At 30.4% G+C, this 66,454-nt stretch overlaps 2 protein-coding genes across 3 annotated transcripts; both read left to right on the top strand.

Annotated features, from left to right (window-relative positions):
• Positions 1-19,210: 19,210 nt before the first annotated feature.
• LOC134711789 (serine/threonine-protein phosphatase 2A regulatory subunit B'' subunit beta-like) lies at positions 19,211-51,707 on the top strand. The gene is made up of 13 exons (XM_063572672.1): positions 19,211-20,392; positions 29,148-29,489; positions 35,003-35,106; positions 36,679-36,790; positions 37,759-37,833; positions 38,339-38,425; positions 40,356-40,512; positions 41,552-41,600; positions 42,693-42,779; positions 44,080-44,224; positions 44,918-45,067; positions 45,660-45,763; positions 51,021-51,707. Exons 1-13 carry the CDS (start codon positions 20,069-20,071, stop codon positions 51,169-51,171), a joined length of 1,887 nt encoding a protein of 628 aa, XP_063428742.1. The 5' UTR covers positions 19,211-20,068; the 3' UTR covers positions 51,172-51,707.
• An 8,043-nt stretch (positions 51,708-59,750) lies between these two features.
• Positions 59,751-65,108, top strand: LOC134709527 (uncharacterized). 2 transcript variants are annotated; one of them, XM_063569685.1, is made up of 4 exons: positions 59,758-59,856; positions 60,064-60,126; positions 62,494-62,613; positions 64,991-65,108. In XM_063569685.1, the coding sequence occupies exons 1-4, from the start codon at positions 59,776-59,778 to the stop codon at positions 65,042-65,044; spliced, it is 318 nt and encodes a 105-aa protein (XP_063425755.1). In that variant the 5' UTR covers positions 59,758-59,775; the 3' UTR covers positions 65,045-65,108. The 2 variants fall into 2 exon arrangements, 1 of the variants encoding a protein (XP_063425755.1); XR_010105979.1 differs by lacking the exon at positions 60,064-60,126 and having other exon boundaries at positions 59,751-59,856.
• The last annotated feature ends 1,346 nt before the right edge of the window (positions 65,109-66,454 follow it).

Raw genomic sequence — 66,454 nt, 5'->3', positions numbered from 1 at the left:
ATGTATGGAACGTTTGGGATATAATGGTGACATGCTTGGAACGTTTGGGATACAATGATGATATGCATGGAACATTTGTGGTACAATGGTGATATGTATGGAACGTTTGTGGTACAATGGTGACATTTATGAAACTTTTCTGGTACAATGGTGACATGCATGGAACGTATCGGGTATAATTGTAAAATTGAGAAAGGAAATGGTGAATGTGACAAAGTGAATAATTGTACATGCATGGACCGATTGAGGTACAATGGTGACATACATGGAACGTTTGGTGTACAATGGTGACATGCATAGAACGTTTTGTGTTCAATGGAGAAATGCATGATACGTTTTTGATACTATCATGACATGCATGGAACGTTTGGGATACAATGATGACATGCATGGAACATTTGGAATACAATGGTGATATTCAAAAATCACATTTTAAAACAAGCCAAATTCAAAAAATACTTAGGTATCAGACTTTCTTCTTATTCTAAATGGCAAACGATTGCAATAAACAGCAGCAACTGAAATCTTTCGCTTCCGTGTATCATTTATGATCATTGATTCTCAGCCAAACTAAGAGCTAACTAAATAATTCTCAACCAAAAATAAGAATTTGAATTAAAATTGCCGCACGGGTGAGTTCCTACTATATGGAGTTCACACTCAAATGTAATAAGCAAAATGGAACCGGCTATTGCAAAGAAGATCTGCACGATAAACTTCATTGTGTATAATAAAACCAGCAGTATGATTAATACTATAATTAGCCTGTCTGAGCCAACCTTTGACGGAAATGAAGTTTTACAAAAAAAAAATTCAGACTTAGATTGATTGGAAGTATACTGAATTATTCAAGACCTCCGATCATCTTTAGTTGTAAGATATTTTGTGAAATTAACTCCAGACTGCAAACTTATTAATAATTGTATACCAAGATATGTAAATGCAATAGCCAGTCTTTTAAAGAAACTTTGAACCTCAGTCGAAAACATTGTCAACAACCCTTCAGAAAATTTATATATACTAGTAACAAGAAAGAATTGTTACACAAATTAAGAGCATAGTTTTATACAGAAGCTATTCCAAATAGTTTTACAATAATCTTCGTATAGTTTATATCGTTTGAAACAAAAGAGTAAAGTATTTCTGTACCTACAAAGGATAGAAATGTACAAGAAACCGAAATTTTAAGTGAAATGTCTAAATTTTCGACCCCATTTATCTCTAAATTTAGCTCATGAAGGTATGTTATGATTTTACAAATTTAGCGTGTATAAAAATTTTCGTTAAAAAAATAACGAATTATTTTTAAAATTGTATGATTTATTTTATTAGTTGTACTTTGAACCAGCTGTCATTAACTGCTAGTAATCTCTGTATGTCAGTAACTGTTAGTATACTCTATGTCTCAGATCTGTACTAATTGTCTTTTTTTGGTTGTAGGGATGTATGTATAATACCCTGCCACGTCCGGTCTGTGTTTTGTTAGATTGTATATAGTATGTCCGACTCAAGTTAAATAAATCTGTTATGCCGCTGCGGCTTAGTTATGCCAGAGACACATAAGACATTAACAAAAATAAAATTGAGAATGGAAATGGGGAATGTGTCAAAAAGTCAACAACCCGACCATAGAACAGACAACAGCAGAAGGTCAGCAATAGGTATTCATGGCAGCGAGAAACTCCCGCACCCGGAGGCTCCCTTCAGTTGGCCCGTAAACAAATATCTAGACCATGCAGTTCAGTGATAATGGACGTCATACTAAACTCCGAATTATACACAAGAAACTGAAATTAAAAATCATATTTTTTTGTAGTAAGCTTTCCGTTAATGATATAGATATCAAGATCGAGGAAAGGGCAGTGGTCATTGTTAGTAATAGCGTTAAAAGTTAATTCAACAGGATAATTTTCTTTAGTATACATACTGAAGTCGTCATTATTGACAGCCAAATTAAATATATCACCCAAACATCTAAAAGTATTATTAAAGTTTTGTATCAGATGTCGTTTTGATGGTTCTTTGCTGATTTAAGACATAAATTAATACAAAAACAGGTCCACAATAAGTGGTGCACAGTTAGTCCCCATTGGGATTCCGATAACTTGACGATATTCAAAACGGATGGATCCGCCCCTGTAGTATTATATTATATGTGATGTGTCTTGTTATGCTTTAACCTGTGACTGAAGAATATATTCTTAAACAGTTACAACAACTCAATCCAAGTAAAAGTACTGGATTGGATGAAATACCATCAAGGTTTTTCAATAACTTCAGGCATAGTACTTGATGAAATGAAATCAGCTAGAGTGTGTCCTATATTTAAGAAAGATGGTAGACTGGATGTCGGAACTTATCGACCAGTCAGTACTTTAATTGTAGTTTCTAAAATTTTTGAAAGCATGATCAGTATATTCACAACTTGAAAAATATCTGGTGGAAAATTCTCTACTTTATAATTTACAATCTTGTTTCAGATCTGCTTATTCTACAGATACATGTCTTATTCGTTTGTTAGATCATATTAAAATTGAAACTGCTAAGGGACTTTATACTGGAATGATAATGTTAGATTTACAAAAAGCCTTTCACACTGTCGACCATCTTATATTGTGTAACAAACTACAAAAAAAGGGTGTCAAATGTACTAAATGGTTTGAATGAAATATATGTAATAGACAACAAAAAGTTAGTATAAATGGTAATGAATCTGATTTAAGATATATTACATGTGGAGTACCACAATGGAGTATTTTAGGACCCCTTTTATTCCTATATTATGTTAATGACATGTCTATAAGTATTAGTAAAGACTGCAAAATTTTATTATATGCATATTATAGTATTACACTAATGTCCTGACAATGTCCTGACAATGACCTGACAATGTCCTGACAGAAATGTAAATGCTTAATACTTTTTTATTATTGGAAGGATTTACTTGAAATTTGGAATCAAGCAAGATGAGAACTTATATTTAATAAATAAAATAAAAAAAAAATAAAAAATATTTTTAAGAGTTAGAAAACTTGACCTGACCAACTTGACTTTGAAACTACTAATGACCTGACCGATATGAAACGGCTAAAAAATGTTTTATTATTGACATGATAGACTTCAAATTCGATACCAAGGAAGATTAATACATTTGATACACAAATATAAGAAAAAATAAGAAAAAATATATTTTCAAGAGTTAGAAAACTTGACCTGACCAACTACGTACTCCCGTGACTAATGTCCTGACCGATGTAAAATGCTAATAACTTTTTTGTTATTTGAAGGTTCGACTTCAAATTTAATGTCAAGGAAGATTCTAACATTAAATACATAGATATAAGAAAAAATATTTAAAAAACTATTTTTAAGTGTTAGAAAACTTGACCTGACCAACTACGTCTTTCCCATGACTATAATGTCCTGACCAATGTAGAAAATGCCTAAAACTTTTTTATTCTTTAATGTATGAATTTCAAATTTAATGTCAAGGTAGATTATAATACTTAATTTATTGATGCAAGAAAAAGATTAAAAAAGATAATTTAAAGAGTTAAAAAAGTTGACCTGACCAACGTTGACTCTGCTCTGACTAATGTCCTGACCGATGCAGACAACTTTTTATTATTAAAAAAAAATGACTCAAGTTCCTTACCAAGGAAGATGATAGCAATAAATATAGGAATTTATGAGAGAGAAAATAAAACGCTGAAAAAAAATAGTTTTTTTTATTTTTTTGAAATGTTAGAAAACTTGACCTGACCAACTTGATATTTGTCATGATAAATGTCCCGACCGTTATAAAGATATCAATAACCTTTTTGTTATTTATTGGGGTATTACCAAGTTAGGTATCAGGGAAGATTACAACACTTACTATAAGCATGTAAAAAAATATTTTAAACTTGACCTCACCAATGTTTTCCTTGTCTTGCAATGTTTTGACTGATGAAGAAAAGACAAATATTATAAAACTGTTTTTTTCTCTATCTAAAGACAGAATATACTTAATTCTTAAAAATATATTGATATTTTTTTTATTTAAACATAGTAAAGAAAGAACTTGTGTGCACTTTTTATTATTCGTAATATATGTGTATAAGAAAGGCAAAAGACAGTGACATAATAAAATTATATTTCTGTGTGATTCTAACATAATTTTACTTTGAATGCTTGTAAAAACAATATATCGACATCAAAAGAAGCTCATTTCCTGTCCTTATTTATCATGTTTATGTTATTTGACATGTTTAATCCCTCATTAACTAAACAACAAAAAATGAGTGAAATAAATAAGAAAAATATAGTTAAGTAAACACTCCAATTTGTGTTAATTTTAATCAATGTATGTGTGAATAAATTTTAATTATTCATGTCACTGTCTTTGGACTTAATTGCATTCTGTACATCTTTATAATCCTTTCATATTAAATGTAGAAAAGGTGCATTTACTTATATCTACAGCATCTCTAATCACATATCACTTTTCTCAGTGATATTAAACTTAATTATATCCTTTTCAATAACAAAAAAGTTATTGAACCGACATTCATCATGATGTATATAAAGATCAAGTTTTCTTACATTTAAAAAAATAACAAACATTTGTTCTCATAAACTTTTATTATGAATATTATAATTTCCCTCGGTAAGGATCTATAATTAAGTCAATTCTTTCAACAACAAAAATGCAATTAACATTTTCTACATTGATCAGGACATTAGTCAGTGCAGAGTCGACGTTGGTCAGGTCAAGTTTTCTAACACTTCACATTAAATTTTTTTAATATTTTTTCTTATATCTATGTATTCAATGTTAGAATCTTCCTTGACATCAAATTTGAAATCGAACCTTCAAAGAACAAAAAAGTTATTAGCATTTTACATCGGTCAGGACATTAGTCACGGGGGTACGTAGTTGGTCAGGTCAAGTTTTCTAACTCTTGAAAATATTTTTTTTCTTATTTTTTCTTATATTTGTGTATCAAATGTATTAATCTTCCTTGGTATCGAATTTGAATTCTATCCTGTCAATAATAAAACATTTTTTAGCCGTTTCATATCGGTCAGGACATTAGTAGTTTCAAAGTCAAGTTGGTCAGGTCAAGTTTTCTAACTCTTAAAAATATTTTTTTATTTTTTTTTAATTTTATTTATTAAATATAAGTTCTCATCTTGCTTGATTCCAAATTTCAATTAAATCCTTCCAATAATAAAAAAGTATTAAGCATTTACATTTCTGTCAAGACATTGTCAGGTCATTGTCAGGACATTGTCAGGACATTAGTGTAACCCTACTATACTCACATAAGAACACAGTAGTTATATCTGAGAAACTGGGTGAGGAACTTGAATCTTGTGGCAAATAGCTGATTGATAATAAATTATAACTTCATTTGGGGAAAACAGAAACTATTCTGTTTGGGTCAAAACGTAAATTATCTAAAATCCGTAACTTTGATGCTACTCGTAATAATTACACAATTTCCCCGCAAAAAAATGTGAAATATTTAGGCCTTAATATAGAAATTTCTCTTTCTGAAGATTTAAAAAAAATTAATATTATTCAAAAAATAAATTCAAGATAGAAGTAAAATTCCTATACAGACAGGCAAAATGTTTATCAAAACAATCAAGAAAAATTATAGTTGCAGCTTTAATTCAATTTCATTTTGACTCTGTCTGTTCTGCATGACATGCTGGTGTCAGCAAAAAATATTAAGATAAGTTACAAGACTTAGTATTACAAAACAAATTTGTTAGATTTATATAAAAAAAAACACCACTGGATATAGATAAAAAGTTGACCATAAAGTATTAAATAGTATTGGTTATGTTAATATTGAAAATCGTGTAAACCATGTACAAAATATTTATTACCACCATTGCCCAAATTATGTGTATTCAAATTTTACAAAGGTGAGACAAGATTTACATCATCATTTCACACGAAATAGTAAATATAATTTCTGGGTTCCTCCGGTTTAGAGTCAAGAGGGGGTCTCATTGGGGGGTTCCGATCCCGGATCCCGCTTACTGATTTGTCAGATTCCCGTATCCCGCTTACTGATTTGTCAGATTCCCGTATCCCGCTTACACTATGTACGTAAGCAATTCTCATTTTTTTGTCATTTCCAGGGTCCCACAAGACCTCATTTCCCGTTTTCACAGCACAATAACTTGACTTTCACGTTTCACGCTTATTAAAAATCGACAATCCGGCGTCACGCTTAGACCCCAATGAGACCCACTCAAGAAAAGACACTTTTTATTTTAATGGCAAAAAAATTAAAGAAAATAAAGCCATTCAAAATTAGCGTCAAAAAGCACATGACCAAAAGTTATAGTGCGGCTTCATGCATGATCAGACTCCTTTTTATATCATTAATCATATTTTTATAAATTATTTTTATATGAATTTTTATGTCATATTAATTTGTGTGTTATCTTTTTTTGTATGTCTAAACTATAAGCCGTTTACATGAAAGGACCCCATTGGAAACAAGCTTTAGAGCTTTCATGGGTTATCCCCACGGGCACTTGTTTCTATCTATAGGAAGCCTCAGGTCGACCTGAGACTACTATAACACTGTGTTATAGTAGTCTCAGGGTCGACTATCCATATAAATAGAAGCTTCTATTTATATGGATAGTCGACCTTTATGGATGAGAAACAAGTGCCTGTGGCCGTTATCCCTGATAAAATATCAGCAAAAAAAATGTGTTTTTCATGCACTCATAATAATGTCAATATATTTTACCATATGTGTTAGTATAGTCTTTATCTTATGTGTTTAACTCATAAAAAAAATAAAAGACTCGGATACACGAATTTCAAAGGAGATGAGCAGTGCAACCGTTTCCGGATATTTTGTTTACAGACACGGTATTCGTATTACACAGTATACATAACTTCCGGTAATGGTGCTCCCAGGCGGCAAGATTCTACTTGTTTTAATCTAACAAATTGAACTTAACCCAATATATATACACGGTATATAAGTTCTATAACACAAAAATATATCTATTTAAGTTATGGTTCATAAAGACAAACTTAAACTGTCTATGCAACAAATATACAATGCATGGCAACAACTTTTAGCGTCATGTTTCCAATGAGAATTTAGAATCAAAATTAGATCAGGTAGACTCTTCAAGCTCGTGTAAAATGATCTAGACAAAATACGTGTAGTTTGTTGAATAACACTTGATATTCCTTTGAAATGTAGCAGTGTGATTGACCTGATTTTGGACGTTATCGGGATCATTCGCCCTGATTACATGTTCGCCCTAGGTTCGTTCGCACTGAGTTTGTTCGCCCTGGGTTCGTTCGCCCTACATTCATTTATGATATGTATGTGTTACAATAATAAACGAAATATATATACATATATATTGAAATTTATGTACATGTATATCTATTAAAAGTTAAATACAGAATATTTGCCAAATTTATATTAATTAAATAAAATTCTTTGCTGCATTGTTACACTTTATTTTATAATTACTTTTAATTACTGTTGATTGAATTTTGATTGCTGATAAGGTATCATTTGAAATCATTGATATCACTGATTGTTATATGAATTGTCTTTGATGGATTAATAATGAAAATAACATTTTTCTCAAATAAAAAATTCAGCTTGGATGGGTAAAAACACTGATGACAAGTGATCAATGAACAGCAGTGTGACTGTGTTTTTGGTATTTGTTTTACTAATAGTAATTCAATTTGAATTTACAGAAACTTATAACCTAGTCCTAGTAGCAGCTACATGTAGCTATAAACAACATGATACATTGTGAATATTTGGCCAAATTGTAGACTGACTTCAACACATTCAATTACATGTATATACACACAACGCAACACTATATACTAAAAAAAAATTTGCAAGGGTTCCGTGGTACCTAGTGTCTCACCTGCTTTTGCTGTAATCGCAGGCTCTACAAAAAAAGAGGAAAAAAATCAATAAAAATATTCCTCTTGATACTATCTTTTCATTGTAAGAAGCTTCTGTCCAAGTTTGGTAAAAATCTAGGATAGTTAATGAATTTAATTAATGTTTTGAAAACTGTAACTGCCGACTGTATGTAATTTTAACTGGAAGAAAATCTAAGTCCCTTTAAAAGTAAAATACAGAAAAAATGGAGTTATCTTTTTACAAAATTTACTTCTGGATACTATCTTATGATCATAAACAAGCTTCTGTCCAAGTTTGGTACAAACCCAGAATAGTTTAAGAAAGTTATAAAAATTTTAAATACTTTAACCACAGAGTGAATGTAATGTTTCCCAGCAGAAAAACTAAGTCCATTTAAAAGTAAAATACGGAAAAAATGGATTTATTTTTTTACAAAATTTACCTCTGGATACTATCTTATGATCATAAACAAGCTTCTGTCAAAGTTTGGTTCAAACCAAGGATAGTTTACAATGGTTTAAGAAAGTTATTAAAATTCTAAAAACTTTAACCACAGAGTGAATGTAATGTTTCCCCTGCAGAAAAACCTAAGTCCCTTTATAAGTAAAATACGGAAAAAATGGAATTTTATTTTTACAAAATTTACTTCTGGATACTATCTTATGATCATAAACAAGCTTCTGTCCAAGTTTGGTAGAAATCCAGTATAGTTTAAGAAAGTTATTAAAATTTCAAAAACTTTAACCACAGAGTGAATATTTGTGGACGCCGACGCCGCCGCCGCCAGAAAGTGGGATTGCTTAGTCTTGCTTTTTCAACTAAAGTCAAAGGCTCGACAATAAAATCACTGTACAGTCGCTCAAAAACTTTCTAGTATAGATATAGAAAGTCCCTCAGTCCCTGAAAAAAGAAAAAAAAAACATGATATAAATTAATACTATTATAAAATGTAAATGCAAATTTAAAGAATTAATTTTACTGAATTTGAATAATACCTACATGAGATTTAAAAAGTAATCTTTTAGTAAAATGATAAACAGAAGATGTCAGATCAAATAAACATTTTGCAGCTTCCCTCGCAATCATTTTTTTTCTATCTTTAGTCACACCAAGTTTAAAGTGGAAAGGACATTCCATTTGAAATGTACTAAAAGTAGGCATATATCCTTTATATTAAGAATGGTTTAAAATAAGAAAACTATTCAACATAAAAAAAATTGACCTGACACTACTATAACACATACATGTATATAGTAGTCTCTGACCTGACTTATGAATGAAATGCCGCAAATTCAATTTAATACTTCACTTTAAAAACAAATATCTTGTATTAGACCTTTTCATAGTAGTCTCAGACTTGACTTACGAATGAAACGCGGCAAATTCGATTTGATACTACACATAGATTACAACAAATACCTTGTATTAGGCCTTTTACCTATCTAATTTGTTTGGAATTTTTTGCCTCCATGAATACATGAAAAATGTTTTTTGTTAAACTTTAATTGTATAGAATTAATTGACTTCTAATTCATGATACTGTAACAGAGGGTCGGGTGGCTATGTGTCACCGTCGATTAATGATTCATTCCCCTGTGACTGAGCTCTGGCAATTCAGTCCAAATACAGATGTTCTGAAACTTTACAAAATATCATGTATAAATTTACATAACAATGATGAAGCTAAAGATTACAATGTAAGTATAAATTTAGTAAACTGTTCACTTACCTCTATATAAATAATTATAAAATTTCTGAGTAGTTTTTAACTTTCAATCAATTTATTCACTAATTGCAACACATTCTGTATATATTTCATGTTTTACTCCTGATGCGATGGCATTTTATTATATAACTGGATGTGGGTATGTGTAGCCTACGAACGGCAATTTTACTATTCGTACCCGCATGAAGGTATACCCAGACACTGCATTTATTTTATGATGTTGTTTTATTGATTTCAGTTCTAATGGAACCAAAGCATCAAATGCTGTAGTACTCATTATGGCACTCAAACCTGTCCTTAAGCTCAAAGTTGATGAATTATTCTTACGATGGTTGAGTGAACCAGATACACAGAATAGTCTGAAAGAAAATCTTCGACAACTGACACGTGGAGAAGCGTTGACAACACCATTATCTCATTATTCATTGGCATCACCAAGGTCATCATCTGGTAAACAGTCACCAAGGTTACGCCCTACTTCCCCACCATTTTCTCCTCCAACCTCTAAGTTGCCAAGCCCTAGAAGTCCTCGCAGACCATTGTCAAACAAGAACAACCACAGGAATGGAGGCACTAAGGTTTGTCATAATAATTATTATAAAAAGAAAAGAAAAGACTTTTACATTTATGCAAGTTATTAAGTTATACATTGTAATAGAACAATGTCTTATTTTCCGAAATGTTCATAACATATAGAAGATGTGGTATGATTGCCAATGAAAGAACTATCCACTAAGGACCAAAATGACACAAACAACTATAGGTCACCGTACAGCCGTCAACAATGAGCAAAGCCCACAACAGTATGTTCATAACAGTGTTCTCCTTTTTTCACTAAGGTAAGATGGGTGTTTTGAAAAAAACACTTCCAACCGGGTGATTTTTTAAAATATTTTCAACCGGGTTTATTTTTTTTTCAGTCTTACTGTGGGTTGGGGTCACAAATAAAAGGATAAGTATTGTATTCACATTTAATGGAATTGAACCATTCTTCTGCTATCACTGCTAGCCTTTCATTAAATGATTTGACAAATTAGTTTTGTGCATCTTGGATAGCAGATCATAATGGCTCCCTCCTCCAACGAAATCTGTGAATGCATGGCCCATCGAACCAAGTTTCTGTCCTGTTCCTTGCTTTAGTGCTGTATTTTTGGTACACAGAACAGTAATGATAACAGTAATGAGGGGTAACCTCTCAATGTAATGACTATCCCATTTTTGAGCGGTACATTTAAAGAGAAACAAATTAGCACATATTTGTTTCTGGCCCTTTTCTCATTATAGACACGAGTCTTTGAGAAAAGTTGTACCGAATAAAACGATTTCCCCCCTTTTAAGGTAAAAAATCTAAGTTTTTCTTTTTCTTTTCTTCAACAGTAATATGACCCCTTGCCTGAAGGACAGTCTCTCATTTAAGGGATATTCCTCATATTGTGATTGTTCCTAACCTGTTTATCTTCACGATCGCCTGTGTGCCTTTTCTGTTGTTTTGATAATTTTTTTTCAATTTCAACAATTTCATTTCAACTACCGGTTTCTGTTTTAGTTGACTTATATATATATATGGAATATAGAATTTTCCTGATCACCATCATCATCTGCCTTTCCATTCCCCCGATTATTAAAAGAAAACATGGAAATTTGACAATCCACCATTTTTGTCAATGAAAACAAATCTGCGAGGCGCGATTTGTATTAAAATTTTTACGGTGCGGAACCGAAAAAAAATCCTGAATTTGAAAAAAAAGCCGACCACCTCCTATAATGGAAAGGTGGTCGGCTTTGAAAAGAAGGTGGTCGGCACACCCGGCTTAAATGCCCAATGGAAAACACTCCATAACAGAGTAGTGCTTGTTCTTATTAATAATTTAATAATCTTTTGAAACAGAAGTTGTTCACCAATGTTTTTTTCTAGTCCTAGTTTTACAATTTTGTACACATGAAGTACAATTTGATAATTTCCAAGCTTTTAAGGTAGGTGACAAGTTGATATATTTTCCCAAAACAATCAAGTTTAACAGAAAGAAATCTGTCTATAAAGTTGAAATTTTAAGGCTTTTAAAAGAATTAATTTTAATTTTGGAGATGGAAAGCTATAAGCTAACACTTTCACATTTTAGTCATGGCATTGTCAGTTTATTTTCAATCTATGAGATGAATGTACCTCTGGTATCATTAGCCCCTCTCTGTAGATTTATTTTATGGTAGATACCATGGAATTGTGGTTACATCAACTTAAAATTTAATACATATGATGCTTACTTTTACAATGACAAAAGTATTAAGAATTCGCAGTTCACTGAACATGGACATGAAAGTTTGAGTTGGGCATTCCAGCATGGTGTCCAATAGATGCAGTAATGTTTTGTATGTACAAAGAGAGACAATTCAGTCTTATTTATTCAAAATTATTCATAACAGTTTACATTATTATCTTTTGACCATGTCTTGTTCTAGATTTTGCTGAATAAAATTAACCAAAGTAAGATATTTAAAAGGAGAACTTACGCTTTCTTGGAATACAATATTTGTAAAGACATGATTTGGTTTAAAAATTAACATGTATTATTGTGCTGTTTTGGTCTAAGTATTGGTGAACAAGTAGGTTTGTCTGGGTCATACCAATGATGGTACTTGGGTTTATCTAATTCCTTTACATAGGATTATCTTAAAAAAAAATTGAGAACTATTTTTAAAAACTGTATGTTTTAAGCTGTGTAGTAATGTGCAGATTGATGTTCTCTTATCTTGGAGCAGACATCTTTATATTTAGATATAATCAGAATCATTTTTATATTTAAAAAAAAAATCATTTAACAATTAAATACATGTGGAACAAATCAGATATTTGTGTAAAGTATAAGGACATTTATAAATATTACCTCTGAAAGAAGGTTCACACTAGATATTTACGTTTATATTCTATTGTTGAAAGTTATTCTGATTTTTTATTTGATTGAGAAAATAAAAACTTCCTTCTATATATACCCATTGTTCTGAAAAGGAAACTGTCATTCGAAGGGTGTTATTTAGTGTAACTGATACACAAAAACAACAATGTAAAACAAAGCTGGCTATATATACCCTACTAAACAATATAAAGTATGGTGTAAATATATACTATGAAGCTACTCATGGTAAGTGTATTTTATTCTAAGTTTTACTTGGCAAATTTATTAAACACAAATATGTATCATTGTGTAATATAATACTAATATTTCTATAAAAGGATCTAGATATAATACACAAAATAGACATTAACTGTATGGTCTTTTTTTTGCCCACTAGTGGCCTTAAGAAGTGCAAGTTTTTTTTCACTTTGCATATTACCCAGTATATGTCTTCAATACGAGATATTAAATGACTACCTGCATTTTTAGTAAAATAAAGCTATAAAAATCTGTATTGCCTTTTATGTATTGTCAATGCAAACTTTTGCTATCGATTGGCAATCTTTGTTGTAAACATTTGGAATCTGTCTTCAAAATCCTCTGAAATAAAAGAGATCTAATTAGCAAATATGTTCTTTAAGATGTTGGTTAAAAACAAGTACCAAATATGGCCAAAGAAAGTTGAAGTAATTGAAATATATTTGACCTTTGAACCTCTGAATCAGTTGAAACCGATAGAAAAACTAAATGTTCCCTTTGATGTTCTTTTGAAGTGTTCTAATTTAAAATTCAAAACAGTAGGAAGCTTAGTACATTTATGATTATATTCAAGCCTATTAAAAATATTCTTGAGTTCGTTCCTCTTTTCCATGATAAAACTAAAATTGTTCATTTGATGAAAAATCTTTTTTTAAATTTTGCAATTGCTAAAAGGAGATATTGTATAGTCCAGTTAAATAACATGGTTGTTAGCAATTTTATGTCATTGCTTTGCTCTCATCAGTGACCAAAGTCCTTACTTAATAGTCAGCTCTTGACTAATAAATCCAATGAGAATACAATCTGCCTCATTTATGATAAATAAAAAAAAACCCAGACAACAACCAATGACAACAAGAGAATCATTTAAGACAGTCACATACAGAATGTAGTAGGATAGAACATACTTATTGAGCGTTCAACCCTCTACCAACCTTGGACAGGGTTAAATTAAACACGAAATAAGAATAAAATGTGAAAATCAGTTTGAAATGGCTCACAAGATACATTTTAGGCTCAAAGTACAAGATTAAAATGACTGCCATAAAGACTAAAGATTAAAGAATGATTTAAGCATACTGGCATTGATTGTTAAGTTTTCATAGTCTGGTCAATTCAAAACTATAATCAACAGATAACTATATTTGGTTAATAGATTGATTGAAAAGTGAAAATATATCCTGGCAGGGTTCATTAGACTTCATCTTGACTTTATTTACATGGATCATTAATAGTGTGATACTTGTAGTAATATCTTTATATAAAAAACTTTCAACAAAAATTCAATCATAATAAAGCAGGGGAGACATTCAGTGTGTGAAATTTTGTCTTTCTTTCCCTTTCATGACTGGAACTTACCTTTTGAATGTCTTGAAGGCAATTAAAGATACTTTGTATTCGTAGGCAACTCCAGGGGGTGGTGACCCTGGGCCCCTTTTAATGGGATAAATTTGTCTGATTATATAGGGAACACTGAAGCATGACTGCAGTGCCCCCCCCCCCCCCCCCCCTTTTAGGTCAGTCAATGGGCCCCCCTTATGCAAAGTTCTGGATCCCCCACTGGTGTTATTGATGCATATACTGCCATGTCATAATTAAGATGAATTGTGTGCATGGTCAAGGTCACGCACCTGTTTTGCCATTAATACCCTATATCTTACTAAACAAAGTCATGTCCTGCTCTGACCTTTAGAAAATTTTATAGATATTAATGATGCTTGGTATGATAATTGTCCATCACCAAAAGATGAGCCAAGCCAATGTCTTTCTCAAGGGACAGGGTCACAAACAGCAATATGTTTCTATAATACAAAGGCCTCTAGTCATGACATAATTCATGGTAAATTGTAAGTGTGAAATATAAATCATTGAAAATATGACTGATTATCAAATGTAACTTTGTTAGGACTTGGTATTGAACTATATCTGTCATGTATATAAATTTGAAGAACTAAGAATTGAACTCCAGGCATTTAGACAATATTTACCTATGCAGGATGTTGTCTTCTAATGGCTTTAAATGTGTATTACTGGCTTACATAACATCCTTGATTTTGTCAGAATTTAAAGATAAAATAGTATTTATAAATACCAAGCAAAAATAATTGAGATTAAATGCTTTATAATTTGTTGAAGTTTATTAGGATGATTATTCCAAATATTTAGAGTATCCTTTTCATCAGAAAACTGTCATATGTAAATATTTGAGGAATGCTGTCGAGGTCGTATGTAAAATTTGACTTTTTCACCTGAAATTTAGATTTCCTTGAGGCAATATTTATTGACATGAATTAAGGTAAAATATGTGAAAAATAAGTTAAATCGTGCAACTAAATAATGTTGATTAGCTTTTCCTTGGCTTAGGATGGCAGTCACTGGCCTTGTTATATTCAAGTCACATGAAGTTTATTCTCACAAGAAACATAAAGCAAGAACTGTGTAATTGGAATCAAAGCATTGTTCAAGCATAAAATCAAGTAATTTGTTATTTAATGGTTATTAGGTCCTTTGGCCATTGTAAGACATTCAAGTCTATTCCTTGTAAAACAGCACAATAAAGGCAACAAACACCAACTACCCATTTCAGAATATAGAGAACTTAGGGTAATTTTATTGTTTGTACCACAAATTGAATATAAGGTCATTGGTCAAATTTATTATTTATTATTAATGATATTTTTTACCAATTATAATGTTTTAGTGTACTCTTTTTGAAAAAATTACCAATAATGCATAGGACTATGAAGCAGTGTATTTAGACTTCAGATTAGACAAATTTAGCAGAGATTGGTGCAGATGCATTCCCACAGAAAAATAATATTCATTTTAAACATCTTTTATACATCTAGGGTGGGTACAATGTATAAAAGGCTTTTAATGTTAAAATACACAGGAGTTCCTGAAATTCCTGCAGTTTTTGTGCTCTCACCAAACTACACTAGGGCTGTAACAAATTCTAAATTCTATATTTACTTTGATCAGTACGGTGGAACAGTACCTGCATAAAGTATAATCCTTTTACTGAAAATGTTCCAATATTCACATTAGTCTGCTCTATAACTCTGATCTCTCAATTAATAAAGATACAAGTTATGTACATGTATGTTGTGGGTGTCTGTTGTACATGAATGACATATCAGAATGATCTATAGACAATAAATAGCGCACAGTTACTTTGTATTAATATAATAATTGTTTATTGAGGCATAAACAATATTTGTTCCATTGATTAAGAATATTGTACAGGTACATGTATATATTTATGATCATATTTGTTGGTTACTTTTGTAATAATTCTGTCATCACCTAGATTGTCTATTCATATTAATTATTTGATATTCTTTTGTGCAAGCTGAGTACCCAGTATTCAGTCATAACTACAATAAAATAAACATTACAAATTAGAATGGATACATCAGGAATATTTGTGAATGCTTATACTGTTTGTATTGCCTCGCCAACAAGACTCTTGGATGCTGAATAAGAGGTGAAATTTTCACATTTTGAATGGTGGCTGTAGAAATTTTCATAAAAGGGGGTGGGGTTTGGTGGGGTGACATTGACTGCATAAGAGAGGGCCAAGCGAGTCATATGCTTCAGTGATTCTCATTTTTCCCACAAAAAAGGGGGGTGGGGCTGAATCCACCTCTGAATGTAGAAAGTAAAATTCCTTGATCATGTATAACAAGTGCCGTATGTTGTAAAGTTTCACTGAAATTAAGTGCACCATATAAGATCAATGGGATAAAACAATAGAGTTTTATACCCTCCAGAAAATCAGCATTGATCAATTCTATTGGATGACTTGGAATGGATAAGAAAAAGTCTGTATATTGTAATCTTTAACAAACTCAGTGAAGTGTCTCAATCTGATGAGATCTCGGTGTACCACTAACTGACCACTAACTGACCACACCAATACAATTTTTTAATGCTTATAGGTAAATAACCTATACAACACCCAAAATATAATACATCTGAGAAGACAATACATTCATAATGATCCTTAGTGTCATGAAAATGTTTTCCTCCTAATTGGGTTGTGATAATCTGTCACTCCTCCACTACAGTCTTTATCTTCTTCTCCTTTAAACTTCAAACAATAGTGGCATACCTTGTTCTCATAACAAATCTTCTGTATCAAAAACTTACAAAGATTTTATCATTTGTTTATAAACAATTTATTATTTTGTGTAGTAAAATATAGTACTTTTAAATTGACTTAACAAATTGTATTACAATGCCACCAATTAAATGGACCATCTGGGGTAAAAGATACCTATCTTCTATTTAAGATTTGTGTAAACAGTAACATTTTTGTGATAGGGGTATTTGTTTAGCATTGGTTTGACATAAATAAATGTAAGGTGAATGTGTAGAATTTCATTGGGATGAAAAAACGTTCAGGTGTACGGAAAAGTAGGGAGAAAATTCTTTAAACTTCGTATTCTGAGAATCTGACTTGATTCAGATATTTTCAGTATGGATATATCTTGAGACTATTGGAAAAGTATCTCCTTTTTCTGAATTGGATGTGATTATAGTATTTTAAAGTTATTCAAGTTGTATCTTTGATAAAGGATAAGAAATGTTTGCTAGGTGATTTTAAAGGAGGTATAATTATTCATACCATAGTCTTCCCTTTTTACTGAGGTAAATGATTTTCTTAAGATTCAGATGAAAATGTGGATGGTATGATTAAAATGAAAATTTAATATTTAAGTAACGAAATAAATTTATCAGTAAACCTAATAAAGGAAAATCTACATACAATAGAATAAGTTGAAAATTTAAATTCCAAATTTGTAATTTATCTCTGCCAATTTCCTATATAGAAAAATTAGTAAAGGAATTTTGAAATTTGAATGAAATGAATTTTAAATAATAAAATTTTTGCTTTTATATCAAAAGTTGTTTCGAAATTAATTTTTTGTTTAAAATTTTAGAAATGATATGAAAACAATAATAAATTAAGGATTCATTGCATGTCATGATGTGCTTAAACAGTTCCGAAAAACAATAATTAATCCAAGTTTGAATGTTTATTTTTCCCCTTTTGCCATCACAAAACTATAAAATCAACTTTTAACTCTTCCAATGGCAAGTTTGATTAAAAATCTATGAGTGTCATACTATAAGTTTTATTGGATAAAATACTACATTTTATGACAACTAGATCCAGGCTTTATTTGTCAGGATAGGGGGGAACTTAAAGAAGATTATTGGTATGTGATCCCATATATTATGTAGGACAGATAAATTGTTTGTTTAGACATATGGTACAGTAGGTAAAATTAATTAGGTATTAACATGACTGTTTCAAATTGGTATAAATGTTTTATTGTCAGATTTAAATAGCTTTTCAATGTAGTTAACTACAAAGTTTGGTGTTAAGTAACTTTATTTTCATCACAAGTAAAGGTCAAGGGAGGAAGAAATCGGTAGAAAATGTCAGTTTTAAAATTCAATTTTCATGAATAATCACCCAGGACATGATACTAAGATCTAGTTTTATCATATAAATAACTGTAAAACTTCATAAAAGTTAAAACACAGATTTTACATATTTCCTTTATAAAAATATAGTTTACGTGTAAAGTTTGCAATGATATAAATGAAGATGTTGATGTTGATTGCATGAAGCTGAGCACACCTATAGATAATGTGATTTTATCTTTTACACACAATCAGGATGTGTAGGAGGAGGCATCAAATGATTGCCAAAAAACCTGCTGTTTCTACGTAGCTCTTATTTTACCAATACTCACCTGATTTTGACACATTTAAGCTGATTTTTGTTGGATTGTACATTCAATTTTTGAAGATTTCTGGATTCACATGACATGTGATTTGGGATTTATTTAGTTCATTAGAAGAAGTGAGATAATTTTCAGGATTTTACTTAGTTCTGATGAAAAAATTGCCACTTTTTAAGTGGAATCAGAGAAGTTCATTATTAATTTATGATTACTTTAATGTTACCTTTTAGTTAAATTGGATATTCGGCATCTTAATATTTTAAAAACATCATTATAAATAAAATATATATAAATACTTTTTAAATGGGAGATATTATAACTTAAATGCTTGTTTTAAATTTAATGATATAGCGAAAAGTGTTAAAACTGTAATAAATCATCATATATTTTTATATAAAATCAATTCAGAGTTGCTTATTTTACTATGGCTTAAATGTTTTGAAATAATCTGCATCATAACTTATAAATGCTATAAATCTGAAAATGTATTAAAATAATTCAAGATATTTATAGGTTCCACTCTATAATGATCTATCACTCAAAATCATATGCGTAATCAAAATCATTTCTGTAATCAAAATCATTTCCTATGTGTTCAATTTATGCACAGGAAAATAAATTAGAATAAAATTATCCACTTTCCTTTTGTCTTAAATTTGCAGGTGAGATTAATTATGTTAAGAAAATTGGAAATCATGATGTTTGTATCCATGACATATTTTGGTGTTGACCCATTCAAGTAATACAGGTGATATCCACATTTTTGTTTTACTATTGAACATGTTGAATGACATTCTAGTTCAGGAGGAAAATATGTGTGGGTATTAGTAAGACATATAAAACAAGGAATAAAAGGTACAGTTTCCAAATATCAAACTGATCAGTTTTCCAAATGGATTCTATATGGATTTCTATTAATATTGACAAATAAACAAAAAATCTCTATGATAAATTCAATAAGTTTTGATAGGGAAAAAGACTAGTTGCATAATTTTAGGAGGAAAATAAAAGGAACCATTGAAGAATAAAATAATTTATTGTAAAGATGTGTGAAGGATTTTTGTTTTTGATCAATTTCAAGTGTCGACAAAGGATAAGAATGAATCTGTTAACAACACCTTTGACTGAATACATATTGTGTGTACTTTAGTCCCAAAAGTCATTAGGAGAAGAGAACGGAAGCTACAATAATGTTTTTTTCTTTTGCAAAAGGAAATATAACAAGATAAGATTTATAACAAAAATATTTTGTTAATCAAACGAAAACAAATTATAGTTGGATTGAATTACTTTGGAGTGCTTTAACTTAGTGTTAAACATTTAAACAGGAAGATTTTATAACTTGATATTTAACCTAATAAAGTATTGAAAATGAAGGAATATTCAGAACTTATGGCATTCTCAGTACTATCAATCTAAAAATAGCTGATGTCTAGGTTTGGAATTTAAATGATATCTTTGTGTTCAATGGAAATTCTTAAGTTTTGAAGGAAGAAAGAAAACATTGACATGCAGCAGAATCATGCCCCAGTGCAATATGTTTACTCTAAAGTCGCTATCTATCATAATTGTCGAATTGAATTGAAATGGAATCGTTCACTTCATCATTGTACAAGTTGTGAATTTAATACCTTGAAAAACTGTTCTTTCAACTGTGGTGCTATTCATTATGGGAAATGTACTCCTGTTGTTGTGCCGTTCATTCAGAGTTATCGTAGGCGGAAATCTGGACAGGGAACCATACCTGTGGCCAAAGTTATACCCACTCGATTAATAAAACCGGAACCAGAGGAAGAAATTATTAAACCTGATTTCGATGAAACAGATAACAAGGTAAAGTATTTAAGACAGAAAAGTTTGAAGGGAAAAAGGGGGGGGGGGTAAATATTGTGAAGAGAAATGTCTGAACAAATGTCTGAACTTGCATCCATTTATGTAATGTTTATTTGATGAGCCAGTTATCAAAGGACATGTCAAACTGTAAGTTGTAAATGATGAAGTTATTGTCCAAAACAAATATAAAATTGTCTTCCGAATAAAATATCTACCTTCTTATAGGGAAAAGGAAGGGCAGAAATTGTATCAGGATTCTTATGTTGGTTTTCATTAATTTCCTGCTTGTATTTTGCAGAAAATATTTACATTTCATTATTAGATAAACATTTAATTGTGTGCATGGATGCTGAAATACTCAACACAAACATATTGATAATGCAAGGCAAGGCAATAATGATTTGATAAGTACATTCACATGTGCTGTGCATTTCGTGATAATTTGTCAGATAGAAGATGGGGCATACATGCATCTTGTATTTTGAGGATCTCAATTGGGGATATTGTTAATAGATTAATGTGTACTATTGTATAATTATACAGAAATGCATTAATAAATGGTCAGTTATTTTTTTTTGAAAAATAAAGAATTGAAAATAATTGTATAGTGGTGTAAATTAATCTGTATCTACAGGTAAATTACCTCTAGTACCAAACTATTGGTTACATCATCAGTCAGAAATATTGCAGGAATAAGTTGATAGATTAAATAAAGTTTTAAAAATAAGGTTTCAAAAACAGTGTGTATGAAATCTCTTTTAGTACTTATATTCTATTTATGTGTTCAATTGATTGAGAACATTTTTGTGAGGGTGTATTGAAAAATTGCATGTATTTTTTAAGGACAAAATATATTTTCTGTGAAAGTTGAATGTACTGTTAATTTTGGCAAGTTATCCACAGAATATCAATTAATAACCATTTCATTAAAATGTTATCTTTTATTGTTTTTGAAACTGTTGATAGCTCTAGGTTTATATGTACTATTATTGGGTGGTATTCATTAATGAAAGGTTTGAATGGTTTTCACCCTTGTTAGGCCACATGTATAGTCTTCTTTTGGCCATTTGATGTCCATCTACATCAACAGTAGCCAGGTAGACTGTATATAATTTTATTACCTGTGAATCTACAGGTTGGTCCATAGTTCAGGTGTCATCTTCATGGCCTAAGGACACACTGAAACATTTGTACCAAATTTCCTTTTCATAAAAATAAAATTTTTGGGGGTCAGAAAATGATGCTATCTTGAAAAATTATGACTATTTTGTTATTTTTGTATTAAAATGACAGTTTACAGATGAGGAATGTCACCCTGATATAACTAAGGGATAATCAAAAAGATTGACCAGATCTGTTAGAGATATGTACAAAATAGGTTAATATAATGAATTTAAAGAGTGTGGAGTAAATTCTTTTTTGATGGGGGTATAAAATGTCTTTTTTTTTAAATAAGTTTATACATGTTATAAGTGCAGTATTTCAATTTCAAATGCATAAGTGGAAATCAAACTGACATTATGCTGTGTCAAATTTAAAAACTAAAATCAAAAGACAAAAACAGTAAATAACACACAGCCACAAGGTGGCACAGCATTAAAAAAACTAAAGACTGAGCAACACAAATCCCACCTTAACCAGGGTGATCTCAGATGCTCTGGAAGGGTAAGCAGATCCTGCTTCACACTTGGCAACTGTCATGTTTTAAAGTATGATACCACGACACTACACTCCCCCCAAATCAGGATACTGTGGATTCATTTATTTTCGTGGGTATCAATTTTCGTGGATTGAGGAAAACTTGCATTTTCGTGAATATTTGATTTCGTGGTTTTCCAAAAGTCTGCATTAGATCAAACAGAAAATTTGCTATTCATTGAACATTTAAATTCGTGGTTTCCCTGTACCCACAAAGTCCACGAAAATTAGTATTTAACGAAATATAATGAATCCACAGTACACAAGTTTTAAAAGTAGGTCCTCAAGATCCAAATGATACAAAACTTTGCTGTAGTACTGGTAATGTACATGATGTAATATGAGGACATAATGAAGCTAAAAATAGTATTGAGTCACCAAAGCGAAGAATATCATTTTTCTATGTAATGAATTTGAGACTTTTTTTCCTGATTTCTTTGAGGTAAGAATGTTATATTAAAATGGTTTGGCTGAGAAAGGTTACAATCTTCTTTTTAGTTCCACTATGGATGAAGTCAAAAGGGACTTCAGGTTTGCACTCTGTTTGTCCAGCTGTCAGATTTCCTTCTGTATCTTGGTCTGTTATTTGTTGGCAAACTCTAACTAGGTCCTCTCCCCTTTTTTTCCAACATCCTATTTCTGCACCTGGTTATTAAAGGTCAATATCACTTGTCTTCAATTTCCATAGCATGTTTGATAAATATTGCTAGCACATTAAGGTTGTGTTGAGTGTGTTGTACTTTCAAAAGGCATATATGATGTCATTTTGAAATATAAATCCTGATTGGTTTATTTTAACAATTATTTGGCGTAGAATTTACACATATTGTCTGCCTCCCTAAAGCAGTTGTAAATTTGACCTAATTTATCTACCCTAGGTACATATACATAAACTTAAAGATTTATCACAAATTTATCTCCTTAAGTGAATAATTATGACAGAAAACATTCATTTTTTCTTGGGGCACCTTTCTAACATTTTTGACCGAAATTTGATAAAATTTATAATCTGAATTAAGTATGAGTATCATTTAAACAAAGACCTAATGTTTGTTCAGTCCTTACAATATTATGCCTTATAGTTTAGTATGTGTTACTTAATCATCTGAATGTTTGAATTGTATTGTTATAGATTGAATTTCAATAAAAAAAAACCCATTTCATTTTTTAATTGCTATTAAAAGTTTTTTGAATAGATTAATTGTTTTATACAGCAAACATGCTAACCCCCCACCAGTGTGACAAACATTAAACATTGTGCTTTATTTACTGATACAAGTCATTTTTTTAATCAATAAACTGATATAAATTACACATTTTAGTGTCCAACCTGGTACCTACTGGCACTTAAAGTTGATGTCAGGATTAATATGTTATTTGAGTTACATGAACTTTAAGGAACCAACTCTAAGAGGCCTAATGGGTAAAAAGGACTATTTCGTAAAAGTACACACTCTATCAAAGAAAATATTATTAAAACTTTTGACAGACTATGAGGTATGGGATTTGCTCATTGTTAAAGGCTGGACGGTGATCTATAGCTGTTAATTTCTATGTCATTTGGTCTCTTGTGGAGAGTTGTTTCATAGGCAATCATACCACTACTTCTTTTTTTTTTTTTAATATTTGATGAATTGAGACCAAATCAAATAAGTTTAGGATGAGGCACTTTTAAGATATGTAATATTAAGTCCAAGGGATTATAATGAAATTATTTCTGATTTTGCTCTTTAAAATGATAAGATCTTAGATAGAAGAGCACTTATGACCATTCTGTGAGGAGTTTATTGGTATCAAATTACTCAAAACAGTCAATTCCCATATTATTTTACCAACCACTAACAAATCTATGATGATATATACAGACTTAAATATGCTATAGTTTTTCTGTGACCACATTTTGATTGATTTTGGTAGTTGATTATCAGTGTCATTTTAAAATTATGATCATGGAATATGCTAGAGAAATAAGTTTTCTTTAAAGTTTGAATGATGAATTATTTGTCATACTTAGAGAAAATTTATAGACTATCACTGTCAAATAAAAACTAATACTGTAAATGATTATAGCTTTGACAGACTTCAACATAAAATTAGGAATGTATTGTATTTTATTGATGAAAATTGTTTAGTATTTATAGAAAACAATATGCAGTTTATTTTTTATTGAAAACTGATTAGAAACTCAAAAGTTTGTTTTCTAGGTTATCAAAGTTTAACTTGCTATCTGTTGCAGAAATTTTTTGTTCTTAGACTCAGATATACTCCCCTTTGTTAAATATAGAAATGCAACATGATGGTTTGCTTGTTCCTAAAGTAGGTTAATCCAGAAAACTAAAACTCAAGTGTTATTTTCTATTCGATGAAGTTAAAACACTGCTCTAACCACACCACAATTGAGTGCTATGCTGACTGTTTTCGCAGTCTTTAAAAAAAAAATCATTAATTATTACAAAGCAAGTTTAGGAAAACATTCCACTATCTTCTAGTGAGAGTTAAAAGACTGGCCATATAAGTTGTAATGATGCACCTTTTGATCCTCAGTTAATGAGAGACTAGTCTGTTTGATCAAGGTAGACTGGTCATTGAAGTTAGTAAACCCCAGATACACCTTTAGATCCTCAGTTAATGAGGGACTTCTGTTTGATCAAGGTGTGTGGTACACTTCAAACAAACTATTATATAATAATATCATGTCAATTTCTTTAGAAAATGACAGTTTTAATGTATTTATTTTTCTAAATCACATTTTTCAAACATTTTGCATTTATTTTACATATTGACACTTTTTAGAGGCATTTAAATTTTTGTGGTTTAAGTAGATTTAATGCTATTGTAGGACAAAGGTTATACATCTTTGTATGTGTGTTTTATCTCTGATTGTTGCATTTCCTTTATATTGTGTTTATGTAAATATTTTCATTATTTTGTTACAGTTTGAAAATCATTTTGAAAAATGATCTAATGACTCAAGTTTAAGAAATTTTAAGACATAAAATATTGTCCTTTTATTTGGACTTGCAATGAATATATGTTATATTCAGTTTTTTGGGGAATTTACACTTTTTAGATAGAATTTGTGATTATTTGTGATGTTTTTTTTAACTGATACATGACTAAAACAAGAATTTGTCCCAAGTACACAGATGCCCTTAAAAATATTTTGGTCTGCCCAAACCCTACCAAAAGGTTGAGACAGTGGGTAGGTAGGTAGGCATTTTCTTTTTTTTTTTCAAAAAAAGAAATTGAAGTATCAGATGTATATTAGTCTTCATGTCTATTTGATTAAAAAAAACCTTCAACTCAGGACAATAAAAGAATTTGAGTAGGCAGCTTTCTGGGTAGGTGGCGTTTGGGCAAACAATCCTATTATTTATTATGGCCTCATAGGGAATATTTTACTTAGTTTCAAATTATATGGACTTCAACTTCATCAAAAACTACCTCCATCAAAAACTTTAACCTGAAGTAGGACGAACAGAAGGACGCACAGACCACAAAACATAATGCCCATAAATGGGGCATGAAAACAACTTTCCAACACATGCACAACAGCAAGTGGAATAACACTGACAAATTGAATCAAACTTAACAAGAAGCCACTGTCTTGTAATAATCTGTTACTCCCACAAAACCTCTTGTTTGATGTTTATCTTGGCTATTCTTACTCTCAAATTCTTATAGTATATAAATTAACTAATTAATGAAAGAATGTGAAGCATAGTTGATTATTCACAGATAATATCAAAATAAAGAAATTTGGTATGATTGCCAACAAGACAACTATCCAACAGGAATCAAATGAACTATGTCACTGCATAGCTTTCAACAATGAGCAAAACCTTAGGTGTATAGGCAGTTATAAAAGGCACTGATATGACAAAATACAAACAATTCAAACAAGAAAACAACAGCATGATATATGCTAAAACATTTATCTAGAAATAGATATATATGATACAACCAACAAAAATTTAAAAACAATGATAAACAAACAATCAATGATATCCACTGAATGTAAATAATTCAATCCTCCCCTAGACAATGAAAGTGGTGTAAAAGAGGGGCTAAAGATATCAGAGGGACATTCAAACTCATAGAATGAAATAAACTGACAGTGCCATTTGGGCAAGCAGATCCTGTTCCACATGTGACACCTGTCATGTAACAGTTACTGCAAAGCTAGTTCAAAGCCAATGATAAATATTTTATCAAACTTTTGAACTGTTTATTCTCTGATATAGAGTTGATTATGAGTAATACTTAATAGCATAATTCTTAAAATCGTCCAACACTATAGCACTATATTTCTGTTGGTTGTGATTCATACATTTGGTAATTTTGATAGTTGTGTATTATTTGGTCAAGGATAAATTCTATAATCTGGCATACAAAAGATAACCTTGCTTCCACTAAAACTGTAGAACCTTCGGGGCTGTAGACCTACATTTTTAATGTCATATAAAATTTGGAAGTGTTCTATGTTGGCGATAATCCAAGGTAGGAATCATTAATATCTGGAAACCATCAGAATAATGATCTCTACCTAATCCCTGATATTAACAATTTTGTAGCTTTTTAATGATCATTATGTTTTGTAATAGTTTTCTGACATTTATAGACCTGCTGAAAAACATGTTTATTTGAAAATGAACAGCAATCTAATCACTGAATCCAGTTTGTCTTATACAATATTTTTTTTACATTTATTATTTTGAAGATGATAGCCATCATTTCATACATATATTTCAATTTGGCACCTGGAGTTTATATTTTAGATAAATAATGGTTTCCTTGGTTTGTTTATGATTTTTCCAAACTATTGCCAGAATTACTTTGAGGAACCATTTGGATTTTTCTAAGACAGAGCCAACTGATTGGTATCTGTTCTCACTCATTGTAATATACTTGGTCATTATGGACACTCACCATTATGATCAATAAAGTTCTGTTCCTCGAAACTTTTACAGTGAGTAGTTAAATAAGTTTAAAAGTAACATCGAAGAGGTGTGTTTTTTAGAGTTAAAATCTTATATTGAAATTGACAACTAATAATGCAAAGTGTTCTAATGACATACATAACACTAATATTTATGCTGTCTGTTCTGTACAAAGAAACCATTTATACAGATTTAAAAACAAAAAAAACTATGTTAATTGGACATGCTTTGATACTATATATGCCCTTGAATTTTTACTACATAACATTTTTGTTCGCTTTGGGGATTCCGTATATCGTCAGATTATCTAAATTCCAATGAGGACTAACTGTGCACCACTTATTGCGAACCTCTTTTTGTATTGTTATGAGTTACAATTTATGACAAAAATAAGCAAAGATGTACCATCAAAACAACATCTGATAAACAAATTTAACAATACTTTTAGATATTTGGATGATATTTTGGCTCTCAATAATGACGACTTCAGTATGTATATTAATGAAATTTATCCGGCTGAACTGACTTTAAATAAAGCTTATACTAACAATGACCACTGCCCTTTCCTTGATCTTGATATCTATATCACTAACGGAAAGCTGAATGCTAAAATTTATGATAAAAGGGATGATTTTTTCATTTCCCATCGTAAATTATCCGTTTTTAGATGGTGATGTTCCCTTGTCACCATCTTACGGTGTTTATATATTTTAACTTGTACGATTCACTCGTGTATGTAACAATGTTTTAGATTTTAACAAGAGAAATTTATGTATTACTGAAAAATTATTACACCAGGGTTTTCGATATCACAAACTAGTCAAACATTTACTAAATTTTATCATCTGTATAAAGACATCATTTGTAAATATAGCTCAACATGCAGACTTCTTATATACGTTCAGATATTTCACATCCAATTTTTTATGGAAATATTCTTTATAAAGCACAAAGGTGTCAGTATTCACCTCAGAAACTTACAAAACCTTTGAATAGACTTATTAAGAAGGGATATAATTACGATACTGTTGTCAAGTCATTAAAGATTGCATATTTTGGCGTTAATATTGAGTCTCTGATAAGGTCTTTGCGTTGGAACTCAACACATTTATTCTAAAAACAGTTGTTGGCATGACACGGGTTATGTTCTTCTCATATATGTTATGATGGTATGATACTAAACCCCCAACGGGAAGGATTGTGCCTGATGTTCATATGATGAAATCATAATCTTTCAGTCAGTTTAATTGAAGTCTGGAGCTGGCATGTCAGTTAACCGCTAGTAGTCTGTTGTTATTTATGTATTATTGTCATTTTGTTTATTTTCTTTGGTTATATCTTCTGACATCAGACTCGGACTTCTCTTGAACTGAATTTTAATGTGTGTATTGTTATGCGTTTACTTTTCTACATTGGTTAGAGGTATAGGGGGAGGGTTGAGATCTCACAAACATGTTTAACCCCGCCGTATTTTTACGCCTGTCCCAAGTCAGGAGCCTCTGGCCTTTGTTAGTCTTGTATTATTTTAGTTTTAGTTTCTTGTGTACAATTTGGAAATAAGTATGGTGTTCATTATCACTGAACTAGTATATATTTGTTTAGGGGCCAGCTGAAGGACGCCTCTGGGTGTGGGAATTTCTCGCTTCATAGAAGACCTGTTGGTGACCTTCTGCTGCTGTTTTATTTATTTGGTCGGGTTGTTGTCTCTTTGACACATTCCCCATTTCCATTCTCAATTTTATTAAGGTAATACAGCAATTGCTAGTTGATTGTGTATCTGCTTAATTCAGCCATGCATACCTGTAACTTTCTTCTGTACAAAATTATAAAATAGTACTCTATTATTGCTTGGTAAATCCACGAGTATTCATTTAGTTATTCTTCTTCAAGCTGAAATCCATACTTAAATTCATAATTAACCTGTTACCCCATGACAACACTAAACCATGTAAAAATGATGCATTTACATTTCAAAACATGGGTAAAGATGAAAACATTACTTAGATATTATTCTTTCAAAAACCAGCGAACAAAAATGCTCTGATTTTCGGTCTAAAATGTGCATAGTGTTTATAATCTTATCTGAAATACATATTTTTATTTACTTTCATTTTCAGACTAATCTTACTGTTCAAACTGGAAAAGATGTGAAAGAAATCATAAAGAAAGACAATGAATTAATAAAGGAGAGAGACAAGGAAAATAAGGAGTTATCTCCCTCTTTGACTACAGCAACATCTACAATCACAACAGTGACAGTCACAGATACATCTAAAGACACAAAACGACATGATGCTGGCAAAACTTTACAAAATGTCAATCTTCCTAAGTTTTATTATCCATACGGCAAACCAATCAACAAGGAAGAGACTGAAAAAATATTGGACAAAGTGTCAAAAGAATTCTCTAAATTGGAAGGTGGTAAAGCCTTACTGCATAATTTTGGACCAATTACTAAGGTTTGTATCGTTGCTAATTCTTGTAGACGGAAATAGGGAATATATATCATTATAAATACAGCTTATTCTCGTACTAAGCTAAGTGATGACAGAGCGGTTGTAAGAATTTGTCAAGTTTCCTTACATTTTTCTTTGAAATAATTCCACATTCTGTAGAAGAAACATGTAATTTTGATATATCGATCCCAATAACATGCTGTTTATAAATTGACTGGCTATAATTAAGTGGTCCTTGAGTACAGCCTTAAAATAGTTATGATCAGATTGAGTTAACAGTTCTGTTTTGGGCGTGATCTCAATGTTTATATCATCAATTATATAAGTATGTAGATATAGCGTAATCAGAAAGAAGTGAGTTATCAATTACACATGAAATAGACATAATTAAGTAAGTGTTAATAACAGGACCTTCATGAGTGTAACCTCAGAATTCTACAATTTCCCTGACACTAAAAGAACAATAATTTGGCAGATCTTTAGTTTGTCAGATTATTTCTGTTCGATTTACACACATTTGTTTAGTTCTGAAGATGCTTTTGATCATTTCTGGTTCTACAAATTTTTGTGAGTTCCTTAGTAATAATTGGTCCGTCTGGGAAAATTTGAAAGTACTTTTCTTGTCATTAAGAACAATTCTGCTGAAAGTAAAGGAAAGTATGAGATTATATTTTTTCTGTGTTTTCTTCTTTTAACTTTTAAAACATAAGATAAAATAGCTTTTTGTGGTAAATTTAAGAATTGGCAGCTTTTTATGTTAATTATTTGTTTTTAAAACATTGTGTAGCGAGAAAGCATTCACTAGAAATGCTTTTCAGGTAAAGTTTACAAATAAAATTCAGAATCCACATTCATGTTCCTTATAAAAAAAATGACATTGTAAGCAATATTGCAGTTTTCTATCTTGAATTTTTACAGATTAAATGACCTTATTTAGAGAAGCATGATATTTAAACAGAGTGGTAATTAGGAATTTATAACCTGCTCCAAAGAATGATTTGGTTTGACATAATAATCTCAGAATCTATCTATGTTTTACAATATTTTTAATTTGAAATATGAACTGCCTATAAACTCATGGTCAGATATGACACCCTGATTACATATTTTAAATGATTTAAATCAGCAAAAATAGCTATGCTTTAACAGTTGTTATATACCATAGCATTGAAATATCTCTGTGTTGGAAGTGGACCATTTATAAATTATATCAAGAATCTCAGTAATCAAATAGATTTAACAGAACATAAACAGTAACTATATCATATTCACTTTTATTTAGGCTGTTATACAAAAATCAAAACCCCTGCATAACATGCAAAAATAGTACATTAAAAGTTTAAAAGGATTTTATAAAATGTACACTTAAAACCTTGATTAATGTTAACTATAAGGAAAGGTTGATTTTAGACTGAATTTTATTATTGAAACATGTCATAAAATTGCAGATATCTTACACCAGTCTAAAGTACTAAACCACTTTCAAACTTTACTTTATGGCTTTAGCTGCTTTGGTGAAAATGAGATAGTTAAAGTTAGTGTTGGCTTACAATTCTCTAGACTTTGTAAAATAAACAACCTAGACTTAGCCATGATGTTTCTTGTGGTGGTGTGGATGGTGGTAAAAATTTAAGGTTAGTTTTAGGGGAACTAACTAGTGTTAGGTCAAAGCTATTTGGTAAATAGGTGTATAAGTATTGGTACATCTTATTTCCATAGATATAAATAGGTACTGCTTCTTCAGTAATGTCTTTTGACTTGAAACTTTTCTTAGTTTCAAGTTATTCAGTTTTAGGATTGGTAGGAAGATGAATATTCATGCAAGTGTCTCATTTCCATGGAGATTATTTGGCTCAGCCTCTTTGATTATGGTCTTTGACTTTTGAAACTTTTGAGTTGTTTACAGGTTAAAAGCTTGTTACAGGTAAGGTCAGTCTTAAGAAAACCACTTATGATAAGTCAATGGTATTTGGTATGCAGTTATATAATCAATAATAGAACTTCTTTGTACTAGATCAACACACTGTCAGAAAGGGAGGGTTAGTAAATTCCATAGGGGATGTGGTCAAACCCTGCTTTATTTTACTAAACCTCTATGAATCTGTAGTGGGAGTTAATCATATAATGAATTTAACGCACACAGGACTTTTCATGCCAAAATTGGAATAAAAATTAACAGTAAAAACCTTAATTTATGATATCACCACTAAAAGTAGATGTGACGTCATGAACCCCATAATAAATCTTCAGACCCCAAAAAAATTCATGTGTGTGAGGGAGGGGGGGGAGGGGGAGTCACCAAGTTATATCCGGAAACCAATCTTTACTTCACTAAATTACATGTGGTGTCATATTAAAGGATTATTATCAACATGGTTCACCAAAACCAAAAAAAACCATTAAAAATGCAATGCGTTATGATATAATAAGAATAAGAATTTTATTTGTTTAAAATCCAAACAATAGGATTGTTACTAAATAAACAAACCAATACACACCAAAACAAAACAAACAAACAAACAGACAGACAGGCGGGCGTATGACATTTGCGCCAATTTTGAAAATTTTCATTCTTTCATTTACGCCGATTTTTTATTTGCTCCTAATTAGATTTACAGGTAAATTAATACTTGTACATGTACTATACCATTGGTAAAATTTGGTTCTAAATGTTTTTCATTTATGTTTAAGATAATTTTGATTCATATTTTTCTGAAACTTCATTGTAACATGAACCCAACCCAGGTTAAAAGAAAACAAATCTACCGTTACCATGAATTATTTCCATTCTAATAGGACAAATTCTGTAATTTTTTAACCTTGAATGCCCTATACATACGATACTGTTTTGGCTGTTCCATTTTACCCGATTTTGATAATATAAGTAATAAAATATATAATTCAAGGATTATTTTTTTTTAATCACATTTTTTTACTTAGATATTTTCTTCCAATGTAATTTTATTTGTTACGAGGCTTACAAGAAGCTTCAAAATCCCTGGCATTTACATTTGATATTTTGTTACGGTAACATTTTTGTGACGTCACCTTGTTTCATTGCATGCCAAGACAGTAACATCATTTCACAGATTTTTTTTGTTTATGAAATTTTACTATGAAAATATATCAAAATGGACTGATTTGTTTATTTTGCTGTAGAATAGAGATAAATATATTGTATCTGAATCTTAGACTTCTTAAACTGGGGATTTTGATATCACCACTAAAAGTAGATGTGACGTCATGAACCCCATAATAAATCTTCAGACCCCAAAAAAATTCATGTGTGTGAGGGAGGGGGGGGAGGGGGAGTCACCAAGTTATATCCGGAAACCAATCTTTACTTCACTAAATTACATGTGGTGTCATATTAAAGGATTATTATCAACATGGTTCACCAAAACCAAAAAAAACCATTAAAAATGCAATGCGTTATGATATAATAAGAATAAGAATTTTATTTGTTTAAAATCCAAACAATAGGATTGTTACTAAATAAACAAACCAATACACACCAAAACAAAACAAACAAACAAACAGACAGACAGGCGGGCGTATGACATTTGCGCCAATTTTGAAAATTTTCATTCTTTCATTTACGCCGATTTTTTATTTGCTCCTAATTAGATTTACAGGTAAATTAATACTTGTACATGTACTATACCATTGGTAAAATTTGGTTCTAAATGTTTTTCATTTATGTTTAAGATAATTTTGATTCATACTTTTCTGAAACTTCATTGTAACATGATAGACATATTGCACACTGGAACGAGCCGAGGAGACAATTCATTAATCATCAAGGGCCATACATATCAGAAGATAAGTGTCCTGAAATATAACAACATAGCTTACTAATGTACTATAAAACTGTGTAAAGCCAGAGTCACCAAGGATTTTATTGTCAAAACACAGATCGAGCATAAATATGTGGCAGATGTCCGAAAGACAGAGGCTAAAGAACTACGGTTACGGTCAGGGAAAATGTCTGGAGATGTATCTTGAAGGCCTTCTTCCACCTCCCCACTGTGATCAGGGGACAACAGTTATATACATGTTATGATTGACAATTCATAAATTTGTACAAGTGGCTAATGGAAGAGGTCTATAATGTTAAATGAAAAATAACATGACTTGGATGGAGAGTTCTCTCATTGGCACTCATATCACATCTTCTTATATCTTTTTACCTGTAATTTACCTGTAAAAAAATCAGCGCAAATGAAAGAAAAAATCGGTGCAAATGAAGTGCAGATTGGGCGCAAATGCAAAACGCCGAGACAGGCATATATATATTCATGACAAATTGATAGACATTAAACGATACATTTTTTTTTAAAATACAAATTATTAATATTAATTTTAATACTACATTGTATTTTTGACAGCATGCCTCTCCTATGTTATGTTAACTAATGAGTTAAAAAAAACATGATAACAGATTCAAGAAAATCTATTTTGTTTCATTTTAAATTGTAGATTGAAAATGTATGAAATTGTATAAATAGATTTGGAAAAGAAAATGCTATAAGATTTCATTTATAAGCTCATTATTGTTTTTGCTGACACAACTTGAGTGCTCTGAGAACAGACTTACAATCCAGTAACCTCAAATTAGTGAAATGTCAAAAATTTGGCAGAACATAAAAGAAATTAATTAAAAGTGTGTCAGATCTTCTAAAGATGATTATGTGCCGTTATTCATGCTGTCGGTTTTATCCAAGCTGGTTATCTCTGTGCTTTATGATAAATCCAGATGTATACAGAAAAAAAATTATCATCATAAAATGTTTTGAAATAATAACTTTGTAAATGAATGATGTGGTTTAGAAAATTGGATAAAAGGTAAATAATTATTGCAGACTTTTTTATGTTATGAAAAGGGTATGATTATTATGATAACGAAAAAAGGAAATGAAAAAGGTCAAGATTTTCCCACAGTTAAAGTTCTCAGTATTAATATTAATGAGAGAGATCTGGTTCTTTAGTTGTTTTTAAGGTGGTACCCAACACCTTGGCTAAAATTTAACTGGCTTGTTTGAATTTCATAAAATTTTGACAAAATATTCACTTTTGACCCTTTGACAAAAATATAAAAATTTCAAAAAAACTGAACCTACCAATTTATCAGAAAAATTACACTGGTTACATAGCAGTTTGACAAACACTAATTTTGATCATTGAGAAGCTTAATTAAGACGTTTAGCTGATTTTACAGAGTTATCTCCCTGTAGTGTTAGGTACCACCTTAATGGAATATACATGTATTGTATAATGATGTGACCCAATTTATCTGGTCCGACTTTTTACAAACAGTACTTAAAAAAATAACCGATACCTAATAAAAACTGACTTTAGCAACAACTCTCTTGCAGCCACAAACATTACATATAAGTTTTCCACTGCAATAAGATATTTACAACTCACAAAGGTGAATTAGCATATGTGATATCTTTTCATATTTTGTTATTATATTTTTACTGTTATATACAAAGTACCTTATTTCTCTATAATAGGTCATTAATCTACCTCTGTACTGGAAGAGTTTGTTATATACAGCGTCAGGAGGGAACAAAAATGGTTACGTTACTTTCCAAATGTTTGCTGCCATGTGGAGAAAGTAAGTGTTGTACAGAGATACGGTAAAGCGAGTTTTTTCCACAGGTGTAAAATTTCACCCTTTTCATTGAATAAGGTATACAAAATATTTTGGTGGTTATTATTTGGCAGACTCTAAACTTTTATCAATACCTTTGCATTGTACACTTTTAACTTGCCGATTTTGTTTTATCCGTGAAAATAAGCTAAAATTTACATCCCTTGGAAATAACCTGCAATACTGTACTTAAAAAATATGTGGCACAAAATTATTTGCACTTGATACAAAAAAACCTTAAACAATCATTCATAAAAACAATGCCCTAAAACAATACTTCTTTATTAGCTAATTTAGCTATAAGGCAGCATGAGCTATTGTCGTCACTTGGCATCCATCTTTGCTGTTGTTGTAAACTTCTTCAAATATCTTCTCCCAAAAAACTACTGAACAAAGGATTATGTCTGGTAAGGGCTGACTTTGGCCTCAAATTTCAGGTTTGCCTGATGAAAGATTTTGGACACTTTTTAATCACTTATGTGTCTATTTCAGTTGATTCAATTACATTATGTGTAAGATATTAACTGATTTACTCATTAAAAATGCTCCGATTTAAGCTTAAATATGAAAAATCTATCAAACATACCAAAAATGTCACTTTTCAGATGTTTTTTGTCAAAAATGAAAGCGGCAGCATCCCTGTTCATCTTCAGCCTTTATATATCTTATGTTTTATCATCAAATACTACTTACATTTCAATATTAAGAATGAACACAAATGCGGCCACTTTCATATAAGATGGAAACAGTCTTAAATTTTACAATGATGCTAAAATTGTGAAGATTTCAGTAATTTAGCTTGACTTAATGATGCTAGTACCCGATATATGTGCATGGTATTGTCAAAAACAGCCAATATTTATGTAGCAGGAGCATTCAACTTTTCAATAAATGTTAACATTTTAATAATTTTTAATACTGCTATATTTTGGGGTGAAAAAGTGGTCTCACTTTCCTTTCATCCATTTATAGAGTGAATCATCCTTAGAAGTTAGAATATCTTGTCTAAACTCTGAAATGTTATCAAATAATGGCGCCATTGCATCCATACTAGGATGCATGGTCAGAAAAAAGAAAGAGTGAACCTCATGACAGAGAATAAAACATACCATAAATATACAAAAGTTATATCATCAGATAACTCTAATTATTTCACCTTTTCAGCTGGGAGCAAGGAGTATGTCAGTTTGCTCACTCAATGTTCTTAAATATAGAAATGAGATGTGGTATGATTGCCAATGAGACCACTCTCCAAAGAGATCAAATGACACAAAATGATCAACTATAGGTCACTGTACAGCCTTCACCAATGACTAAAACCCATATCCCATAGTCATCTATAAAAGGCCCTTAAATGGAAAACATAAAAACAATTTAAATGAGAAAATTAACAGGGTGATTTATGTACAAAATAAATATAGAAAAACAAATTTGATATACAGCAACAAAGGACAACCGCTGAATTACAAATACAAAAAGTGGCATTCATTTGAGAGTATATCTTTGATTAACTGATTATTGTACTATTAATTTCAGAGTATTTTCTGTTTGTCACGATGCTGCGTCTCGGTTTGTAAAGTTACTAACAGTACATAGTCCACAGGGGAGAGATTATGTTGATGAAGCAGATTTAATACCTTTAGTTCAGGTAGAGTGTTACCTTAGATTAAATTTATTTATTATTATTTATAGTGGATTGGGAAACAAGTTTTACAACTTATATTAATCCCTTTCCACTTTGGGGGTCGAGTGCTGCCTTGTACATGTTGTAGCTGCATTAGCCTGCTCTTTTATTTAAATCTACAAGGGTGTCTTTATCTTGCAAGAGATATGGCTCTCTCTTAACACGGGTCGGCCATTTATTGTCCCATTGGACGGAGTATCATTGTTTCCTCTTGACCATACTCGCAAATGGTGTCAAGGGAGAGCTGAAAATTCAATCCCTAAAATTTTCAATCGGACGGTAATCGAAACCAGGAACCTTTGTGTTAGTAGTCCAATGCACTAACCACTACACATAGGCTCTACTTAGAAAAAGTGTTACCTTACATTATACCTTGCAGTTGTACTACATTTTATAGTGTGAATAGAACCATTCTGATAGCAACACCAACACAAATGTTCATTTTGATCTCTAACATGTTCAAATAACAACTGACTTTGCTATCTATAACTTTGATTCAAGCATGTGCACCCCACATTCTATACACCTTATTACCATTTATTCACCATTACCATACATCACTAAGGATCCCGTAAAATTTTGACATCATAAAAGAAAATGTCTGATTACGCATTGAAATTTTTTTTAGTGTATGATGTCAATAGTTCAAGTCTCACAGATTCTGAAATAGTCACAAGGTCTATTGGAATTAGAACATGGCTTTGTTTTCAAAGTGAGAAAAAAATCCCTTTTAAGAATGTAAGGTAATTATAAAGTCAATGAGATAAAATCACATTAATGATGAACATCCATAACTGCAATAGAGAGGTCAACAATCAAGAGGTACCAAATCAAAGAGTAAGCTTTAAATAACATGTATGCAATACAGTTTCCTGTCTTAGCTACTTAGAAGTGGGACAACTTTCTGTAATTTTTATTTTTTTTATTTTCAGGATATTGTAGAATCTCATCCGGGTTTAACCTTTCTACAAGAAGCTCCTGAGTTCCATTCTAGATATGTAAACACTGTAAGTTATAACCTATAATACTTAAGTAACAAATTTAAGGATTTCATGAAAACAGGTAACTAAAGCTTAAAGTTATATAGTTTGAATTGTACAGATTGTTCTTGAATAAGGAAGCTCCTGTTGGGTGCACATATGATAATTTCTATGAGTTTATGAGCAAATACATTTTGTATACACCTTTGAATGTAAAATACACCCAACAAAAGAATATTCTTGAAATCTTTGACATAGTGTTTATAAAAGGTTCTTTATATATGCAAAGACTTATCCATTATGTGTGAAATGGCAGTATGAAATTTACACCCTAGTACTCATTGTTCTCGCTTCTAAAGACATAAGGAATTGTTTTGGTTAACAGTTTTGTTCTCACTACTAAGGACATAGGGAATTGTTTTGGTTAACAGTTTTGTTCTCACTACTGAGGACATAGGGAATTGTTTTAGTTAACAATTATGTAGTATCATTCGTGATATTGATGTTTTACATTATATTTGTGTTGTTTCAGGTGATAGCCAGAATATTGTATTGTGTAAATAGAAGTTGGTCAGGGAAAATAACAGTAACAGAACTTAGAAAAAGTAACTTTTTATCTGTAAGTAAAATTATTAGGTTCAGTATAATTTGATGGACTAATATTTGTGTACATGGCAGATGTATTGGGGTGGGAAGGGATGTAAGACAGGACTTTTCTACCTGATTATATAGCTATTTAATATTCACTAAATCAGTTGGTATTATTAAAAGAATGCAATCATCTTATTTATTGTAATACAAATATTCAATATAATAATATAAAGATGTAGTATGATTGAATTGCCAATGACAAATCTTCACAAGAAACCAAATGATACAAAAATGAACAACTATATTTCTCTGTATGGGTTTCAACAATGAGCAAAGCTCATACAGCATATATAGACTATGAAAGGTCCCAAAATGACAAATGTAAAACAATGAAAACGAGAAAACTAACAGCCTAAATTCTGTACTAATGCAAAAAAACAAAAAAAACAATGGAGGAAAGAGTTAACTTAACATAAAGATTCAGCATCCAAATTTTTTATCATGTAATTTCATCCCCTTTCTTTATATTTCATGTATACATATTGAGAAATGAATATGGAAAGTGTATGGGAAAACAATGCAAGTTATACACTGTTAATACTAGAAACTATATTCGTCAACAACGAAAACCAAAGGATGATAACTGTGTCCTTGGACCTATTAAAGACATTTCCAAAAAGAATTTTACTTGAATTAAATTGCAGTATGAATACCAGGAATTTTCCTTTTTTATGGGGAATTTATTGTACAATTTATTTTTAGATATCTTGTTCAGAGGTCTTTCCAGAATCCTGTTAATTTTTGTTTTGGCAATTGAATGAACTATATGTTTGTAATGATAGATATCACATGGAATGGCTTAAGGGTTATTTTGATAAATTTGCAAATCTGGTTTATTATTTAGAAAAACTTAACTAATTACTGTAAGGCTTGAATCATGGCCAGTTCAGATATCTCTTTATCAAAACACCATCAGTGTTAAGCTTTTTATAAAATCAATTGATAGGTGAAGGTCAGAGTATTGATAAGGTCAGGTCAGGGATAAACTATGCAGGTCATATTACTTTGTTTTTGGCAGATCCTGACTAGATAATATGTAGAAGATATCAGAAAATAATGGAGAAAAGATAAACAGCAGAGTCAATACCAGCACTCATGTTCAAATAATAGAAAAAAACCTCAGTCAGATGAAATATTATAATGAAATTTATATCCTTACAGTAAATACAGTCCTAGGACACCACATCTCTGATCAAGTGCTGTAGAATAAAAACAATTCCTGACTTCTTATGTTATTGAGGTCTTGAAGATTTATATAATACATGTACATGTTGTACTTTCAACTGATAGCTAATAGATGTTGTAATAGAGCACTAGAAAATTGTTAAACTTAACAATTGAATTCATCATTGTTGCTGTTATCAAATTGTCCAGGCCAGTTTGTTTTAAACTTTATCAACAAATTGATAGGTACTTGTGGTGGCATCAAATCCTATTTTTTTTCATTATTAAAGAAGTCATCACACTTGACCAGAAAAAGGTTTTTTCATGTCATGAAAACAACACAGATACCACCCCATAGATTGGTTATTACATTTTCCTGAAGGAGATATTGTGAAAGAAATGCTGTCAATTTTGCCAAATGCCAATGAGACAACTCTCCACAAGAGACCAATGACATAAAAATTCTTCAACAATGAGATAAACCCATAACACATAGCCAGCTATAAAAGGCCCTGAAAGGATGAATGTAAAAAAAATTAACAAGAAAACTTACATCCTAATATGTGTACAAAATAATGAATGAAAAACAAATATGATATACAGTTTATATATTTTACATACATGTGTTTATTTATATTACATTCATGTGTTTATATATTTTACATGCATGTGTTTATTTATATTACATTCATGGGTTTATATATTTAACATACATGTTGATATTTATTTTTCAGACATTATCTTTATTAGAAGAAGAAGATGATATTAATCAAGTTATGGACTTTTTTTCTTATGAACATTTTTATGTGATATATTGTAAATTCTGGGAACTAGATAAAGATCATGATTTGTTAATAGATAAACATGATCTAGCTCGCCATAATGATCATGGTGAGTATATGTTAAACAAACACTATAGATAAGTATAGATTCTACTACTGCATCATGGTACTGCATCATGGCTAACAAGATATTTCTACACTTTAAACAGGTTTTTTTTTAAAGTTGAAATGTAAGGCTTATCAAGTATTTTCAAACTATTAAAATTTAATTGTCAAGAGTGGAGAAGTTTCACATTGGACAGATTCAGTTATTAAATCGGCTAAGGCCTAAATTAATATATTGTTTGTTTCCCCAATCCCTACCCTGCCAAGCCTGGTGTGGGTAGGTAGGTAGGGAAATAATTTTATTTTTCCCAAAAGCCTGAAAATTATCGGATGATCTGGCAAGCCCCAAAATCAGAAATGAATAAAATAATATTTGGCTTAGTTTTGACAATGAAATTTTATGAGTAGGGCCATTTTTGCAGGGTCGGTCAGGATTGGGGAAACAAACAAAATTTTATTTTAGGCCTTACTCCAAGATTTTGAGACAACTTCTGTAAGAACAAGTAATCTTGATATGTGGTGTCATCAGGCATTACCACCTTTTGAAACATTATAAAAACAAATCAGAGAAAGCAAGAAAATTTGACATCAGAAGTGGATTTGGAGCGATTAAGAACTGTGACTTCTATACATACATTAATTATAATAAATTGGAATTGACTAAGAATTAGAAAATCATAGCTGAGTGTCAGTATCAACTCTGAAGAATCAGTAACAATTTAATCATTTATTATGTTTTAGCTTACAATAACAACCATAGAAATTTTAAAACCACTATCACATTAAAATTTTACCCTATAATTGTCAGGATTTATAACTTTATAAACATGTTTTGCTATAACAATCATAAAATAGGTAATCACTTTTGCATCACATCAATTTCGTGATTACCTATCCAAGGTACGTACGGAAACCCCGTCAAGAAATATTCATACATGATTGTATTAAAAGCTCATCTATTGCATTTGTTAAAAACATTATTACATAATTCTGAAATAATGAAGGCAACTATAATCTGTAACAATTATCTTGTGTTTTTTCAGCCGTAAATTCCCGAACAATTGAGAGAATATTTTCTGGTGCTGTGATAAAGTAAGTACAATTAGTTAACGACATACAAAAATGTAAGTAAGCGATTATGTCACAAACATTTCATTGCTCAAATAACTGTACAGATAATTAGATCGGTTACCTGTTGATGGGTATAAGTATAATATTTATTTCTTAAAAACTCTGTTTTGCAGCATGCTTAACTTCTTAAATACTTTTCTTGCATATTCTAGATTTTATTTCAATGTATGTCAAGGATACAATAGTTTCCTTACATTTTATTTTGTGTTAAGATGTAACAATAAGAAAATGTGGTAAGATTGCCAATTAGACAACTCTCGGCCAGAGAAAAAATGATGTACAAGTTATCATCTATTGTTTATGATATATTGTTCAAGAGTGAGCAAAACCCATATTGCATAGCAAGGTAAAAAGGCCAAAAAATGACAAATGTAAGCAATGAAGCAAGATAACTAACAGTATGATTTACTTACAAAACAATTGAATGAAAAATGAATATGATAAACAACAACAGAAGACAACCTCTGAATTACTGGTTTATAAACAAAAATCATATAGGTGTAACCAGAATTTATATTAAAAAATTGTCTTATTTAAATTCATGTATACATAGTTAACACTGGACATCAGCCCATATACTGTGGATTCATTTATTTTCGTGGGTACCAATTTAGTGGATCCAGGGAAACTTACGTATTTGTGGATATTTGATTTCGTGGTTTCACCGAAGTCTGCATACACGCCTTGGTAAAATTTGTCATTTGTTGAACATTTATTTTCGTGGTTTGCCTGTACCAACGAAATCATGAAAAATTGGTATTCGAGGAATAATAATGAATCCACAGTAGAATGTATTTATTCACTGATAGAAATTTTCAATACTGTTGAGATCAGCCAAAGAGCTTATCAGAGTTATTGGACTTCAATTGTTAAAAAATTGACAAATCTGATAACATCTTATGAGAATTTTTTTTTATACTATATTTATAGCAGTAGTACTTTGCTTTCCTGTCACAGCTGTTTATTGTTTTACTTCTTACATGGTTCCTTTACTTCTAAACATAGATTTGATGTTCATGTATAGACCTAATCACTATTTGTAATTTTTTTTAGAGGTAAAAATGCATTAGAGGGGAAAATGTCATATCCACAGTTTGTTTGTTTTTTGTTATCAGAGGAAGATAAAAGAAATCCAACAAGGTAATTTCCTATAATTTTCAAATTGTTTGCATGAAAAAACTTGAAAGAGAGCCATATCTCTTGCACGTAAAAGACACCCTTGTAGATTTCGAAATAGAAACATGAAACATGAAAACTTAATTAAACGCCTATTTCTACATATACAATATGTATTCAATGGCGTTGTACATAAATGACATATAAAATACAAAAATACTAAACAAAAATACAATAAGTATGTACTATACCAAAAATTTAAAATTTATACTGTGATACACAAGAAAAAAGTCAGAAAAGTTCAAAATAATTTTCGAAATACAATGTTTTCAATCTAAAGATTCAGAGTTTCTTACATTTGTACCTAGTTCATTCCACAATTTTGGCCCAATAGTACTAAAGCTTCTATCTGAAAAAGTTTTCTTTTTGTTATATGGGACTGCATAACAACCAATAGATGACTGTGACGACCTTAATGAACGTTTCGACACTTGAGGATTTAACAAATTGATCAAATATGACGGTGCATTACCTACATGACAGTTGTACATGTATGTTAAGATTTTAAATGTAATTCTGGCTTTGATCCGAAGCCAGTGTAAGTCAAACAATGCCTGCTTTGCACTATCATACTTAGAATGGTTTAACACAAGTTTGGCACACATATTCTGTATACGTTGCAATTTATATAAATCAGTTTGTGAAATTCCAAAAAAGTATAACATTGCAATAATAGAGCAGGCTGATGCTGCTACATGGTAGCACTCACACCCGCAAAGTAGAAAGGGATTAATATAAGTTGCAAAACTTGTTTCCCAGTCCACTATAAATAAATATGATTAAACTTATTAAAAACCTTATGTGATCAAAGTAACAGACTACTGATACAAGGGAGATTACTTATTTCTCTAATTTTTGTGCTATTTTCACATTTCCTGACCGGTGTGAGAAAAATATTTCTCCTCTCTAGTAAAAAATCTGTTTCTCGGCAAATGATTAGTGGAAATTTGATTATGACGTCTAAATGTTTTGTTTTCTACTGAATTTTTCTATTGTGATGTCATGAAAAAAGGCGACAATGCCTGATGACGTCGCATATAAAGAACACAAGTTTCTGAAAATCTTTGAAAAAGAACGATAAAAAGCAATAGAGAAACAGATTCTGACACTAACTGGTGTATTACGATATTTTTCCACTCTCGACAGTTAAATTTTATTATTTTTACTATAGTTTATAACCTTTGATAATCATAAGAAATGTTCAGTATTGCATATTTGTTCTAAAGAAGTTTTAAGACCAATGACTAATATCCTTTATTTTCAGTGTTGAATATTGGTTTAGAGTTATGGACCTTGATGGAGATGGTGTGATATCAATGTATGAAATGGAATATTTTTATGAAGAACAAATGCAAAAAATGGAGGCCTTAGGAATAGAAAAGTTACCTTTTGAAGATTGTTTATGTCAGGTACTGTATAAATGCATCTACAATTGTTATAAATGTAAAATTGAGAATGGAAATGGGGAATGTGTCAATAAGACAACAACCCTACCAAAGAGCAGAAAACAGGTGAAGGCCACCAATGGGTCTTCAATATTCATAGTAATAACAATATTTCTCATGCATGAAAATATGAAAAACATTTGTTACTTATTATATTACTGAAAATAACTGAAAAAGAAAAGATGTATATGTAAAATATTATTTTTCACTGGAAAATCTATTTATAACAGAATTTTATAATCTAATTAAAAAAAAATCAACTTGAAAAATCCTGAGGAGACACAATTTAGCAAATTTACAGTCAGTAAGGTTGTACATTTTTATACCCAATTACTCTTAGATAAATGGAAATGTATAAACTGCTTTAAATAAGAGAGTAATTGACAAGCTACATACAATGCAGTTTTTAACTTACCTGCAAGGAAAGCAGCAATTGGTGAGAGTGTTCTTGCATTTTGATAAGTGAAATAAAATTGAGAATGGAAATGGGGAATGTGTATGTTTAACTGAGTTTAATATTCATCTTGTTTCAATTTTGTAGCAATATAACTGTTCCTTTGATTTCTTTCTTAAAAAATAATATTTTAAGTTCATCAATTTATGCCAGAATTCATGCATGGCTATGTATTTTAAAAAGGATTGTATTGTTCATTTCAGATGTTAGATTTAGTAAGACCTAAGGATAACGAAAGAATAACTTTAGCTGATCTCAAAAATTGTAAAATGACTCATATATTTTTTGACACGTTCATCAACCTTGATAAATTCCTTGATCATGAGCAGAGAGATCCATTTTCTAATATGAGGGTAGGTAAATTTATCAAAGGTTCATGGATTTATTTCAGAAGTCTGTTAAATATAAAACAATACAAAAATCAGGAGTTTTATACAAAAAAGAAGATGTGGTATGATTGCTGATGAGACAACCCTTTTCCAAAAACCAAAGGACATACATGTTAACAACTTGAGGTCACCTCACTCACTTTAACAATTAGCAAAAGCACATTGCAAGCTACATAAGGTCAAGAATTGCTTAACTAGAAAACTAATGGTTATTTTGATTATTTAAATTCATTTTTTGGCTAAATTATTTAAGATAGAAATAAGGAACCACGAGGAACAACTTACAAAAATTGATTAGTGTTAGGTTTTTTAAAGAATTAACCAGTTTGAGGGGAAGACTGGTTGAAATTGTTGAAATTGCTGTTACATATTGTATTATGGTAATATTTAAATTGAAGTATCTAAATTTTCAAGATGTCTTTGGTTATTTGATCAATCTAGATTTTTTGTTACTTTATATAACAGTTGGATGAGTTTTGTATGTTTAAAAAAAATGCAATTTATCCTTTTTCAGTGAGTTAAGTTAACAAATATCGTAAAATGTTTATTTTGACAGGATGTTGACTCTGACATACCAGAACCAACTGACTGGGAGAGGTATGCTGCAGAAGAATATGAACTTCTAGTGGCTGAAGAAGGGGCAAATGACCAAGAGGAAGTGTAAGTTTGCTCTATGGTGGTCATTTTACACAGTTTTGATGGCTGACATTGTTATGCTTAGTTTGTGCCCTTGCAGTAACATTTCATTTTGACACCAGAAGAATCTGGTTCTGAGGTTTTGAAATAAAAAAGGTTTTTTAACAAAGAGGTAAAAAAAGAAAGAAAAATTAAAAAACTGTACAAATAAGTCTAAACTTGATAATTCATTTAAGATGTTGCTTTTCAGAAATGTTGATTGATATAAAAGTCGAACAAAATATGGTAAATTTTTAAGAGAATATTTCATATAACCATTGTAATTGCAAAGCTTGAAATTCATAAATTTAACTGCTTGAAATCAGCATGTAAATTAAAAGGGGTTTTGGTTATTTATTTTATGCATGTGTCAAAGACAAATGTTTTTTGTTTGTCTATCCTAATTTATTATTCTTAAATATTGAAATAAGCTTTATTGTTCTAATATGGGTGCTGTACACATCATATTAAAAGAGCTATGATAGCAAAGTTTGAATTGAAAATTTAATTCTGCAAAGCTTCAAATATAAAACTTACATCAATTTTATCATTTTCCCCATAAGTAATTTCTTTTGCTTTTAAGGGATTTGAAATCCTTTTAAAATTTCAAAAAAATTCATGAAACTTGGTGCTATCTTTCTGGAATAAGCTTTGTTAAAAGAGGGCTTTTTGTAAAAACTTTTTCTCTTAATTCTGTTGCATTTCAATTGGTTTGATGAGACTTGATAGCCACACTTTGAGTGAATTTGTCTAGTTTAAATTACTAGGGTTATCTATCCAGTGATCACATTGCATTCATCATTTTCAATTAAATCATTAAGAAACAGACTCTACCACCATATCCTACTGAATAGATATATGCTCTGAAAATTTCACAATTTTAAAGTTTGAAAATAATACTGAGTGGAAAATTAGGATTGTTAGTGCAATGCTGTGGTAGAATCTATAGAAATTTAAAGAGAACTTTATTAAAACACTTGAAAATCTGAACAGACCTTCATTACAACACTTAGTAAAATCAAACAGACCTTTCTTATTTCTTACAACACTTAAAAATGTGAACAGACCTTCAATATAACACTTGAAAAAAATCAAACAGACTTTTATTACAACACTTAGAAAAATCAAACAGACCTTTCTTACAACACTTAAAATTCCAAACACACTTTCATTACAACACGTTTTTGTGAAATACATGTAGATAGTCAAATCCAACAACAAATTAAAAGAGCTTTCTTTTTATTTTCATAATACATCTGAGGACAATTTTTTTTTGATAATTTGTATATGGGATCTTTAAATATTTTTCATTCCTAAAACAGTGAAAAATCTGTTCTGTCATCTTGGGAATCGACTGAGTTAAAGGATACAACAGATACTAGGTATATTGTGTGCAACACATCCTATTCATAACCCAGTGAGGTTACCTTGTGTATTATTTATCCCCATGTCAAGTCTTTAATCTCTCACTGTATATAATTAATAAACCTCAAAATATAATATTAATGTAAAAATTCTCACCTATTATAACAGTCAATTTTTATCTGACTTAATATCATAATCTTTGATCACTTTAAGGAACGTTCACTATATTGTTTGTCTTATTTGTCCATAAAAGAATGAATTGTTCGTGATAAGAATTTTACCAAGGTGGTCTTTTAGATTTCATTATGTCCTATGTTATGTCGCACATTATTATGTATGTATATCAAGGTTTTCTTTTCATAAAAGTTTTTCATTTTATTCATTTTGACTGTTAGTTATTGAGTTAATAATTATGATTTTTGAGATTGTGTTTATCATATTTTATGTTTTCATTTAGATTTTTTAAGAGAATGATCTTATATTTATGAAATGTTCACATTTATTCTGTTAATAATGTTTTTGTTTGACTAACCTATGTATTCACCTGTCACCTTTGTAGCCTGATAAGTGACCACTTTTCCCCACCCACATTTACATGGGGGTAGTAAAAGAGGTAGGTGAGGATGTATTATTGTGCACGTACAGTGATGACAGAGTATGAAATCATCAGCATATTAAAAACAATACAAAGACATTTCTCAATGCAAATGTTAATGTTTCTTGCTACTTTTCAATTCTATTTAGCTTATATTATGAGCTAAGTAAACAAATATTATGTCTAAACATGAAAAAAATAATAGACCAGTAGAAAGAAACTTTTGAAATATGTAGGGTTCTAAATTTTTTCTGGCTGGTTGATATAAACCTTTTTTTACCACTTCTGCAGGATGTAGTTTTTTCCTTCGTAACTCCAAAGAAAAGTATTCAGAATTTCTTCTCACACAATACAAATAAGCCAGTGTAAATAATATAGACTGAATCATCCTAAGGATGTTTGTCTCGTAGAGTTTTAAGTGATATGATCTAAATAGATTTGACCAGAATTTATTGAACTTCTAAAGAGGGAATACAGGCTTTGTATTGAAAAAAAACACTGAACTCCAAGGAAAATTGAAAGAAGAAAGCCCCTTATCAAATGGCAAAATAAAAATCTTAAAACACATCAAACAAATGGAAAACAGCTGTCATATTCAGTTAGATTTATAAATATTACATGAAATTATGAAAAAATCAGATAAAAATGAAATCCCTTTAGTATGAAATGAGAAATTTAAGATAAGTTTAACTCATTTATTTCTTGTTTTTAACTATAATTTTTGAATGATATGTACCTAAAAAGATAGTTTTAATGTCCATTGATAAAAAAGGTTGATAAAAAATTATCCAATGATATTGATATATAACCTGTGTTTCATACTCTGTTTACTGTTAGATTCATATTTGTGTTGTACCTGTTTATTGTATTCTTCTTGTTCTATGTTTATCAAAGCATCTTGTTTCATTGTTTATTTATTTATGTTTCTTTTCTTCATTCAGTGAACTTTTGAGGTATGAATGTAGAGCTTAGATAAAGACAGATTATATTAACCATCAATTCTCTTCTCCACTCTTTGTTAATATATATATTCTTATTGATCTCCATTGTTAATATTTATATTCTAATTGATAATATCAGAGGCAGGTGCATTATGGACAAATCATCTTGGATTTAGGCTGTTATGTAGAACTTATAATTGTTAATGTTTGTGTCATTTTGGTCTTTTGTGGATAGTTGTCTCATTGACAATCATACCACATCTTCTTTTTTTATAATTAATACACTACATTAAATATTTAGGTTAGAAAATCATAAATTCTGTATTTTATCATTTTCAGGCACCATCTCATCAAAATATTCTTCCAAAAGTGTACTTTAAACTATCTGGCTTTTTGAATTTTTGATCCACATACTTTTTGAATGTGCAATTAAAAATCAGTATATTGAATATGACAAATAAAACATAAATTTCTTATTTATCATTTTAAAGCATCATTTGATAAAAAAAAGTCCAAATCTGTGCGGAAATAAGTGTTTACTTCAAACTACCTGGCTATGGGAAATTTTTAATCCACCTACTTTATTTTACTATTTTCTCACAAAAAATGTACCCCTACCTCTATCCTCACAATCAACCCCATTCCATACACACCTGTTGATTATTTTTAGAGGGATTGGTGTTTTTTAATCAGTTCTATATACCTAATGTTTAGAATTTTTTGTCTCACATCTCTTTCCTTTTGGCAGTAGTGATGTCTCTTCAATTACACAGATGACTATGTTCATATCTCCCTTTATAGTGCCTATTCATTATTGATTGATAACTCTTTAACTCTCCTACCCATTAGGCCACATGAACTACTGCCAGCACTGGCCATCCATCTTCGTCATTATTGTCAAGGTACTGAACATTTACAAAGCTACTGTTAAACAAATAATTTCAACCAAGTTTGAGGTGAATGATCCTTAGGGTATCAAACATAAAATTATATAGGTTTTTTCACAGTCAGTCAATACACATGACTGCTTTTATAAAAATTTTAAGATGACTACAACAATTGGATGACTGTAAGACGAGGATGAGGAGTTACTGCCCTTTATTGTTGACTTTTGATTAATTAATTTTTTGCCCTGTATCTATAAAAAATTATGATAGATTGGCAAAAAATGTGAACAGCAAAAATTATCAGAAACATAAGACATACAAAAAATGTACGACAAAAATAGTTGGTGGTTGCCTTAATTGATAATTTTAGAACATTTTCCTGTCCAGAGTCTTCTCTGAAACTGCTGAACCAATTCCAACATAACTTCAGGTGAATGATTCATAGGTTATCTAGTGTAAAATACAAGGTAATGGAAACAAGATCCTGGGAGTCTCTTGTTCTTTTGTATCCTAAATGGAAATAGGGGAGATTCATACTGTTAATGACACTTGACAGATTTTTGTTTCTTCTAATTTTTTCATGTTTTACTAGAAAAATATATTTTTATATAGATTTTATGTCTGTTTTATATGTTTCATTGAAGACGCTCATATTTTTTTTTGTCTGTGTTATATATGTTTCATTGAAGACTCTCAGATTTTTTATTATGTCTGTCACTAAGACTGTGTTATATGTTTCAATGAGGATTTACTTAACCACTTGGTTCAAGAAAGGATTATAAAAAAATACTACAGATCTGTCAGCTGGTTACAAAGAGATCATGTGTTTAACCTCTACATATATATTCTTCTTTCTTACCTGTACATACCTTAAATTAATATGTAATTGGTGTATGTGCTAGAATATATAAATCTCAATGCATGCACTGCTGTAAAAACAATTCTTGAGCACTTCTTTATACTCTAAATTTTGTTATTGTAATTTTTATTCAGCTGATGATATTTTAACAATACCCCTGCTCCTAAATTTCCTAAATATGATGTTTCAGTGATCTTTATTAAACCCTATAATCTGATAATATTTGAATGGGTGAACCTTTAAGATGAATTTTTAATAAAAGAAATAGTTGTGAAGCTGATATAAATTATGCTATGTAATCACTCATGTGGAATATTTTAATACTAAGCTAGATTTAAAAAAATAATTAATGAATATTTATTTGGAACAGAAGGAAACATACAAATACTCTTGTTTTCAGCAATATGAGTTAGCTATTGATAAATCTTAGAACCTGTCTTCAATATTATATTTATTTCTTGTATTTATCATGATGATATTTTTATTCTGAATAACTTTTGAAACTTTGATTGCTCACAAAATTCAGTAATAATTGATGAAATTAGTATTCAGGACAATTTTGTAAGTAGCCATTTTTCTTTTTTTCTTTTAACAGACATTATGAAGATGACTTCGAACCAGACGAAGATGAGATAGTTAATGAAGAGAAAAAATCTTCGGTTGCCGACAGGGTATCCCAGAATTCCAGAGCCCTCTCTGAAGAAGATGATATCTATGACTTCAGCACTGACAGTTTAGGATACTAAAATGAGAGAAACCAAGGAGCAGAAACTGGAATGGTTCTGGATAAAGATTTTATTGTTCTCCTGTATCAAAATATCATTGATTAATATTGTGATCTAAAACTACATAAGCTTAATTCACTTGAATGGTAGAGAGAAATAATGATAATTGAAATATTTATGCAATGTATCTATTTTGAGTCATAGTCTGTTTTTAGTATGTATTTCATAAGATTTTTTTAGCTTATTTCTAACAGAAATATTATGTTTTATGGAGCTTTCAAATAACATTTTGATTAAATATCCTCTACAAAATCTGCTAGTTTTGATAAATTGTATTTTTGATGAGGTATTTAAGCTAGAACTCTCAGCAAACAATTTTTAAAATTAGTACTTTGAAATGCTTGTAAGAGTCTAGAGGTCATCTTTAATTAAACCTTAGATAATGAATACATTTGTTTAGTCAGTGATGAAGGATACATGGAAGACCCGGTATACATGTCCAATATACATCATGATCTAACCGGTAACATTAACTTTCCCTGCAGATGTAAGTTCAATATTGGAATACTGTCAGAGTTCACGAAAAAGGTCAGTCCTCAGGATTTTACCACCAAAATTTTGCAATAGAACTAATAGTGAGGACCGTAAGATTTTCTTCAAGGACCACCAGGGGAAAAAAGATTTCGCGAACTCTGCACTGTAGTTATTACCTTCAACAATTTATATTGTTATAAATGCTAGAATCTCTAATCTACAACATGCACTGATCATAACTCATTTTAGACTCACCCTAAATTATGATTTAGAAGAATAAACTTAACTAATTTGTAAAATGTTATATTTTGAATAAGTTAACTTAAGTTGATGTACTAACCTACCAATTTAAAAGGGTTATTTGTGTACATTGATGAGAGACATTATAATATTAGTGGTCATTTAGGTCACGCCCACCAGTTATGATATATGAGGGAGTGTTGTGCAGTACACATTGCAACATGAATAACACATTTTATATATTTTAGTGTTAGCCTTTTAAGACTATGCAAATTAAGTTTTGAATTAGCTCATTCCATGAAGAGAGTGTATATTATTTATTATTTATTAACCTTTCACTGCCAGGATATTGTTGTATTGTTTGTTTATAGTCTTTGTGTGAAATTTTAATTAGGTTGTTTTCAGTTTTAAAAAAATTAGCAAAATATAATCTCAAAGTTTTTTTGTTGGGAAAAGTTTGCAGCCTTCATTTTATTAAAATACTCATATAACCTTATATCTTGAAACAAAAACGACCATTATATGTTAAATTTTATTGGGAATTATTTTTAAAGCTTTCCAACACTGAACTTATGAAATTGCATTATTAAATTTGCTTACAGATTTGTTTATCATAAAAAAAAATTGGAAACAGCAGTAGTTCAGGTCTAAAGTAAAACAATTTTATTAATGAAATGGACATTATATAAATATAGATATGGCTGTAATAGCCTAGAAATTATACATTATTAGTGCTTTTATTTCAAGTTCATTCGTTGTGTGTTAAGAAGAAATTATGATATCATCTGCATGCACATTTACTTTTACATATGAGAAGAATAAAAATTCATTAATTTTGTTTTTGCTTTTATACAAAATAAAAAGGAAAACATATAAAAAATAATCAATTATATTATTTAAGGGAATGTTGTGCAGTACAAATTTAAATATTAAAAAAATAGATCACCTTAAAAATTAGTGGACATGCTTTAGATATGCTTGCATCTATATTTCTGCAATTTTGTCCTTCGTTTTTTCATTCATTTTCATATAGTCTTCAATCTGAGATTAGCACACTTTTTATGCACCTTTTGTTGAGTTTCACCGAGCTATTAATGATTACAATCCAAAGTTTGAGGAAGATTTGTTGGTGTGGATATATTTAATCCATAAAAAAATTAAAACTGAGACTTGTGGTTCAGAAAAATTCTACAAACAAACCTTTAAATCATAGGATATTTTTTGTCTTAAACAATATTTTACCAAAATATACATAAGTTAATGTTTCAAATGATATTTATTTATTTATTTAATATCTATATTCTTATAATGTCATTTAAAACAAAAGATAATCTTATCATCATGAATTAGAAAAGTTAAGTATATGTTGTGTAGGAACATACACAGTCAAGTTTAAATTCTATATTTAACTTATGTTTGTCATTTGAATACATGATTAACTATAAATTATCATGATTTGTTATATTTATTTATTGTCCGTATCAATACATTTATAATACATTCACATTTTGTGTTGTGACATTTAATCATATTGCTATTAAAGAATGTTGTTCTTTGATGTCAAATTTACTGCAGTATTTATTATGATGAAATTGAATAAATCTATTATAACATATATTTGTCTCTTTTTGGTATTATCTTCCTAGTAACTGTCTTTTTGTACTGGCATGAAATTCTGCAAGCTTTTGCGATAAATACACAGTTTAAAACTTCCAACGCAAGTTTGTCCGCAAAAGAGTGAAGCCCAAATCCAGAAAGTTTCAAGAGGCCAAAGAAAGAACAAAATTGAAGAGCATTGATATAATGGTTAATACCCAAAGGGCTTATACTTGTAATTATTTTAGATAAAAGTTTCAAAGTCTCAGACTGATCCAAACAATGCCATATATTTCATAAGATTATGAAACTAGATGAATAGGTATGTAAGAAATGTTAACTAGTGTCTAGAGTCCATGTGTGTAATGTTTAATTTTCAGAAATAATCTGAAAAGTTAGGTGTATCAGGTACATATACTGGTATTAGCGTGTTCATTTGTTTTTTTTAGTCTGGCTAATTAAAAAACTGAGAAAAAAAGTATGTTTTTCTTAATGTCAAAAGTTGATCACCGACAAGTCAAACTTACATTTGGCCATTAGAAGGAAATACAAAATCAATGTGTATGTCTTCCATGCATTTTAGATATGTACCAAAAATCAACTACAAATTGTCAGACATTACAAAAAAGTGGAGATACATGAAATATGTCTTGGTACAAGAGCTGAAATTTTGAGATGGCTTTTAACAATTTCTCTGCATTCCTATGGGAACGAACTGCGTCACTCCTTGTCCTACCTTTTCTTATTTTCATATGAGTCGGATTTTTTCAGACATTTGGCAAAAAGTGAAAGATCACAGAAGCCAGATCATTTAATTTCATATTCAGATATATTCATATTGATGATGTTCTTACCATTCACAATTCAAAGTTTTTAAGATTAGGTTCCATAAATTTATCTTCCAGAACTTGAAATTAAACAAACGAAAGACATGGCTTCCTGTGCCTCAACTTTAGACTTATAACTCGTATTTGACATAAGCAGTCATCTCAGGACCAGAATCTACAACAAACTAGATGATTTTAAATTATCAATTTCCCACAACTAAAAACAATATACCAACTTCACCTGCATTTGAGATACATTTCCCAACTCATTCGGTATCTTACAGCTCGGATCTGCTACTGAGACTTAGTAGAACTTCACCGGTGTCGGAGCAGACAGTTAATGAACCAGGGGTATGTCAAAAAACGTCTCGTCTTTTTTCTAAAAAAAAATAAAAAAATCGGGAGATACCAAGAACTTGTTGATTAGTATTCCGTATCAAAAATTACGATGGTCTTGACGTATAGATTCTAGATTCTGACATTGTTTATCATCTCAATTACTTGTTATTGTGTTCTTTTTTTTTTGTCTTTGTAAATTGTTACTTTTACTGTTTACTCTATTATTGGTAATATTCATTTTAAGCGGCTTGGTACTTACACATTCCGTCATTGTGTTATGCTATTGTAAATGTTGACTGATGCACCCCTATTTCTGACAATTTTACCTGTTATGTCTGTTTGTTTTGTTCACACATTGTTGTCAATATAATGGAACTTTATGCATCTATCATGCAAGTGAGATGTTTAGCCAGCTTTAAAACCAGGTTTAATCCACCATTTTGTACAAAAGAAATGCCTGTACCAAGTCAGGAATATGACAGTTGTTATCGTTTCGTATGATGTGTTTGAGCTTTTGATTTTGCAATTTGATTAGGGACTTTCCTTTTTTAATTTCCTTTGAGTTCGGTATTTTTGTAATTTACTTTTTATGTAAACAAGTAGAAGTAAAATTAAAAGGCTGTGACAAAGTAGTAAATTAGTTATTTTGCAGGCTCTTATTAAAATATCTTAATACAAGCCGGTAAAATAACATATTTATATAGAATTAACTATTATTTCAATTTTATCAAGTTTTTGATGCATTACTTTAAAACATACAATTAAAAATCTGGGTTATTCTTATGCAAGCAGGTAGCATTAGACTGACTGATTTTAGAAATAACTTCAGCTACATGTAAGATATGATTTTATTGCAGCAAACGAATGCCAAATATTGATTTTATTCTTGTTATCAATTCTAGTTTTCACTTTGACTGATAAATGTTTTTTATTTAAACACTCTTATGTTCTAATTCACTTGTTCAAACGAACATAAAGTATTTATGTGCACATCGCTACTTATTTTCTAAAACCTTCTTCAAACCCAAACTGTATACTATATATTTTGTAATAAAATAAAGAAACACATTTCTGATTTTGTCCAGCACGGTGACCATGTCCATTTTATTAAACATTTATTAATACAAACTAAATCATCATTAATTTTCATTGTCCACCAAAAAATTTCACTAAATGCAAATGCGTAACGTCCACTAAATAAAAAAATTCATGGTACACTGTCCTTACAGAATATCTAAAAATAAACAAATATCATAATTAATATGTCGTGTACAAGTTGCGATTTTGTACACGTTATAAAATGTACAAAAATATTGTACATGTTATAACTTGTATAATGCAAAAATGCAAGTTATAACATGTACAAAAGTACCTCATACATGTTATAAACTGTACAAAATATTGCTTAAAAATGGTTTTAACTTGTACAAAATCGAAAAATAAGGATATTTTTCTAATATCGCAACAGACGATATTGACCTCAATAACATTTTCATAACGTTTTTATTATTCCTTCATGTTAGTGTGTTTTGTCCTTTTTTGAAACAGTTAATGTCTAGGGGTCGGTATTACGAAGCATTCCTAAGACCTCTCATAAGATATATCTTAGGACATGTCTTATGATCCTCTTATGACTATCTATGGACATATCTTTATTTGATGAATTATAATTGTGAGTGTCCACTTTGAAGGCAATAGTAAAATACTTTCTTTCTAGTTGACACTAAAAGACATAAGAGGATGGCCAGGATAGATGTGTCTACAAATACAATTTGGAATTGAAATGGGGTATGTGGTTAAAAGACAACAACCTTCCCATGGAGCAGACAACATCTGATCCAAAGGCAACAAATACATGCTTTCAAAGTAGAGGATATATATTTAAAACATCAAAATGACATTCGCCTCATGCAATGATCTTATAGTTTATAAACAAAAATTAAGTTATAAATTTACATAAGTCATGCTGAAGGCCAAAAATGTTGAAGAGAAGATCCAAAGATATTGATAATGAAGCGTGGTCCAATGCAAACTATTTTAGCTCTCTCTTGCTTTTACAGAGTAAGCATATAAGACATCGTTTTAGTTTTTGCATGCTATAAAATCGAGAGGGAGTTTTTCCCAAAATTATTAGGAATCGTTCTTAAACTTTTTGGAAGAATTTAGTTACTAGTATCTAATTATAATTGTCATTGAGGAATGCAAGCTTTTAGTAAATAGTTTCACACTTATTTAAGCCATGATGGACTGCATGAAACATACAATTACATGAAAACACATTTTGCCAACATAAGTCATGAAACATATATTTCTGAAATTTTGTGATCATTGTCCTTTACAGAAAAAGACACTTTGTGGCCTATTCATTGTTGTTCTTTATGCATTGGTAAATTTAAATGTATATTTTACTTCATAAAGATTTATTTTAAATTTTGTACAAGTTAAAACCATTTTAAAGCAATATTTTGTACAGGTTATAACATGTATGAGGTACTTTTGTACATGTTATAACTTGTATTTTTGCATTATACAAGTTATAACATGTACAATATTTTTGTACATGTTATAACCTGTACAAAATCGCAACTTGTACACGACATACACAATCATCCAATTGATCTCTGAACTACATAACAATTCTACACTACTGTAAATATGTCTACACTGTCGTAGTAATCAACGTAGTGGTCACCGCCTAACCTCGATAACTGAAAAACGTGCTCCTTTACTTATATACTACCCGCGAAATCTAAACCGGTTCTTACAATAGGTACTACGCGTCTAAAAATAACTCCGCGTAGAGCACATAAATATATATATGTATCTCTAATATTGTTAGCTGTGTACTCATTCAAATACTAGTATTTCAGTAATTATTTAAGTTTCTGTTATGTTGACAGTATATATAAAAAAGAAAATGTGGTATTATTGCCAATTAGAAGCTTTTATAGAATTTTCATTTTTTTTAATTAGATTTCACTCTTTAAAGAGAAACGTCAAAATAACAAGTTCACTATATTGCTGGTGCCGTTAAAATAGCATTTTATAGTAATGTGCTATTTTGCCGGCTTGAGATTGAGATAATTTAATAATGCCTGCAAAAAAGCCACTGCTACAGTTTATGTTGTTTTTCTGTTCAAGCACTACAGGAAAGCAGTTTGGAAAACTGCAGGTGGTGTGTTGTTCTAGTCCGTGGTGGTGAGTGGCACATATCAGAACTATCTCGGTAACATGATTTTGATAATATTGTCTTGTTGAGCCGAATGATATTGCGCATTTGTGCTTATCCCTGGTAAACAGTATTTAGTTGCTGAACCACTTTCTTGTCAATCTTGTTTTTTTACTCGTAACTTTATAAAGATTAAACATTTTGTGTGGTGAACTGTCATTTTATTACCATTGCTGCCTATTTATCATCATCTCGGCCAGGTATTGTTATTAGAAAGTAAAAACACAAAAATACCGAACTCCGAGGAAAATTCAAAAAGGAAAATCAAAAATCAAAAGGCAAAATCAAAAGTCCAAACACATCAAACGAATGGGTAACAACTGTCATATTCCTGACTTGGTACAGGCATTTTCTAATGTAGAAAATGGTGGATTGAACCTGGTTTTATAGCTAGCTAAACCTCTCACTTATATGACAGTCGCATCAAATTCCATTAAATTGTCAACGATTAGATGCTCATTATCTTCACAGAACTTGTTTGACACATTAAGTAGTGATTCATCATTTAATTATGTAGCGTTGACTGATACGATATTTTGCTTGCTAATATACTCATCATATATACAAGGATTAAATTTTGAATTTTCGCCAGACTCGCGTTTCGTCTACAAAAGACTCATCAATGGCGCTCGAATCCAAAAATGTTAAAAAGACCAATTAAGGTACGAAATTGAAAAGCATTGAGGATCAAAATTTCTAAACGTTTTACCAAATACAGCTAAGGTAATCTATTCCTGAGGTAGAATAGCTTTAGTATTTCAAAATACTTGATCATTTTGTTTTGTATTTTATGTCTTCCCCAAATTCACAGACTCATTGATATCTACGAATTAGTCATGCTGACATCAATTGCAGTAAGTTATGGTGACATTTCTGGATAAAATTTAGTATGCTACACTATCGAAGGTATTTAGAGAAATCTAAGATTAGCATATCTATTTACCATAATAACTAAGTTGTCGTGAATTGCACATATCGATTTTATTGATAAGTTACATTTCAAAATATCTGTTGCGTCTGAAAAAATATTTGAAATTTGACAACACTTGATGTTTCATTGTGTGTTTGTATAGAATGTATTTTATAAGTAGTTAAATATACAGTTCACACTCGCATCGTCTTGGTTATGTCTTCCTTTTTATAGTGCGCTTTAATTTTTGATAATAGCCAGTCTAAATAAAATTCCCCATTGTTATATGACTTGGGTTAAATGTTTGCGTAACTGTGTTGTTTTAACATGAAATTCTTTCGGTGATCTCTACTGAACCATTTCTATCGGATTAATCTTTACGAATGTTTGGTTTTGTATTTGGTCCTCTACTCAGCATGCTTCCAGTTTTCCCTTTAGAATGATGTTCGCATAGTATATGTCTTGTGTATATAATATATATGAAAAAAAAGGATTCGGGTATTGATACTTGTTACAAAATCAATACATACACAGCAAACAACAACAATCAAGTTAAAAGCAAACAAAACAGAGCTTTTATTGCTGTAAGTCATCTCAAATATGTTTGTATGTGCCATTTGTTTTAAAAGACAACTAGTGCATATGATATTATTATGTAAAATGATAAATAATTAAAACGTTTCATAAAATTTGATTTGGATATATAGCTTTAGACAATTTCATAAAAATGTAAACCCAATAAATTGAGTGCTGTTTTCTGTTGCTATAATATGTCCCAGACTCCCTTGATAATTCTTAATTCACATTAAAAAATTATCTAAAAAAAAAATGTTTGATAAGCATAATTTTTTTTTTATCTTTCTGTTCATCGAATTGAATTATATTCTTGTTATTATTGTCATTAAAATATAATTTTTCAGTACAAACGAAATTCACGTACCAACAAAAATATGTTGCTGCACTCATATAGCGGTCTTTTTTGTACATGCGTTATAATGATGGCGGAATCGGTCGCATGGCATCCAAATATGGTAAGTCATGCACTACAAGTTTGTTTTTTTACGATTATTGTGACGGATATGGCATTCTGTATTTATAAAATCTAAAAAAAGATTGGAGTACACCATAAGTGATTAGTCAGAAATTACTAATCAGGAGAGATTGAATTAAAGAAGTTGGATCTTTGTTTTCATTCTGGTTTTTTTTGTTACTTACTTTTTTTCTTTATTACTTTTTAGAGACGATTTAGTGCAAATCCACCGTCCATGGCATTTAAATTAAAAACAGAACCATATATCTCTGTAAGTATATTCAATACATTTTAAATTTACAAAACACACATTAAATAGTCAAATCAGACCTTTTTTTCCTTCGATAGTTTTATTCGATATATACTAATGTTCAGTTCACATAGACATTGCGATGTAACAAATAAAAACTTGGGCAAATAAAAAAGAAAACGAGACCGGGTGCGCAACATTCTATGTGAATGCATCCGCAGCCATACAACTCACTACTCAGCCAAAAAATAAAAACGCGATAAGATTAAAATTGTGTAGATTGGACGACTATACAACTATCCCGGTACTTCAAGATCTTAGACTGCGAAAACATTTCCCTAGTGAGTTGAGACATACATATATTTTAAAAACATACCATTTGGATATTTATTTGGGTATCATTCAATAAGGATGGGAAATTAAAAAAAAAACCCGCACCAAATTAAGATATCAGACTTAGAATTTTAATTTTACAGAAAATAATCTGGTGGATGATGATGTCAATGTAAAATGACACTTTAAACTCATTTAGGTCCCAACAATCGAAGGATATATATATAAATATATATATCAATAATTTGTTTGTAGAAAAATTTGTGAGCCTAACGAGTCTGTAAAGATACTATACAGACAGCGATATGTATTAAGTGGTGTATGAGACAGTATGTAGATGGATATAATAAGATGTGGCATTGGTGCCAATGAGTACTTGCATCTCATATTTCCATGTGAACTTAAGAGAAAGGGAATCTGCCTAAACTTATAGCTATAAGTATAAAATTGAGGATGAAAATGGGGGATGTGTCAAAGAGACAACACCCCTTTCAACGAACAGAAAAAGGCCGAAGGCCACAAATAGTCTTCAAAACAGCTAGAAAATCCCGCTACTGAATTTGTTTTTATTTCCGATGTAAATATTCCATAAGTGAATCAATATTGAAGCCAAACTAGGCAACAGAAGTATACCGCTGTTTATAAGTCTGTTTAGCTTTGTTTTTTTTTTAAGTTAATGTCGATATTTTTGTGTTTTGTGGAGGATATTACTATAAAAGATTTGAGCTGAATTACCTGAACGTATAAGATGTTTTCATGTTGATTTACATTTACAAATGATATCCCAGTACCGATGATAAATTTTAGTAAATTTTTTGATTTGTTAGTGATATCTTAACCCATTGTGTTATAATTTTTCAGTAATACTAGTATACAGATTTCTTTCGCTAAAATCTTATACGTTGAAACATACACAAGCGAATCTTACAAGATGAGATATATAAACACAAAAGATGGTGACAAGGGAACATCACCATCTCAAAATGAATAATTAACGATAAGAAATGAAAAATCATCCATTTTATCATAAATTTAGATGTAAAGCTTCCCGTTAATGACAAAGATTTCAAATTCCAGGAAAAGACAGTGTTCATTGTTAGTATTAGCTTTATTAAAAATTAGTTCAACAGGATAAATCTATTTAGTGTACAAACGGCAGTTGTCATTATAGTGAGCCACTATATCATCCAAATGTCTAGAAGTGTTTTATATTTATGTATCAGATGAGTTTCGATGTGTTTTTGTTGATTTTAGTCATAAATTATTACGCATAACAATAAAGAAACACAGGTAGTGGTCCACAGTTTGTCCCCATTAGAATCCCGATAACATGACGATATACAAAATCTACAAAGCGAAACAAATGTTATCTAGTAAAAATTCAAGAGTAATAATAGTATGGAAGCATATCGAATTGATATAGTTCTTTTGTTTGTTGTTCTTAAAAAACTTTTTAAAAGTCCATTTAAATAGGTGTGTGATTTTTTCAAATAAGAATATTAAGTAAAGGGGTATATAGGGTAGACAAATCTAAACTTTATACAGGTTCAAATCACCAATATAAGTATGCAATTTATCAAGTACTCCAAAGGTAATTAATTGCCCTATTTTTAAAATGCCTTAATTATCAGGATTTTGAATGTATCAAGTGTACAAGTAATTAGAATGGACAGTTTAGTAGTGGAACAATGGCTTGTAATCAAAATAAATCTACATGTGTAAGGTGTTTTCTGCAGTATCGGAAGCTGGTACATAGTTGAAACTTTTATTATGTTTGATTCTGCCTGTAAAGAAGTAGATAAAAGTTTATGTTTGTTACAAATGTCATTTTTCGAAAATGTAGTCAGTTGGAATGTTGATGAATTCGTGATTTCCTTTTGCAGAACCTCAACGCAAACTTTACGCAAACAATAATGATATTATTAAAGCTTTATCAGTAATGGTTATGTAATGCACATATCTAAAGAACTAGGGCAAAACTGATTTTTCAAGAGAGAAAAAATATGACACATTCATGTATTCATTTTTTAAATTTTTTATGTATTATATATTTAGATTTTGTCGGACAATTATTATATGATGCCTTCAAATGGCATTAATTCTAAAGATGGACATAACCTTATAATTGGAAAGCAACGACTTCTAAATGCGCTTCAAAATAAAGACGATATCAAGGTAATCATCTTTACAATCAAATTCATATTATCAAAAATCGGAGAGCTTATAAACATCTTGAATTTAATTACGAACAGTTTTATAATAAAATTGAGAAAGGAAATGGTGAATGTGTCAAAGCGACAACCCCCGACCATAGAGCAGACAACAGCCGAAGTCCACCAATGGGTCTTCAATGTAGCGAGAATTCCCATACCCGTAGGTGTCCTCCAGCTGGCCCCTAAAAATTATGCATACTAGTACATTCATAATGGACGTCATACTCAACTCCGAATTATACACAAGAAACTAAAATGAAATAGAAAAAAAATAATAAAAAATAAGTATATATATGTTTTAACAGTTGTACACCTACCAGGCAAATGATAATGTTATCATGGATATGCACCTTGCAAGTTTGAAATAATTTGTTTAAGTGCCTCGATGAATATTTTGAATGAGACTACAAACTATTTTGTAATTATACAATTTTGAAGATTATCTAACGTAGAAATTAGCAACATTGATTTTGGTAATAATAAGTTCTCTGATATCCCTAAAGGGCAATGAGCTTTTGGCTATGACAAGCGTTTTTGATTTTCAATATTATGGAATATTCGTAATTACTTAAAGGGTAGCCTAAATTCAAACTTAAAACTGTATACATAATACTTCAATCATCTGTAAATAAACAGCAAATCGCGAGTTAGTAATGTGATGATTTTTTATCTCGTTTTTCCTATATCTCATATGTTACTGGTATACAAAGTGTACCGATTACAAGTAACTATAATTTATGAAAAACCTCATGAATATACCCAAAACGTGTTAGAATTGTTCACTTATCTTTAACAGTAATGTTACAATGTTCAACAACACCGATGTATGGCTCACACTGAACTGCAAGATATAAAGTGCCATAAAATGACTAGTGCAAAACATTTAAACAGGAAATCCAACGGTCTAATCTTCAAAAAAAGAAAAACAAATGATTTCTTCTCCTGATCAGAACATATCTCTAGATAATGTAACTGAAAATCAGCCAGTTACACATACAAAATGAAAAAGGGTCTAATTTTGAGGTACAAAACCTTAGAATTCGAATAATTCCCAGAAAGAAAGTACAAACGTATTCAAAAACAAAATTTCGATATGACATATTAAAAGATAGTAAGGTTAAAAATAAAAACAAGACGTTATGAACTTCATGCGTCCAGAGCGCTTAATTTCTGAAATTATTTTCATCAGGAACACTCAAAGTCGCAAAATTTGAAAGTCAATGATGTATTAGAACCGTAAGAGTTAAAGAGAAAAAGACCGTAAAAAATAGCAAAATCCATCTAAGAATAAAAAAGAAAATGTGGTATGATTGCCAATGAGACAACCTCTCTCCCAAGCAAAATACCCTAACTGTAAAAATAAGGTAAACTTTACCTCAAGGATAATTAGTTTCGTTTCTATTTCAAAGTAAACAAACAGACAACTTTATAATATGTTTTGAACTTTGTCTGTACTGACTACTGGGCTGATAATATTCCCAGTTGAATATTCATAGCCAATGATGTTGAACTAATTAATTTGTAATTGATTTTCTCTGATTCTATGGAAATTTATCCCTTTCCGAACCCATTGTATAAAAAAATTTAATCAACGCGTGGTTGCTGGTGATCTCAAAAGATCATTGGATGATTTTAAGGGTCATGACCTTTTTAGCTAACTGGATGAATCAAAATTTGATAACAGGTGTAAATGAAATTGACAACTTCGTGCAATGTGAAAGGCACTCGAAGGGGATTTTCGGTATATAAAAAAGAAAATGTCTTTTTAATCATTAGAGAAACAGATTCTTACATAGTTACTCGTGGATTATCGGATTTATCCAATCTCGATATTTAAATTATAAATTTTAAAGTCCTCGCCGAGGCGGCTCGGACTTTAAAATTGATAATTTAACTATCTCGATTGGATAAATCCGATAATCCACTTGTATCAATGTAAGAATCTATATATAGCTGGTTTCCAACCAGTTATTATATTTTTTGTTTAGAATGTATAAATTACATTTTTTGTTTTGCAAAAATAATTAGTACACAAATATCATTGATCTTGCATACCTTAAAATAGTTTCTTCAACAATAGTATATTGATAATTGTATTTGTCTACTTCAATATTAAGTTCAGCACATATCTCGTGTGTTACTTATCGCACAAACTTTAGGACAAGACGAATTACAATATAATAAATTCGACTTACTGCTTGCTACTTATTGATTAGGTCAAGATGTAATCATGACGTGTTTCAGTTGCAAAATTCAATGTAAGCTAGCAATGTCCAATCTCTTGTAGTTTTAAAATATAAACACCTTTGCTTACTTTTATTTGTTTCTGTTTTATATAGCGGATTGGAGGAACAAACGCGCAGCAAAAGCCAACGGAGAAAACAAATGGATAGTAGTACACAAACAAGATGCCAGTGTCATGATATTATCATTAATGTTACAGATTTTACTGTTGTGTGTGACATACAACTGTATAGACCAATAAATGATATCTATGATACTTGTAATTATTCATTGTATATAATTAAAAATTGCATATTTCATTTTTTTTCATGATTTTATTGTCTCTCATTGATTTTCTAAGTTTCAACGATTCCTTTGGTATCATCGCCTACTTTTTTTGTATAGTGTTTAAAATCGTTGACAATTTCATAGATTATACCGCATCATATGTTCCTTTTCAAATATTCGGCTTTGAGGTTAATCCAGAAAAAGCGCTTCGGACGCATAAAATTTATGAAATGTATTCGTTTTTTTCCTTCGTATTGTACATTATTAATTGTGATATTTTAGTTATGACAGTCAAGACCTAAACAAAATGAAAAAAATAAACAAAAACAAGACCCGATGTCAACTTTGCCATCACAAACACCGGCGATGTTCGTTCTTTGAGTATAAGCATCAAATGCAACCTATATTTTACATATTACAATTTTAACTAAGATATGTTCTAATGATCCTGCATTTTATACGCGCAATGTTTGCTTGGCCATAGAACTTACTGAAACAGGATAACAGATATCACAATTTTCAAAGACGTTCCAAAATTCTTACAGGCGTTGTCATCTTATCTAGAAAATAAAAGTTTTAGTTTTATTTCTGACGACCGATCAGAAATATGACAGTTCTTGTCCATTCGTTTTTGATGTGTTTTGTTATTTGATTTTGCCATGTGATTATGGACTTTCCGAATTGATTTTCCTCTGAGTTCAGTATTTTGGTGATTTTACTTTTTATTGTTCTGCCGTTGATATAACTAATAATAGTATCACACTGACAAATGAAAAGTGATATTTAACTCGAGATACTTCTTGCGCCGTCCAGCAGAAAGGGCTACCAGGATATACTTACTAATCCAGTATAATCATAATGGTTCCTTCTTCTAGTGATCAGACGAATTAAAATATTTTTTGTAAAAGTATTTGAATGGATAAACGAGTCATGAATATCTCCAATGCCATTATTGTAGATTTACATTAAATGATTTACGTTTAAAAACCTATTTCACATAAAAGACATTATTAAAAATGTAATTATTCGCTGGGGGTAAAGCTGATGACCGTACCTGCATTCATGGTCATCCCAAGATTTCGGATGAAAAATTAGGTCAGTATCTGTCCTGTCTGTTAAAGTGTTTCTATATCATTTTCTTTACAAATCATATATTTCAACGATGTAATTTTATAAAAGATTCACAAGGAAATCACTAATTATTACCGAGAAATGTGCATGAAACAGGAATTCCGATTTAAAAAAATCGCTAAGATGACCGTAAATCACAATCGAGATGACCGTAACAGAAT

The sequence above is a fragment of the Mytilus trossulus genome, chromosome 3 (genome assembly GCF_036588685.1).
Source record: "Mytilus trossulus isolate FHL-02 chromosome 3, PNRI_Mtr1.1.1.hap1, whole genome shotgun sequence".
In the NCBI taxonomy this organism is placed as follows: Eukaryota; Metazoa; Mollusca; class Bivalvia; order Mytilida; family Mytilidae; genus Mytilus; species Mytilus trossulus.
The sequence above is the reverse complement of the archived record's forward strand: the minus strand, read 5'-3'. Positions and strand labels throughout refer to the sequence as shown.

What these genes read in the sequence shown, in the direction of transcription:
- LOC134711789 (XM_063572672.1), top strand. Translation starts at nt 20,069, where the DNA reads ATGCAGCAGAATCATGCCCCAGTGCAATATGTTTACTCTAAAGTCGCT. An exon ending in AGCTCGCCATAATGATCATG is followed by an intron (nt 40,513 to 41,551) that starts GTGAGTATATGT and finishes GTGTTTTTTCAG; the next exon opens with CCGTAAATTCCCGAACAATT. An exon ending in TTGAAGATTGTTTATGTCAG is followed by an intron (nt 44,225 to 44,917) that starts GTACTGTATAAA and finishes TGTTCATTTCAG; the next exon opens with ATGTTAGATTTAGTAAGACC.
- LOC134709527 (XM_063569685.1), top strand. Translation starts at nt 59,776, where the DNA reads ATGTTGCTGCACTCATATAGCGGTCTTTTTTGTACATGCGTTATAATG. An exon ending in TCGCATGGCATCCAAATATG is followed by an intron (nt 59,857 to 60,063) that starts GTAAGTCATGCA and finishes ATTACTTTTTAG; the next exon opens with AGACGATTTAGTGCAAATCC. An exon ending in AAACAGAACCATATATCTCT is followed by an intron (nt 60,127 to 62,493) that starts GTAAGTATATTC and finishes TTATATATTTAG; the next exon opens with ATTTTGTCGGACAATTATTA.